Genomic DNA, 60,948 nt, shown 5'->3' with positions numbered 1-60,948 from the left:
CATGAAACACAAATGGATGGCCAGAAAGATCTTGAAGATGATCTGGAACCGACTGAAGATGAAGGTGGTCAATCTTATTCTGATATACATGATTGTGCCATGTCAGAGCTACAATCTTCATTCCAAAAGAGGTTTTCATGGACAGGAAACAAAGATAGGTATGAATGTGTTGCAAAATTTAATTTATCTATTTACATGGTTAGTAGAGATGGCAAATTGGACTAGTAACATGTCAAAATGATTTCAGATCAAAACAGGCAAGTTTGATGTTCAGATCATAATATCAAGCCTAGTTAGGATGCCCCTCCAATAGTTGGGATTTTTTGAATTTTGTAAAGAGCTACTGTATCAGATATGATTGATTACAAAACTCTATGGAGTAAAATAATAATATAGTTTTTTTTCAAATTAAAACTGTTTAGGAGACTGAATGCATCTGCATACATGTTAGAGACTTTTGATAAGTGTAACCCTTTTTATTTTAGCTGTTTTTTAAAATGTTTGATCCATTTGACTTACTACCAACAACAGACAACTCTGTCTGACAGGTTACCAATAACAGACAACTCAAGTTGACCTATTTCGTATGAATAGTTTAAATTTCTCCCTCTACATTCTTGCTTTGTAAGCTGACATATAATCCTTGTTGATTCGAAAGTCAATAAAAAAATTAATGAATGGGGCTAAAAGTTGCAGGTTGGCATTTAGTCCAGGGGATTTTTTTGTTAAATATCATTTTAAACTTTCTTATTCAATCCATTAATAATTCTTTTTTAAGGAAGATGTGGCCATTAGCAGCCATACTTGATAACTGGGTTGATTTGGTTTATGGTTTATATCTAATGTGTCACACAGGTAGAAAAAAGCTTATCAAGAAACTGGCTGAAGGTTGTGCTAAGTGTAACTTTTAATGTGTCAAAGCGTACTTTTATCTAAGTTATTGGACAAAGACTGTTTCATGTCAACACAACTTGATCTGTGTGGTTTTGTCCCGTTACCCAACTTGCCTATCTTGCCACATCTGCATAAAGTATTTAATGAAACAAAGCATAGCTTTCGTTGCATCTGTGCCCGACTGAATGAACATATTGTCCATGAGATGATGTTGATATTAATGATCTCTTTCAGGCTGTTGGTGATTGAGTATGTAAAATACCGAGCTGCTCGCGGTTCGAAGTTTAACCGTACAGATTGGACGTCACTTCAAAATCTACCAGCCCCCCCTGCTACATGCAAAAGAAGAATGTCGACACTGAATAGGAACAAGCAGTTCAGAAAAGCTGTAATGAAATTTTGTAACATGCTTAGTATGAGATATGCAAAGCATCTTGAAACTTCCAAGAATAATTCACTTGGTGATGGTTGCAGAGTGATTATTCAGGATCAAAATGCTCCTCAAGTTGTTAATCATACAAAAGATTTTTGTATGGAAGAGCGATGGGATGATTTTGATGACAAAGATATCAAGATGCTCCTTGACGAAGTTCTCAAATACAAGCAGATTGCTAAATTAGAAGCAACTAAAGGTGCTCGATACATATCCGAGTATCCTCACTCAGATGTTGGTGATGATGGACATGTAAGACTACCCCTTTTCATTGTCCACCTTTGTATAGGACCATAGGTCATTCATATTTTTAGGCTACAAGCTTTATTTTTGCCTATAAAAGACTACTCCCTACGTCATAAAATAATTGTCACCGGACCTTACTATTTAAGTTTGTCTTAAAATAGCTGTCCACCTTTGAAATCGCTGGATATAATTGTTTAAGTATCCCATAATACCCCCAACTGTAATTTACATGACTTAAAGAAGCATTAAAGCAATAGTGAAGGGCAAAACTTTTATTTGAGTAAAAAGTTAATTGTATTAATTAAAAAAAAAGGTAAATGGGTGGGAACCCTCTGGTCCTATGTAATGATTTTGTACCCAGAGTGCACACTGCATAGAACTCATGCCCGGTAAGTCACATCATGACACATGGATCACAAGATATAGTTTCTCCATTTGCCTTTGGCTCTATAATTGTCTTCTTGTCTAGTGGACCATTGTTTTGCAACCCAATGAGTAATATTTTTTCAAGAATTTTATTTTAATGCAAGCAACTTTCAAAAAGTTTTGCTTTAAGGTATTCCCGTTCTAGTTATCCGGTCAAAACACAATATGGTAGCTAATGTATTATTCACTTTGACCAGTACTTTTCCTGATATGGTGTGTGGAACTGGAAACTAATTATCTTATTAGAGTGCCTTAAAATGAGTTTTTTTAAGTACACTACCTTTTCATGGTTGAAAATATAGTGGGTACCTAAATAGATATCTGCCACAAGTACGTTGCCTTTTTATGGGTAATGTCCATAGTTATATGACTGCCGAGTATGAAAGTATGAGTGAAATTGGATGAGCTAATTAGGTCATTTTAGAACCACACCCGTGCGATACACGGTGGTTCTATAGGTAAATTCAGAGCTCTAAATTTTCAAAAACTTCAAAATTTAACGCCAGTACACGCGGCTGAGGGTAATGGTCCCTAGGGACCAACCCCCGGCTTTGGATAGTGGTCAGTGGTGGTGGTGGTGTAAGATAAGGAAATAAATAGTGATATTATGCAAAAATAGACTAAATAGTATCTTTGTAAAATGAGTTTGTATTAGAAAGTGAAAGATTACTATTGATCTTGTAATTTAAAGTTTTTCATTTGCATATATTACATATGTCGACTTTTAATAATATGATTATAGATGTGCAACTTACCTGCTTAATAAAAAATGGAGCATTACATTATGCAATTTACCTGCTTAAAATATCATTTTTGATAGATTATAGATTTATAAATGTTCTGAGTTAATCTGTAATTGGGATTGTATAATTGTGTTTTAGAAAAGGAGATTACTTAGGGTATATAAAAGAAACATTTACGATTGACTCCCTCTAATATAACCTGATATCAACTCTAGTCTAATAGTCCTCTGCTGCTTTTAGGAATTGGATGAGAACAACTTAGGTTCATCAGCTACCCCTATCAATGTAATAAAAAAGGATAGTGGAAGGAGGCAAGCATCTTCTCGAAAAAGGAGGCAAACATCTTCCCGAAGATCAAGACGTCGTCTTCCTAAAAGCTATGTCATGCTTATGAATCAAGTACAAAATTCTGGTATGCAAGCATACAAATCAGTGGCAGTTTCTAATGCAATAGAGCTATTCAAGCTTGTATTTTTAAGCTCTGCAAAAGGTCCAGAGGTCCCAAACATGCTAGTTGAGACATTGCGGCGATACTCGGAGCAAGATCTTTTCTCCGCCTTTAACTATCTCAGAGACAAAAACTTCATGGTAACGAGGCTCTCGTTATTATTATTATTATTATTATTATTATTATTATTATTATTATTATTTAGTGTGAAGTATTTTGTGGTTTTACAATTTCCCCGCAAAACTGTCCCGCAAACTGTAAATTTGGCCAATGATTCTTTCGATGGCACAAGTTTAATTTTTCGTTAAATGTAACGTTTTAGGGTTTGTGCGAGTCATGATTCATGTGCTATGCATGATATTCAAAAGAGGGGTAGGTAATTTTTCGTCTTCTTCATGTTCTCTAGTAATAGCAACAATTTGTTTTCCTTCCAAAACCCAAAATTAGTACGACAAAATCAAATTAAATCCAAAAATCAAAATATAAAACCTGAATAGAAACCACTTTAAGACCAAAAAAAAATAATATCAAATCGTAGTTAATTTTTCTAAATCAAAATGTTGAAGCTCTTAACACAAAACCAAAATCAAAATGCTTCATTTATAGATAACTCTTCATGTTTTTATGCTCATTCTCCACTCCTTTATTCTCTGGCAGATGATGGGTAGTGGCATTGCTCAATTTGTACTTTCCCAGCAGTTCTTGCATAATATTTCATTATCTCCATTTCCTGTTAATACTGGAAAAAAAGCTGCTAAGATGGTGAGGTGGCTTCAAGAGAAAGAAAATGATTTATTAGAAAACGGTGTTGATCTATCTGCAGACCTTCAGTGTGGAGATGTCCTCCAACTGTGTGTGCTGATGTGTTCAGGAGAAATATCGATGTTTCCTTGCCTGCCTGATGAAGGTATTGGAGAAGTTGAGAATTTGAAGAAACGTAAATGTGATGACAATGAAATTTATTTTCGTAAAGAAAAAGGTTTTCCAGGGATAAATTTATCCTTGAGCTCTGATATAATTCCAAGAGTTGATGTGATTGCATTATCTAGAGATGAGAATGCAGTTACTTCTCGTTCGAATTTGGAGTACAGGTCACTGCCTTCTGAACTTATTGAAGGAATCTCAAAGTCAAATGCTGACTCTGAGTTAACATGGAATGCTATGACTTGCTATGCAAGACACCTGGCATCGTCTGCACAAGAATTATCTTCCTTTTCTCCCAATCTTTTTAGAACTGTTCATTCAGCCATCCAAAAAGCTGGTGATCAAGGCTTAAGCATGGAGGAGATTTCTGAGATTATTGGTGTTCATGGTATGCAGCTTTTGACTTAACTATAGAGGTGACATTTTCCCCCCATTTATTTATGAATGAGCCGATTTTCGTTCATGTTTTCATCAAATGGCCAAATCAAGAAAACATAACTACAATGGAACCTGGTTATATTGGTCAAACGGGCTGAAAGTAATCTGGAGTGTATTTTGATGCAACATCCTCTCTTTCTTTTTTTTCCTAATTAGAACGGCAATTCTGATGCAACATCCTCTTAGCTTTATGCAAAAAATTAAATTAATATTGTGTACTTTAGTTTCCGTAATCTTTTTTAATGCACTAATTTGTTGAAAAACAGAAAAAAAGGACGATAAGTGTTTCTGGTCAACCCTACCCGACCTGTCACCCAATCCTTTTTTGCCACTCTACTTCTCTCATATATTCTTATGTAGTCTTGCTTTGTTAAGAGGATAATGTTTCTTTAATATCAAATTTAATATATTGCCACATTGCTTATAGGGGAATCGATGCCAGAACTCCTTGTTGAGGTGCTTGAGGCATTTGGGAGTGCTTTAAAGGTTTGCTTTATAGTTACCTTGGATTGGAAAATTTCTTACTCTATATTATAGGATTTTTTCATTGAGAGCATGCTTGGCAATGTAGTTGGTTACTTTGGTTTGGGGATTTGGAATGAAGGGGGTGGAAAAGTAACATAAAAGTAACATAAACAGCTAATGAATAAATGATTTCGAGAATAATCAACTTTCATACCCTTTATTATTTAGCCACTCAAATCTATTTTGCATAGTTGCATTTCATCTTTTAATTCTGGTACTAGAAGTAAGTAACTGCTTAGTGCCGCCTTCCGCGGGTTTTGAGCCCCAATACCTCGACGGTGTATGGTGGAGGTTAAGATATAGGCAGACCTTACCTCTACCTAAGTAGAGAGGCTGCTTCCAGTTTCTACCTAAATGGTAGAAAAGGCTCTCCAACCTTTGCATGGATAAGGATCGAACCCATGACCTCTGTCTCCAAAGGGCAAGGGTGTTTACTACTGATCCAACCATGCTACTTAATTTTGGTACTGGAATCTGCCCTAAAGGTAAAAACCACTGTTCTCATCCTGCAAGCCAATTCCACCTTCCATCATGCATCATTCCTGCTATTATAGTTGTGTACTCCAATCTAGCTTCATAAATTGCTCTGTTATTGACGATAGAACACAGTGGACCTTTATCACACAGATATTTTCTGACTATTACCCACTTTGCTAAGTACATGCTTTCTTACCAGCTGTCTTGTGCCAAGTGTTTAGACACTCACCCCACAATCCTAGAAGTATTGTGTATTCATGTATTTTAACTGTATGTATTGGTTCTTTAACACAGGTTAATGCTTATGATTCTATCCGCATTGTTGAATCTCTATATCGATCAAAGTATCATTTAGCCTCAGTAGCTACCTACCAACATGGTCTTGATTTCAACACTCTGGAGTCTTGGCAAGAAAATCACAAGGATGGAGGCAAAGATTTTGTGAAACAAACTTGCACAGACTGCATTGAGGGGCATACAACTACTGATGAGGAGCATCACAGACTAACCATCCTAAACCGCCTAGTAGAGGTTCCCCAACCTACGAGTGAAGTTCAAAGAAATGATGAGACTAAAACCTACGAAGAGGAGAATGTAATGCCTCTAAGAACAGACCCCAAGGAAAAAATGTTCGAACTTGATGTTGGCGATTCTCCTTCTTTCAAGCCAATATTGCCATGGGTAAATGGAGATGGTACCATCAATGATATTGTTTACAAGGGACTTGTACACCGTGTTCTTGGTATTGTGATGCAAAATCCTGGGATATTGGAGGTATGCGCAATTGTTTTATCATTTACGCTTTTGCTGGCTGTTACTGATATATAATTGCATGCACTAAACGCTTAAGTGATGATACTAGAAAGTTAAACCTAAATCACCAACTACCTACATATTTTACCCATAATGTCCTTCCATTTAAGGTTACACTCTCATTTAATAAGGGTTGTTTTTAACAAATTCCATAATTCTACTAAAATTTTGGATAGTTTTTTAAACAATGTAATTTGTGTGGTCGTATTTTGAGACCACTAATTATCTGCAGAAGAAAATAAAATAAATTTTCTCAAAAACTGTTTTGGCAGACTGACACAACTTGAACCAATAATTACTCGTTTTGATTCATTACTCAGACCGCTCATTTTCCCACCTCTAATCTATACTATCTTATATCTTATATATCTTATAAAGAATTTTGCCCTTTTTTTAAATCTCAAAACATGATTTGAACTACCTAAATTACTTCTCTTATTTATTCACTAATTTAAGTATCTCTACCTAATATACCTATTATACCCTTAAATCTAAACCATTAATTATTTTCTCTCTCCTCAAATATCAACCACTCATTTTTTCTCTCTCCTCCATAAATAATTTTATTCCTCTAACTCATTTAAAATCGTTTATCTCAAAAACCGTATATCGATAAATTATATAAGTTGTATGGGTGTTCCTAATATTTCATGCTCTTTCATTAGAGATGTCATTTGATATATTTTCGACGAATTTTTAAATCCGAGGCAGAGCCCGTACTGCTAAAACATTTGGTTATCACACTCTATAACTTATCACCTCCTATGACCTAACACTCCATTATCTCACCGCCGCAATGCGCGGGCACTTTCCCTTGTATTATAAAGCAGATCTCTCCTGTTTACATTTTAAGTTTCAACATTTACTTTCCCTGCCCATATTTCAATTCTATATTTACCTAACACTCTTTCTCTCTCCTTAAATCTCAACCAATCATTTGTTTTCTCTCTCCTCCATAAATCATTTATTCCTCCAATTCATTCAAAATCTTTTATCTCAAAAACCGTACATCGATAAATTATAAAAATTATATGGGTGTTCTTAAAATTTCATGCTCTTTCATTAGAGATGTCATTCGATATACTTTCGACGAATTTTTAAATCCGAGGGCGGAGCCCGTACGGCTAAGGCATTTGACTATCACACTCTATGACCTATCACCCCATCATCTCACCACCACAACGCGCGGGTACTTTGCTCTCGTAATTATTAAAGCAATTTCATTACTATTACGTGTTATCCTTTTACATTCCTATCTTCAAGATGTGTTGGTAAATATTGTCAAGTTTCTGTTGTTTAACTTCTACATTTTTTTCTTTTTGCAGGAGCATGTTTTAAGTCAAATGAATGTACTAAATCCTCAGGTAATATTTATTATGCTTAAACAACGAAATGTGTAGCATACTGTAATGCATTTTCAATTACTTAATCCAAAAGATCTCAAATTAACATCAAGTTATATACTTATATATATGGTAGTAAACCAGTAACTTTAGGATTACTGCCGTTCCATATTCAACCAGCTAATAAAAAATTTAAACGATTTTCTATTTCAGAGCTGTAGAAAATTGTTGGAGCTGATGATTCTTGAGAGCCATATCATAGTGAGGAAGATGTATCAGACTATATCCAGTAAGGCCCCAGCAATGTTAAGCCGGCTTCTTGGTTGCAGGTATAAGAAACCGAAACTGGTTTGCAGAGAACATTTATTTGCAAACCCAAGGAGTGTCCACCATCTGTAGAATCTGTTAGTATAGGTGTATATAATTTACGAGTGCTTTTGCTGATTTCGGCCTTTCGGGTACAGTTTCAGAATATCCACCATCTGTAGAATCTTGTAGTTGTGCATAATCTACGATATGACGATTGAACCCACTGATAAGTGTGTTTGGAAAATTTTCAGACATAAATTCAACTTCTATATTGGATATGTTTGGCAAAAATATTTAGTAGCTGGTAACTGTTAGCGGTTAGTTGGAGCTGGAAGATAGTAGGAGTTAGTTGTAACTCGTAGCTGTAGCTAAAAACTTTTTAGATATATTTAAATGTTTGGCAAAGTAGTTGTAACTTTCAATAAAATACACAAAATGACAAAAATAGACATATTAAAAATATATTACTTAATACTAAACATAGTAATATATATAACTAGGTTTCAATAAAATGAAGATGATAGGCTTACCGAGAGTTCAATGCTCTAACATTGTCGGCAGTGAAAGAAAAAAGAATATAGGCAAAGAATGTCGTGGAATTATCATGCATTTTCAAAAAAAGGTTGAACTTGAAGACGATTTTTACTTTGCGATCAACTTGAGTGCGGATGGAACACTAGCAAACGTATTTTGGGCGAACGGAAGATCAAAAGCATCGTATTGCCAATTTGGGGATGTTGTAGTATTTGATGCGACTTACAAGACGAATAGATATAGTCTGCCCTTTGATCCATTTGTTGGAGTGAATCATCATGGCCAATCCATTTTATTCGGAGGCGCATTGGTGGAAGATGAAACCGATGTTGGGTTATATAACTATTATCAAACAAATCACAAAGCACAAAACGGAAGACAAGATCTATGCAGTTTTATTAATTAACCAAAGTATAAAATATGTACCTTATATTGGAGAGATTAAAACAAGAACAAGGTTTAAATTAACCTTTCTACGATTGCACACACAACGTTGGAACGTACGTATGCTAGTACTTGATCACGAACAAACAACCCTTTGTTAATACCCTTTCACACGAACCAAATAAAACCCGAAACCCTTTGTATTGTGAGGATCGGCCGAAGCCAAGAAAGAGGGAGGATGAGAGAATTTTAGGGTTTTAGAAAACCTTAATAATTATGTGTGAAAAACCTTAAGAATTGGTTTGTATTTATAGCCAAACATTAGCTTGAAAAACAACTTTAGGGTTTTCTAAAAACCCTCTAATGCTAGTCGTCCCCCTCTAGGAAGTTTCTAGAAGGTTTCTTAATTTTTCATCCATTCACAATTATCTCCTTCGTTAAGTCCGTCAGTTAAGTACTGTTAACTATTAACATTTAACAGACGACCGTTAGTTTTTCGTGATCAAATTAATTAATAAATTACATTTAATATCTTAATTAATTATAGTTATATTCACGTTGAGGTGTGACCCCGTAGGCTTAAATACTTTTTGGACATACGTTCATTTTACGTGATCATATTCTAACAGCTCCCACTTGAGCTCGTAACGAATGAAGGTAATAACATTGGTTAGCGTCTAGCAACACGCCAATGCTCCCGAAAACATTTAAGTATACTTTTAAACGGTTAAGGCATTTATTATCCCTTTGTTCCGATACCTTTGTTAAATATGAATATGGATCAAGGTCATTTCATAATTTAACGATTATGTTTCTCATTTTATAACTAATTAATGATTACCAAATATAATCGAGAACCATCTGGATTTATTTGGGCACGGCCATGCAAACATCTTTAATTAGTCCTAATGAGGGCGCCAAATGGTATCATGCTTCAATTTTAAATTGAAGGAACAAATCCTGTATTGACTACACGTGTCAGTCATCATACTTCACGACGCTTTCTGAAAATAGCCCTTTATGTACCCCCTTATTCAGGTGAGTTAGAACTACATCTAGTAAGTGCGATTCATACATGCTGACCTACTTGCATCTCAAGTCAAAGGATCAATAAAAGTAACCATTTACGAATTTCACTTAATGACGACGATCCATAAAGTGATAATTCGTTAGTGGGTAGTCCGATATGCATCCGCTATGAATATCATGTGAGTTTGGTGAGAACCATCCATTACATATTCCAAGAATGTAACCAATCACTCACATTTGTCTTAGTTTAATTATATTCCCATATAATTAATCGACAATGGACAATTTAGAATATTTAATAATATATAAAAATATTAAATGAAATATTCAAGGATTAAACACGCAAATATAGGACACAATTTAATATTGAATGAAATCAAACATATCAAGTACTTTATTTCATTATAGAAAACATAAATTGTTTAACATCCCTTATCCAAATACCGAAACAACAGATTTACATGAAATAACTAGCTTTAAGTCCTATGCCCTCGGCATGCCTTTCTAGCTTGGGCCTAGACAAAGCTTTTGTGAAAGGATCAGCTAAGTTAAAATCTGTGTGAACTTTGAGTAATTTGATTTCACCTAGTTCGATCTGCTCACGAACATAGTGATATCGTCTAGCATAATGTCTGACACCTTTCTGAACTCCGGGTTCGTTGGCAATGATTAATGCACCGGTATTATCACAGTACAAATTAGTGGGTAATTCATTTGAGGGGATCACGTTAAGCCCGCTAATGAACTTCCTTATCCAGACTGCTTCCATTGCGGTTTCTGAGGCGGCAATGTACTCAGACTTTGTTGCAGACATGGCAACTGTGGTTTTTAGCTCTTAGCATTCCACCGTGCCTTCATTTAAATAATGAAGACGTATCCCGACTGATATTTTGAATTATATTTATCAGTCTAAAATCCAACATCACAAATTCTATTTCCATTTGAATTTTGATCGGGATTTCAACCACACACCAAGAATAATTCTTTAGTAGCACACTTGTACTTAAGAATATTCTATACAGCAATTCAATGATCCTCTACAGGATTTTGCTGATAGTGGCTAACTCTATTTTGCACGAAAGCAATATCAGGTCTAGTGCATCTTATCGCATACATAATAGATCCTACAGCCGAAGCATAAAGGATTTTTCGCATACGCTCCACCTCATTAGGTGTAGAAGCACCGCTCTTGCTAGATAAGTTAAGTCTTTCTTGCATGGGAACGAAACCACGCTCAGAATTCTCAATGCTTCAAGATCTTATCAATATAAGCACTTTGACTTAAACTAAACAACCGCTTTGATCTATCTTGGTAGATCTTGATTCCAAGAATAAATGTTGCTTCTCCTAAATCTTTCATGGCAAAACACTTTCCAAGATGGGATTTAACATCTTGCAACATTGGAATGTGTTTTCCTATGATTAATATGTCATCGACATATAAGACATGGAAAGTAACATTAACTCCCACTAGCTTTACGATATACACATGGCTCATCGAGATTTTGAACAAAACCAAACTTTTTGATTTCTTCATCAAACCGTTTATTCCAACTTCTTGATGCTTGCTTTAGTCCATAAATGGACCTTTGAAGCTTGCATACTTTGTTGGGATGTTTTGGATCAATAAAACCTTCCGGTTGATCCATATAGACTTCTTCATCCAAGTAACCATTTAAGAAGGCAGTCTTAACATCCATTTGCCATATCTCAAAGTCATAGTACGCTGCTATGGCTAAGAGAATCCTAATAGCTCTAATGTCCGCAACCGGAGAAAAGGTTTCATCAACACCGAAACATTGAGTATAACCTTTCGCTACGAGACGAGCTTTATAGGTGTGTATATTTCCATCCATGTCCGTCTTCTTCTTGAAGATCCACTTACACCCAACAGTTTGAGCATTTTGTGGAAGATCAACCAAGCTCCAAACTTGATTGTCCTTCATGGATTTCATTTCCACCTTCGTAGCTTCAAGCCATTTGTCAGATTCCGGATCTGATAATGCAGCTTTGAAATTCAGAGGCTCATCGAGATCTCCAACAACGTCTTCTTCTACCATCAGATATAGTCTTTCGGTAGGTCGTCTTGTCCTTTCGGACCTACGAAGTGGAATCGCTTCATTGTCATCGACTTGAGGTTCATCACTTTGAACATTTTCCCCCCCAAGTTGATGATTGCTAGTATCTTCAGAAGGTGACACATCTTCCTCTTGAGTCTCATCAAGTTCTACAACCCTCCCACTGTTCTCTTGAACTAATTTCTTTTCAAAGAATTCAGCATATCGAGCAACACGAACAGTGTTTTTGGCGGGATCATAGAAGTCGTAACCCATCGTTTCCTTAGGGTATCCGACAAAGATGCACTTAGTAGTTCTGGGTTCAAGTTTGTCAGGCGTATCGCGCTTCACAAGTGCCTCACATCCCCAGACTCTTAAGTAAGACAAATTAGGGACATCACCATGCCATAATTTGTACGGTGTCTTGTCAACCTTCTTGGTTGGAACCATATTGAGAATGCGTATAGCAGTCACTAGAGCATAATCCCAAAACGAAAATGGGAGAGTTGTACGGGTCATCATTGATCTTACCATGTCTAACAAGGTTCGATTTCTCCTTTCAGACACTCCATTATGTTGAGGAGTATATGGAGGAGTAAGTTGTTGGACAATTCCACATGCTTTATGATAATCCTTAAACTCTTAGCTTAAGTATTCACCACCTCGATCCGAACAAAGAATCTTGATGGTTTTACCGAGTTGATTTTCTACTTCATTTTTAAACTCTTTGAATGTTTCAAAGACTTCATATTTATGTTTAAGCAAGTAAACATAACCATAACGACTGAAATCATTTATGGAATAATGAAGTAGCTAGCATTTTTCCTTGACATATGTCTAAAAGGGCTACATACATCGATATGTATTAGTCCAAGTAGTTCCTTAGCCCTCTCCGGTTTTATGCGGAAAAGGTATTCTTGTCATCTTGCCGAAAACACAAGACATGCATTTGTCAAATGATTCATCATTTAATTGTAAGATCCCTTCCCGTTGAAGTTTTCCAATGCTTTTCTTGCTAACGGTAATTCGAAAGATATGAATTTATCAAACGATTCATCATTTGATTTGTAAGATATCTTCACATTGAAGACTGTTAATGCGTTTCTTGCTAATGATAATGCCAAAGATACACATTTATCAAATGATTCATCATTTGATTTGTAAGATATCTTCACATTGAAGTCTTTAAATGCGTTTCTTGACAAAAATTAAACAAGATGACCATGTCAAAGTTAGAATCCAAGTTAACTCGACTCTTTTGCTATTGAATTATCATTTGAATCTCATCAACACTTATAATTCAGTTAAGAAGATACTTGAAGAACTGGTTAAACCAACTTGCTTCTTCTTCTTGTTCAACTCAGCTAGATACTTAGGACAATTCATTTTCCAGTGTCTCACTATAGCATAGTGATGACAAGCCTGGTCTTTAGCCGTATGCTCCTCTTTCCAAAGGGTCTTTTTTAAGATTTTGAGACTAAACACTTTGTGTTCTCTTACCTAAGTTCTTGCCTTTAGCTTTACGGTTGTTTTGCTTTCTAAACCATTCCCCCCTTGACCATAAGAACTTGGGTTATCTCAGATTTCTTGAAAGGTTTTCTTCATACTCAATCAACTTGATATGAAGTCCAATTATGCAAATCTGCAATTATCTCTTATACCAATAAGAATCGACTGAAGATACGCATAGTTTAATCCTTTCCATTATGCTCAAAGTGACTCTTCATCTTGAGTACATGAGCATTTACCGGTTTCCCATACTCGTGTTCAAGTTATGGAGTGACTCAATTAGCTCAAGTAATTTCATCTACAACTTGTTTTCCGTACATAGACTTGAGTTATTTGATCATATCACACGGATTTTGCAATCCGAATTGCCTTTTGAAGCTTAGGAGACATGCTTCTAGCATCAAAGAAGCAACCTCAATATGTTTATTGTACCAAGTAGTTTATGCTTCCAACTGCAAAGCAGTGGCATTCGCATTAGGAATAGCGGCATCTGAGTTTCAATGACACGGGTTTTCATTTCAACTTTTAGAATAAATCTCTATTGACAACACAGTCATTGAAATTGGTTTTAGAAAGTTTTCTCTTTCTAGCATCGACCTGAAAGCCGATTGGTGTATGTTTTGTGAAGGATTTGTTGCCTTTTACAAAACAGATTCAAGTTCAATTATTGGTAATTTCGATAATAAATCCTTAAGAAAATAATTACCCAATGTTTACAAAATAAACAATTAATTTCATTAAGGCTAGGATCCAATTGACATGCAACCATTCCATCAGTTGATCTGCTAGAAATGATTGCACTCAAAAGGTAAGTGACAAGCAATAATTGCATTACAAGTGCAATTCCTAGAAAGTATGGGACCTACGTAAGACACTCGATTCATCAAGTGATCTTTTGTAGTCATGTTTTGTCCCATCTTTTGCCACGGGTCAAGGTCTCACCGCTTAACTCGCTTTAAGTTGTCCAACTAAGAACGTGCAAAATTGACCACCACTGTATACCAGTGAATGGGTTTCGCCATGCAATCGCCATTTCACCACTGTGTACCAGTGAGTAAAACAACGACCCCATGTGTCCTTAACAAATTGGATGGCAAATGACTTAAGTTTATTGGGTCATTCAATTTGATATGTGATCAAAAAGTTATGTTTCGAAGATTCATGCATATCTTCTAAACATAATATTTAATAAAATCATTTATATAGTCTTAACAACACAAGAGAGCTCGATAGCTTCATTTGAACGCACAAAGAAGCGCAAGGGCAAAGGTTTGCGATGAACGCAATTAAAAACCCGCCCTTTTAGAAGGCTAGCGCACTCCGGCTTATACCTCTCTTAGAGTTTGTTCAAATGGGTGAGCCGGTGTATCTCAAGGTTGTAAGACTCCAATTTTATTAAAAAATCTCTATTTCGATATTGCTTAGTCAAGTTTATATTTTCTCAAAACAATTTTACATCAAAATTTATATCACAATAAATATGTAAAATCATAACTATGACTTATTAAGCATGCAACGAGTTATGGTAGGCCACCTAAATGTCACTATGGTTTATTCATGTCTAAATTGGCTCCCCCTTCAAAGAAGAGGACCACATACATCAAGTCGCCTTGATTGCGTAAGCCTTAAACATATACAAAATAAACAATTAACACATAATCACATAGTTTGCTCACTGGAAATTCCAGTAGCTTCACGACCAGTTTAGACCTGTTTCTGGTCCGATTCAGATTTCGAGCAGAACTATAAAGTTTTAGCCCTATGTGTTGAGCATCTACAGTTCAAAGCACGACCTCTAACTCATTACGGATTAAAAGATATGAATTTTTTAGTAAACTTTCGCAAAATAGAAAATTTACACGAAAAATTCACATTGTCACACAATTAATTATCCAATTATCTAGCATAATTAACCCTAATGATCAAGATTTCATATCAATATATCTAAGTAAGAATCATGAATGATTTGCATGAAAAATTCATGATTTTTACTTCTTTTTAACCATTAAAATTAAAAGTACAACATATAATTACATACAATTTATCACATAAACATGTAATTAATCAAAACTTGGATTAGGAACCCTAAAAAAAAACTTTTTTTTTTATTTTCTGGAATTTCGATCCATATATATATATATATTAAAACTTTTTTCATATTTAAATAATGTAATTAAATTACAAAATCAATTTAACAATATATATATATATATAATCGAAATTTTTTTTACATCAAGAACCCTAACCCCCTTCAAGTTTTGATTTATTGGTAATCAAAAAACATACATAATAGGCTTGTGATACCACTGTTGGATTATATAACTATTATCAAACAAATCACAAAGCACCCAACGGAAGACAAGATCTATGCAGTTTTATTAATTAACCAAAGTATAAAATATGTACCTTATATTGGAGAGATTAAAACAATAACAAGGTTTAAATTAACCTATCTATGATTGCACACACAACGTTGGAACGTACGTATGCTAGTACTTGATCACGAACAAACAACCCTTTGTTAATACCCTTTCACACGAACCAAACAAAACCCGAAACCCTTTGTATTGTGAGGATCGGCCGAAGCCAAGAAAGAGGGAGGAGGAGAGAATTTTAGGGTTTTAAAAAACCTTAATAATTGTGTGTGAAAAACCTTAAGAATTGGTTTGTATTTATAGCCAAACATTAGCTTGAAAAACAACTTTAGGGTTTTCTAAAAACCCTCTAATGCTAGCCGTCCCCCTCTAGGAAGTTTCTAGAAGGTTTCTTAATTTTTCATCCATTCACAATTATCTCCTCCGTTAAGTCCGTCAGTTAAGTACCGTTAACTATTAACATTTAACAGGCGACCGTTAGTTTTTCGTGATCAAATTAATTAATAAATTACATTTAATATATTAATTAATTATAGTTACAATCACGTTGAGATGTGACCCCGTAGGCTTAAATACTTTTCGAACATACGTTCATTTTACGTGATCATATTCTAACAACCAAGTCAACGTTTAATTGGTTATTTGAGCAATTTTTGAAATGTATGCATCAGTCACCACCCGTTTCTATCATTACTGAATCATCATGGCCAATCCATTTTATTCAGAGGCGCATTGGTGGAAGATGAAACCGAGTCAACATTTACTTGGTTATTTGAGCAATTTTTGAAATGTATGCATCAGTCACCACCCGTTTCTATCATTACAGATCAAGATCGGGCTATTGGTAAAGCAATTTCTAAGGTTTTTCCGAATACAAGACATTGATTTTGTGCTTGGCATATTAAAAAACATGTCTTAGAGTATCTTCAACCATTGCGATCTCGATTTGATGATTTTGAAGAAACATATACTCAATGGGTAAAAAGCGAGAACGCCGAAGATTTTGAAAAAAAATGAGAAGAAATCAAAAAGACGTATAGCATAGAAGACGATAGTTGGTTGGGAAAAATGTATGCGTTACGTAACTATTGGATTAAAGCGTATTTAAAAGATACGTTTTTTTTGCTGGAATGACAACAAGTGGTTGAAGTGAAAGCATAAACTCATTTTTTGATGGCTATGTGAACTCTAAAACGATGCTAAATGAATTTGTCATACAACATGACAAGGCGGTTAGTTCATGAAGAGGAGCTGAAGAAGACGAAGATCGCAGAACATCAAATTCAAAGCTAACTCTAGTTCATGGTGATCATCCTATTGAAGCATTTGCAGCCGAATGCTACACCCGTAATATGTATGAAGTATTCAAGAAAGAGTGGAAAGCTAGCTTTGATTGTGGTCATGAGACTTTGAGCAAGGCTTCTGATCTTTTTTAAAAGGTAATAAAGAGGCATGGATATTTGTTGAGTACAAAGTATGCCTAGATTTTTTGGCTAAGTGTTCATGTGGGAAGTTTGAGACATATGGAATGTTGTGCAAACATATTCTCTACATCATGAAGAAGAAATCAATAACAAACATTCCAGACCATTATATATTGCCTAGGTGGACGATGAAAGCAAGAAACAAGGTTAGTGATATTGGAAACAAGTTAGGAGATACCGTTAGAGATACTACTAGTGAAGTTAATTTGTTCACTTTATGGACTCTACCAGCAAAGTTTAATAAGGTACTTCAAAATGGACGAGATTATATCGCTGAAATTCAACAACTTGATAAATTTCTAGATGGAGTTTTGGAATACTAAAATGGAAGAAAAAAACCTAGAGTAGACTTGATTCATGATAATAGTTCTACAATACAAACAGAGACACAAGGGAACATATCACAACAATTTCCGGTTTTAGATCCTAAAGCTCCTGTCAAAACAAAAGGCCGTCCAAAGGTTGCTACAAGAATAAAGTCACCCTTGGAAATTAGCATGGAACCAAAGAAAAGAAAATGTGGTTATTGTGGAGGAAGAGGTTACTATAGTACTGAATGTCAAACAAAAAAGGTTCGGAGTATAATTTACATCTTATGCTTCAATGCATTCTAAAATCCTCATATGCTTCAATGCAAAGTTTTTATTTACATTGGTTTTTATCTTTTGAGATGGATGAGGCACAAAAGTCATAATGCGGATGAGATGAAAACGATTGGCCATGGCATCATTGCACCAATTTTAGAGAAGTTTTTTACTGGTCATAATGATTTAAATCTTAGTAAACCAGTCTTTTGTTTTTTCATTTAGCATCAACTATCATTCATCAATCAAAGCTACTATATATTTGTGAATGTTTGATTTTTAATTCACTTGTGTTTTAATTTTATGAGGATACTGGGTTTATGGATGTTGTAATTTTTATTTACTAAATATTGTTTTGAAATTAAAAAAGATTTAAATTATTAAATTAATTATGGAGGGAAAATAGGAATAAGTGGTGATGGATTAGGATTAGTAAAAAGTCAACACATTTTTTTAGTTGTGGGCAGTAATTTTTGTGATGTTAATGTCGAGAAATCTCTACCTAAACTTGCAGGGAATATATCCCCATATATTTAAGTTTCACGTAATAATATGTTGTGTGCCTTTTAAAAAAAAAAGTGGTATGATATTAGTAATATATATATATATATATATGGTGTAATATATTATATATGTTTTATTTTATACTACGTATCATTGCTAATTAATTATGGAGGTCACTTAAGTAAATATGCATCCTAAAAGTTAGGAGTTTTTCACCATCGCTACATATACAAGTGTTTAGGTTAGGAGCTTTTTCAATAACCTAAAAGCTTGAATCTCTTTTAATCAAACGAAGCTTTTTATTAGGTAAGAGCTTTTGTTTAAAAGCTTGAAGCCTAAAGCTCCAAAAAGCTCTTTGCCAAACAGCTCCTAAAAGCTCTGTACTATATTATAAAGTAAAGGGGATTGCTATATGCAGTCATATAGGCTGTAGATAAAAATTAATATTTCTTTTAAAATTAATCAATAATAAATTAAAGATTCTCTTAATTAATTGTTACTAACTAAATTACTTTCATTCCCTATTTTGACTCCAATATCTTCGTAATATTCAAATCAACCCATTACAAGTTTTTTTTTTTTCATTTTTGTGTATAACCTGTGATACACAATTCATAGTGAACCAACGTAAATGAAACAAAAGTAAATCAAAAGACAGAGTATAAACCAAACTAAAAACCAACGTTTACACGTAAAAAAGACAGAGTATAAACCGTCATACAACGTGTTATTAGAATGTTCGCAAATCAAAAGACGAAATACGATAAAATGTGGTGGTCTAGTACTTCAAACTAAACACCGGGTTTAGTCCAAGATCACGTTCCATTTCTTTCCTCCTCTTTGCTGGCTGATTTGAAGAGGTGTTTTCCCCATCAACAATGTTTTCCTTGTTATGACATGTGGTCCTCGTATGTCCGAGTTCTTTGCATATAGAACATTTGTTACGCGTTTTACTTGCCAATTCTTTTCCACCCTTGATACGCCCCTTCTTTGGACGACCTTTTGTTGCTGATTTTGGAGGACACAAAATGGTGCATCTTTTTTCCGATTCAGTGCCTTGGAAAGTTTTATGAGTGAATGACACATTTGCTGATACAGGTTGCATGACACTGGCACTTTGAAATGAATCTAGACTCTAACGTAAAGGAAAATATACCCGTGGTATCTCAAAACAGTCCTTGTGAAGAAGTGCCTGAAATATATGACGGCAAAGTATTCCCCAAAACTCAAAATTCTTGCAGCTACACAAAGCAATGTGCCCATCCCAAAAAACTTGATAACTTTTATGATTTTCACTTTCAAAGTAACGTATAATAAAATCATTACCTTCGACACGCACAATTAGATATTGGTTTGCTCTTTCAAATTCAGCTTGAAAAATCTTGAAAGCAAATGGGGTAAGAATTCCATAAGCTTGTTCTTCCAAAGGCGATTTTGTCTTCAAAGAAGTTTGTGCAAGTGTACTTGACATTTTATCTTTCACCTCGTTAATTCCAATGTCTTCAATTCCTAAATCAATCTATAAGTAAAAAGTTACAACTAAAGTTATGAAGAAAGAAGAATTTTATATTTATCCAATATTAACACCCTAATTGATAGCATGGTTCCATTGAACAGAAAAGATATCAAGTTTATCAATATTGATTGTCATCCAAGTAGTATAAACTAATGCATACATCCATTGAAGAACATAAAGTTTCGACTTTTATTATATATTTGCAAAGTTAAGAATCTGTGTAGATTATCCAAATTTGACCTCCTATCAACAAGCTGAATCGTTACAAAATGTGAAATTTTATTCAATATCACCAAAACTCATGCAAGATTTTTAAGTATCCTCACGTAAGATACTTGTTGGTGTATGTCACCCTTCATGACGGAACACAACCTTCGTGACAGAGCCGACCCTGCGTGACGAAGGTATCCGCTATAAGCCTTATCTAAATATGGAAAAGATTATCTCAATCTCTTCCTCCTAAATTAAAGAGATTTGCTCTTATCTTGTCCTAAATACCAGATCTGGCATATTATTAAGAATTTTCTCTAAAACCCTAAACTTATTCTCCAAGATTTCTATCCCTATATATATGGATGAACCTAAACCTAAATTCTCATTCTTCTCCTCTCCAGAAAACACACACACATATCTGGACCTCCTCTTCTCTCTATAAGAGATGCTCCAGCAACCTACAATAACATCCTCACATATCATCAACATGCGGCGGGACGATGACTCTCCGTCCCGTAGCCTCCCACAGCCTACAATGATTAAGCAAAAGCATCCTTGGATATCGGATATGATAATATCCTTCCATGAGCATTCTAAACACAATCAACCAGATTCATAATCATTGGCACGATCTCAATTGGCCATATATCAATCATAATTGATTGGCATTCACTCTACCTTCGGGGAATCGCCAATAAACAACCAAAAACACCCATCATCCCCCTTTCTAAACCTAATCTCGATTTGGTGTACAGTCAATACTAAATCAGGGGCAACAAACAATTATAAATGGGCATATGATAGAATTGAAATTAATATTGGGAATATGGAAAATATGATCTAAGGTTATAAGTTGGTACCTGGTTAACAAAATCTCTCAAACTTGTGTGTGAGAAAACAAATCGTTTAATAAAAGAATTCATGCTCTCTGAAGTGCTAGTTGATTTCATTCCACCAAAAAAATAATTTCGAAGGTAAGCAGGTGCCCATGACTTCCTAATTTTGTACAAGCCTTGCACATGATTGTTCTTTTGTAAGTTATACTTTGAAACAATTAATGGCCAATTATGCTCGAACTTCTATTGAAGTCATCTTATAAAGTCTATAGAAATCACCACACCAACTTTGGTACCGAGTGCGAAGAAGAGCTGAAAACCAATAGCTAAACTTTGCAGTGATATACCATATACAAAAGCTATGTTTTGTAGTTGGCATTTCAGTTCCAATTGCTTCAGACATCCATGGATCTTGATCTGTAATGATTGTCTTTGATGGTTTTTTCATGACGGTCACAAAAGTCTCTACATTAATGAAAAAGGTAGATATGAATTTCATAATATATATAAATAATATATTGAATTTCTAGAAAGACATACCTTCATCAACCACGTAAACATTTTTACAGTCTCGTTACGAAGAAGTGCACTTGCAAACAAAACCGTCTTTCCATGATTATTAATGCCAACAAAAAATGCACATGGCATGTCATATGCATTGACCTTATAAGTCGTATCAAGTACAACTACATCACCAAATTTTTGATACCACTCGAAACTTTGAGGATGACACCAAAATATGTTTTCTAGCCTATTATCTTCATCAATAGTATATGCATACTGAAACTTATTATTCTTTTCCTTTGAAGCCTCCATGTAACTAATAAGGTCCATTGCATCATTATGTCCAACTTCTCTCCTCATTTTAGTAAACAAATTACGGACATATTTTTCTTGGAAATAAAGATGGTACACCATGTTTCACCTCTTTTTGCAGTTCCATTACATGTATTATTTGTCAAACATTGAGCCCGACCTTTTTGTATAACAAAATTTACTGTTCATCCTCTAGAGTGATAATGCGGTTACAAGGAAGAAATCTCATTTCATTTTCTGATAGTATTTCATGATTGTGAGCTTTTACGAATGTTGTGACATGCCATTCTTCAGGGAATATATCACAACTCTTTTTCAAAGTAACACACATATGAGCATTACACTCACATTTTTTTGACCCCCTATTTCGTTGATTTTTGGAAGGATCAACTAGTTTGACTCGCTTCTTTCCTTCACGATGACAACAAATATCACGTCTAAGTGTCTTATCGTTTCTTTTTTATCAAATCGATATTTAAGAACAGCAAAACCTTGTTGTTTGGCATAATTGTTGTAGAAAATATATGCCTCCTCAAAAGTACTAAAGGTTTGGCCAATGAAAGGTTCGTTATTCAAAGTTTCATCGATAACATGTAACACCCCGAGCTAGGCTCGAAATATTACCGAAAAGATATAGTGTATGCATGATATTATCGCAGAATAAGTCTAAATGAATAAAAGGGATCCGGTGAATCCAACCTCGTTATAAAGTACAAAACGCACAATTAAACGACGGCTATCGATCCTAAGCATAAAGTTAAGCAATGGGCGAATGAATCCTTGATCCACGAAAGTCCAAGCCTGAGTCCAACATAAGTATCAATCAAACGTCACATCCAAGAAATTCTTGATTACCTGAAAAGTGTACTAAACAAGGTCAACACTAGGTTGGTGAGTTCATAGTAATGGTTCACAAGGAACCATTGACAATAGTCACAATGTAAAATCACAATAAGGATACATGGCATAAAATAGTCACGTGTAAAAGATGAGCACAAGTGGTGAAAATATTCAAGTCACGTATTATATGCATGCATGTGCCATGATAAATGTCATATGTAAGCCAACCATGCCACGTAAAAGGGTTTGCATTTCGTGTAAGATGCATAGATAAGTACACATTGCGTGTAAAGCGCATAAATAGATATACGTTGCGTGTAAAGCGCATAAATAGGTATACGTTGCGTGTAAAGCGCATAAATAGGTATACGTTGCGTGTAGAGCGCATAAATAGGTAAGTATGCTTGCGTGTATCTCCGCACAACTAAGTAAGTATGCTTTCGTGTATCTCCGCACAACTAAATAAGTATGCTTGCGTGTATCTCCGCACAAATAAATAAGTATGCTTGCATGTATCTCCGCACAAAGAAATAAGTATGCTTGCGTGTATCTCCGCACAAATAAATAAGTATGCTTGCGTGTATCTCCGCACAAATAAATAAGTATGCTTGCATGTATGTCTCAATCTCAAGTCCATCAACCATCCAAACCAACCAAACGATATGTACATACACTCGGGAGGATTCTACTTTCAACGGGTTCTTGATGCTTATATATAGGGTCACCCGCAGCCTTCCCACCACATCTCAAATCCTTTAAAGGCATAACTGACTTCCATGTATGTAAGACTGATGTGTAAAATCTAGTCTTAATTTTATAAACAAGAAAATACTAATAGTTAGACTTCTACATTGAGGCAGTGTACCTTATCATGTATAGTAAAGCTATCAGTAAGTCCAGAATTGAACACACGGACTGATTAAAAGCTAGCGAGTTTAATGCAGTTTAAAAATAGTTTTGGATTTTAAGGACTCCCGTCACCTTGGATTTTGAAAAGTTAGTTTAAAATTAAAAAGAGTTAGAAATTCCGTAGAATTTATTGAAAAGAGAATTTGTATATCAAGATTAATTAAAAGATCATCTACTTCGACTCCATGACACTACAAATTCAGGTTGCACTTAAATGAAGAACCAATTCAAATATGTTGATTAATAACCGAGAACTAAACAAAGACTCACCCCATACCCGTCAAGTTCGTTACTTTATTCAACTCCCTTAATTAACTAGTTCCATTACTAAGACCGGTACCCCAAGACGCCTTTCATAACTTTCCTAGTCAACTAATTGTTTTGGTTATTTAGATAACAATTGTGTCTATTGATTGTACCCAACCATTAACCCGTTAACTCTTATTAACTATTAATTACTTTCTACCGTACCCGTCATAGAAACAATCGCTTCTAACCAAGCAATGAAAATAACTTCTACACAACCTAAGTTACCACTAAGATCATGCAAAAACTATCCGCAATCAAGAGTTAAATAACAAAGAATTAATAAGCTAAAATCACGACACAACGTTAAATCAAATCAAATCAACTTGAATTATAAAAATAGTGCAACCATCATTCAATTGTATCACTTCATCTTAGTTGATGATTAAAAATCTAGCTACGCATGACAAAATTGATAAAACTAACCATTATCAAATAAATAAAATCCATAATCAAAATTGTGTAGTAATATAGTCTTGTGATTAAGCAACTAATAAAAAAAAAAAGAGTTAAAAGATCGAACGAGAATATGAACGTTTGGCTGCTGCTTGACTTCGAACTCCTCACAAGGTTGGAATCCCTTTTGTCTATTTTTTTAATTGACTCCCCCTAATTCGTTGCGGCTAAGAAAGCCACCGAAAACTCTCGTATTCCCCAAAACTAGTTAATTGTGATGTCAATATATATATTAATGCATATTTGACTTGATGAATAAGCTATTCTTCCACCGCCTCTTTTGCTCTCTCTCTCGGCTTTCTTTATTTTCGGCCAACATCATGATAAAATTTTAGATGTAATTGTCCATTTGATGTTTGGGCTTCCTAGCCATGATCAATAAAATAAGTGGGCCAAATTTGACTTATGTTCTTTTAAGCCAAATCCAACTCACGATTGGATCATTAGTCTTCTGTCGAATATTCTTCATGTAGCACATATACTAATATTCTGTATATTTTCTGCTTTTGAGCCCCAATCTTTATTTTCTTCATAAAAACTCTTCATTCAACATACTTTCGTCAACTTTCATTTTATAGAGCTATAAAACAATAAAAGCACATTTTAAGTATAAAGTCTATCAAAATAATTATAATTCAAACATAAAAGAAATGATATCGCATAAATTAAATATGTATAAAATATGCGATATCAACGACCATCCTAAATAATCACGATATCACAATCATATGTGTAACCATCGAACAATCAATCAAAGCCATCCATCAATCAGACAATCAATAAATCAAAGAAAAAAAATCAGACAATCAATAAGCCGTCAATCAAATCAACCAAACAATCAAATAAGCACGTATGTGTACACTTTTCAGCCCGAATCTCAATTGAGTAGGAAGCTACGGAACACACCTTGATTTCCAAGCAAAGCGACAAGTTAATATCGTGCTATAAATGTTCAACGATTGCCACGTGTCCACAACCTAACAATGTACATCACAATACAATCAATTTCATCTTTAACAACCCTCAACCAGTTGGTCTAGTAAGTTCAAGTCAAGTCACAAACCCACAAACGCTTCAATGCCTTTCCCGGGTATGAACATAACACTTTACTCGACATTTTTAGAAATGTAGGAAGATTCAGCCTAAAAGGATTTTACCATGAGAAAGTAGATTCTCTCACGATTCCAACGATAGGTCATATGACTCGATTGGACTTACGGATCAAAAGTTATAAGTGTTTGAAAACTGTTAAGGAAGAAACATGTAGGTGTTGCACCGCAACTACATGATTGCGCCGCAATAAAAGGTGCAGAAAATCTAGTTGCGCCGCAACTAGTTATTGCCCCGCAGTGAGCCCAGATCTGCACGAGTTCAGCAAGCGAAAAACGATCCAAATACCCCCAAAACCCCATTTTTGATTTCCAAGATGACTTGTGATGATCCAAAACTCGTTTTTGTGCATTGTTGGACATAAATAAACATAAACAAACATAACCCATATCTTAGTTTCAATTCATAACATCAAATCCTTGCTCAAATCCATTTTGACCCATTTCAAACCCTAATTGAACCCTAATTCATTTTTACCCGAATTTGCTTGAAATCAACTAGAAACAAGTTAATAAACATAAAATGATGACTATGGGTTGAGTTTAACTTACCAAAATCTTCACTAAGTGCTCAAACCCTAATTTGACCCGAAATGGAAGATTTCTTAAGTTTGAAGAACCAAAATTTTGATATGTTGTTTAGAAGGATAAGGATAATTATTCTTGTGAAATTTAGCTTAAAACAACCATTTTTGATGCAAGAATTTAAGGAAAAGGAGATGAGTGTTAATGTGTGTGTTCTTGGGAGGGAGATAGAGAGAAATATAAGAGTCGGTGAATGAATGGATGGGAGGGAGGATTAGGTGTAAGAGTTGGGTCATGGGTCATAATCATGGGTTGACCCATCTACACACCTAGTCCATAAATTTATCGTTAGTTGTCGTGTCACATAATAAGTCGATAATTTGATCCGTTAAGCATCTCACCAGTCATAATGTCCCAAAATGAAAACATTTTCATTAATAATTTAAGTTATTAGTCAAGTTATGCGGAAAGTCAAACGGTCAAAATTGACGGATGTTACATAACATCTTCGTCGTAATCCTCGACCGGAGGATTGATCAAATCAAACATAATTCCTGATTGTGCAACATGGTTACTATTATCAACTCATGAATGATACAGAAGACCAACATAATATCTATTAGTATAATGTATAATAGAATTGATACAAGTAACAAATGATGGCACTAAAACTAGTGTTAGAACAACACAAAGCTAATAATTAAACTGTAGGACATGGCTTTTGCAAAATGGAAGACAAAAATTTTAATAAATAAAACTTAAATGAAAATGATGGTGACGACTTGGCTTTTCCAAAATCTAAATATGAATATATATAAACAAAATGATGTAATGACAAGAACAAAAATATATATAAATACAGATAGATTGAGAATAGATACATACATAGAGAAGACGACGATTGGATATTCGAGATAGAGCCTGCGAAAAATGGTTGTATGTGGAAAAAGTTTTTGCTTTTGATAAAAGTATAAATTAAAAGTAAGAGATTTGATTTTGGAGAAAAAATAGGAAGCAAATATTACGCAGTAATTTAGTTAGTAACAATTAATTAAGAGAATTTTTGACTTATTATTGATTAATTTTAAAAGAAATATTAATTTTTATCTACAGACTATAGGGCTGCATATAGCAATCCCCTAAATTAAAAGGTTATAATTTATTCTGGGGGTTTACAATGGGAAATTTAAGAGGCCTTAATATGACCCGCGTTATAAAATAAGCGGGTTTTATTTGGGGATTTAGAAAAAGCGGGTTATATTTGGGGAGTTTTATTTAGATTTGCAAAGCTCGCCCTAGTATGATTCGGTCTTTAGAAAAACCGGGTTTTATTTGGGGGGTTCTATTTAGATTCTCAAAGCTTGCTTCATTATGATCCGGTCTATAGAAAAAGCGGGTTTTATTTTTGGGGTCTTATTTAGATTTGTGTAGTAGTGGCATATCGAATATCACAACAAGGATTAATTTGACATTTGGAGGTATGTTTATAGTTAAGCATTATGCTGCGTATAATTGGAGGTATGTTTATGACCAAGAAAGCTTTGCAATGGATACAATATAAAAACAAACTAGAAGGCATAATGATGACCCTATTGCAATTCTTTTAGATGGGATATATATACATCTTGAAGTAGAGTCTGTGCAATTGTACATTATTAGATGATGGGTATGTTTGGCACAAAAGCTTGGAGCTGGGGCTGTGGTCAGGGGCTTGGAGCTGGAGCTTAGAAATGAGGCTAGAAGCTGTGCTTCTATTTCAACCCTTCTTCCACCAGCTTTTATTTTAAACACCTTTCAGGGCTTTTAGGAGTTTTTTGGTGCTGGGGCTTTTAATTTAAAGGGATAATGGCACGTGAGTGTAACCAACTATGACCAAAAGGTTATGTAATGTAACCAACTACTCGACTAGCTATGTGGTGTAACCAACTTTGTTCTTTGGGTTATGCAATGTAAGCAACCGGATACAAAACAAGTTGCCGGTTACCACCTTTATTTTTATGGGATAATGGCACCGGAGTGTAACCAACTATGACCAAAAGGTTATGTAATGTAACCAACTACTCGACTAGCTATATAGTGTAACCACCTTTGTTTGTTGGGTTATGTAATGTAAGCAACCGGATGGGAAACAGATTGTCGGTTACCACTTTCATTTTTATAATTTTTTAATTAAAAAAAGGGGTCACATGTCACATATATTAAGAATATATATTTACTAAATATTTATATATAAACAATTATATTTAATGTATATATATATACATATGAACACATAAATAACCATATAATCACGAGTAAGCGCAACGGAAAAAATCGAATCAAATATGCAATCAAATTAATTAACAAAGAATAGAATTGAGTCGTGTACTTTAAGCCTCTAATGTGCCGTCCCCCTACATGGGCTTTAGGTCCAAGTCCATTTTTCGATTTTCACATTTTAATTCTCCTCTTTAATCAATTAAATATAACTACCCTTTAATTATGTTTAATTAATCATTTCGTGATCAAACTAATCAATATATTACTTTAATATATTAATTAATATTACCGAGTTACCGTGTCACTTCGTGTGACCCCGTAGGCTTAAATTATTCCTGGACATGCGATTTATAATAAAATGATCACACTCCAACACAAAGTACACCACATTGATCATGGTGGCGACGGTTTTGATTTTGAAGATTACGGCAACAAGCGACCTCTCTTTTCTACGAATCGACATGGTGAAACCATTTGTCTACGAAGGCGAAGGAGAAATTTATATAGATATAGATATATAGTGATAGATAGAAGAAGATATATTGATTGATGATGATATGGTAAATCGGGTGGGTTAATATATTTGGGTTTAAATTCTCATTGGGTTGTGTTCCATAGTTCGTGTGATAAAATGAAGAAGATAAATGAAGCAAAAGAAATGAATAATTCCATAACTTTATTTTTGTTAGTGGAATTACAAAGTTGGTTACATTACATAGCTAGTTGAGTAGTTGGTTACATTACATAACCTTTTGTTCATAGTTGGTTACACTACATAACCTTTTAGTCATAGTTGGTTACACTCCGGTGTCATTATCCTTAAGTTTATTTTTGGCTTAACCGGATGGAAACTTGAAGTAGCCGGTAGCTTACATAACATAACCCAAAAAACAAAGGTGGTTACACTACATAGCTTGTCGAGTAGTTGGTTACATTACATAACCTTTTGGTCATAGTTGGTTACACTATGGTGTCGTTATCCCTAATTTAAAAGGTATATCCAAAAAGGGTTATGGAGCTTTTTTTAAAAGCTCAGGGCTTTTAAGCCCCTAAAAGCCCTCTACCATATAAAGTTTAGTTGTCTTAGAAATCGTTGAACCAACCAAACCGAACCAGCTTACATGGTTTGGTTTGGTCCAGTTAGACAACACACTTGGTCTAGTTTGGTTTGATACATATTGAAACCGGATATGCCTATCTGGTTTGAGACTTAGTCAAAACTAGACCAAACCGGACCACGAACACTCCTAAATACAACATTTCTTTTGAATTTGAAACATCGTGAATGTGATCATAGTGATATCTTTTTTATTTATATCAAAGTGTCCTCCTAAATTTACACTAACATCGAATCGAAGTACTTCTAAGTTCGTATCTCGTTTGATATTATGAGCATATCTATATCCTATGAAGCACCGAAACTTCCATGATGCCCGCGTTCTCGTTTTGAAATGGCTAGGAAACAGATTCGTCCTCGAAACACGTCTAAAACGTATCCATGGCATTTCTGCATATGTCGAAACGTTTCATGTGAAGTTTCTTTCCGTTTGTGAATTTCCATGAAGTTTTCAAGTCGTTTCATTAACTTTTGAAATTATGGTTTGGGTTTTAATGTGCTTTTTAATTCCAGAAAGAAGACAACTTACTGGAGACTTTGATGGTGATTGGTGAAAAGTCTTGGATGGTTGCCACCGGAGTTGTGAGAAAATTGACGGTGAAAACTTTTAGAGAAGAAGATAGATGTGATATATTATGAATAGAGATAAAACTAAAACAATAGCCGTGTGTAGCTCGGGTTTCACTTGAATATCAAGTATATAACATTTAACATTTTTTTACTTGGCTTTTCTCTTTTTTTGTTAAATCTTTTATTTCTTAGCTTTCTTCAAAGATGGTACCTTTGCATATAGTGTCTTCTTTTTATTGATTTTGATCATAATTTTATTCATCCTAATTTTACCTACTACTTAAATCACAATTTTTATCTTTAAGTTCCGTTTGATACAGATATAATCGTGGCTGCATCTATTGTAGGTGATTTTATGCGGTTTTTATTTTTGAGAGAGGTACACCATTTAAGTTGTTTTAGTTTATCCCTTTAATATACACCTTTAAGTTGTGAGTTGGTTTGTATTTGAACTTATATATCTACGTTTGTTATTATTAGTTAACTAATTCACCACATGTCAATGGTGGGATAAGGCCTAATGACCATAAGGTAATGGGTTCGAAATCCATGTAGGTGTTTTCTCATATTTATTGAATTTCCTCTTGAATTAGTGTATTGGCATTAATTGCCTAGTGGGGATTTGATTAGATGATACTACGATGATACTCCAGTGATCCGTCAAGGATCCAAATTTACCATTAAATGAAAAAAAACCTAATTCACCGCATTAATTGACGAGTTTTTACGGTTTTGGTTAAAACTCAATTTGATCTAATAAAGTAGATTAACCACCAACAATGAATATATATTATACTTTTTGATGAAGCGAATAATATTAGTTAGAAGATGATATAACTAATAAAATAAATTTTTCTTCCATGTAGATTCACAAAATAGGTCGTTATAGTGCTAAAGTAAAGGAACAAGATAGAAGTTTATTTTTTGTAAAAAGTTTATGAACATGAAGTTTTAGAATCATAATTAACCAAGTTTAAATAACATATGTACTATGGGGAGTACATATGTTCGGTAATAGGTAATACTCAGGGGACATTATTATGTATTTATAAAACTCAAAGCCGTAACTTATAATATCCTTTAATAATTTTGTGTATAGATGTACTTAATATTGGATACCTGTACCCATCATCTCCCCTTTAAATAATGTACTTGTGATAGTTTTTTGAAACTAAATAATAAAGAATATACGAATACACTTTGCTATGGTGTAAAGATGTTATTTAGTTTTCAAAAGCTACTCCATAATGAAAATATTTGTACATTGGTAGCTGCCGAGTACTGATTGTGCGTGCGGCATTTGAACAACGATTTTCGGTGTTGGATTTCTTGTTTCTAGCTTATTTCCTGTAGTGTTCCAAGTAAAGAAAAAGGTATAAATGAACCAAATATACACACAACATGGATAGCTTACTTCCTGTAGTGTTCCAAGTAAAGAAATTAAAAAGGTATAGACGAACCAAATACATACAACATGGAGTCACGGACTCGAATAATATAAACACGACAGCCACTTATATGTGTGTATATATATTTGAAGAGAAAAAATGGAGAAGAAAAGCTTGCCTTGTTAAAGCACTCCAATAAGCCTTATATAGGAAAGATACTACTGACTATATAAAAGCATATATGTTGTTTACCGATTCATATGGAACTCCAAAATAACCGGTCAACTTCCCTCCAAACTCGGTCAACTCTATGACCTTTTCCACCACTTACGAGCATGATACCCGCGCGTTGCGGCGGATACCATTGATAGGGCATCCAATGTCGTGATTACCGAAAATGGTATAAATAGGCAATCAATAAAGTACGGCCAAACAATGCGGAAATAAATGTATTTTAACATGTATTTACTATCTGTACAAATAAATGCAGAAGCTTATCAAACCAATGTTGATGCATCAGCAAACTATTAACACTAAAACCACAAAATGATGAGGAATAAATCTGAAAATAGTTTTTGTAATTGAAATCTTGAAGACCTGATGATAGATTTGAATTTGAAAGCATAAGAAATGGAGGTCATTTCAATTTTGAAGAGTGAGCAGGAGGCTGTGTTTACTCCAAGAAATATTTATTAGGAGATGAAAGATATTGGGTAATATTTATTATTAATAGGCAAATATTTATTAGAAGATGGGAGATTCAGATTGTTGGAGAAAGAGATGGAGATTAGAGACAAAGAGAAAGAGTGAAGCAAGGACAAAAAGGTAATATCGCATGTCCCAAATAGTGTAAACTTTCAACAAGGGGTAAGATAATTTTTAATAGGGAGTATAGATTTAACAACCTACATACTAATAAACACGTTCCTTTATCACTTAAACTACCTGTCCGAGTTAAAAGGGGGAATTTATGGGGCTACGATCGAAAGTAAATTTGATACAATGGACTAAAATTTTTAAAATTTCCACTCACTGGTGACAATATATAATAATAATAATAATAATAATAATAATAATAATAATAATAATATAAATATTTTCTAAATGAATGCTAGCTGTCACTTAATCACGTGTATATTATCAACAAATTTGACCGTATCAACCTTTGACAAAAATCTTTTGTAAATTCATTAAATACATATATACCCATACTATCTATATAAACAAACTACATCCTTAAAATTTAACACTTTATCTTTAAAATTTCTAATTTACCCTTTTAATCTATACTACTATCAAATACTTTATTCTTTAAATTCCAAAAATACCCTTAAAAAAAAACTTTACGCGTGTCCCTTCCCTTCTCTGAAGTTGCTCACATAGTATACCAAAAAAACACACATGCGTTACTGAATTTAATAATCAATCAACATAAAAAATGCTTACTCTAAAACAACAAAGACGGTTTGCACTTTCAGTCAGACTAAGAAACATTTGAGTTGAATTATACATTCATGTAATAACACGGTACCACTACTTAACCAACGTTTTTTTTCCTATGCCCCGTCGCATCACGCGGGTACAAGGCTAGTATATATATATATATATATTTTTATATTTTTAATAAGTTTTTTAATATTTATCTTTTCTATTTTGGAATTTCTTTCATATAATTTATTACTTTTTTATTTCCATATCTTTGCTGTTCCCGTATTTTGGATTTTTTTAGTTTTATCGTTTCCCATTCCCTTATCGTTCCCGTTTCTCAGTATCGTACTCGGTTCGGTGCTACATAGTCTATATCTATACCTCCTTATAGAGAGTATAGAGTTAACACTGAGTTCTTGAGTGAATTTTAAGAAAGAAAAGAAAGCAAGTGAAAGTAAAATAATAATAATTGAGTTCTTGAGTTTTTTTATGCAATGGAAAAGATGTGGTGGGGAAAAAATTGGAGGGGTCATGCCAATACAATTTGGTCAGCTTCTCATCCGCCAAAAAATGGCGTGATTGCAAAGGAAACTGGCTGTACATGTTAGTTAATTACTAATGTACCCTTATCTCCCACTATATAATAATGCTAATATTTTCTCTTCTCAAGTTTTCTTTTTCTTTTCTACCTTTGCCGCCAAACATAGAAAACAGGGTCAGCTCCATTTTGCTCACCAAACACATTCATTTAATTTCAGGTAAAAAGCATCTCAATCATCTATGTTTTTTTTTTTTATTTCTCAATGGGATTGTTTTGGGTTTTTTTTTGCACTTTTTAGTTTACTTTATGTCTTTATCTATCAACATGATTATTTGAAAAAAAATTAAGAAAAAAAAATATAGCTATATTAGGAATTTTATTTGTTAATTTATTATGTATGTTTGTATAACTTACTCTTATGTCTTTGTACAAAAATAAAAAGATGCTAGGCGATCAGATCTAGTCTTAAAATATTGACACCAAGCCTATTGAATCCGTCCCATGAAAATGCACTGATGCTAACTGCTAAGTACAATTGGTGCATTACGATTATTGAAAAGTTTATTTGTCAATATTTTTGTTTAAAGGGGTATAATTGCCAAATTATTATTTTTCATTTCTTTTCTGTTCAACTCAAAAACATAAAAATGATATATTTTCATTTCTCTTCCTATCATTACCATAAAACTCAAAAACACAAAATATATATAATATTTTTCATTTCCTTTTCTTTCTTTTATTTTCATTTCATTTCACTTTTTTCCCTTAATTTCCTTTAACACTATATTCTTGAGTTTTTATTAAAAGAAAAGAAAGGGAAAGATTGGATAGGAAAAAAAAGGATAGAAAATCATATAAGAATACGACATTCTTGAGTTTGAAAAGAAAACTAAAAAATAAAAAAGCTAAACAATTTAAAACTGGATGAAACCTACCATGTCCCCCTTACAGCCACCACCTGAAACCCCCTTCCACCACTTGCAACCACCCCTACCACCTGAAACTAAAAGGATTTTCTCTAAATTAAGTTTAGTTTTCAAGTGAATATATATTATTTGGGGCTGGATTAGTGATTGGGTTGTGAATGGCGTAAAAGAAAGAAAGAAAGAAACCCACACAGTTATGTTAAACAGCAACAACACCAATCCAACTGCTACAATCATCAATATTGCATCATCATAATGGGTCTTCTAACGTTGTGTGTAAGCTTTTCCATTTAAATCAGGCAAAAAATATAAAGTTTTTGGCTGAAAAAGCCTTAACTTTCTTTCCATTCATTTTCTTTTCTTTTATGAGAAAAATTCAAAAATGCAAAATAGTAAAATTTCTTATCTTTCTATTTTTTTTCTGGGTCAAGAATGGATTATAAAAATAAACTCGAGAACATAGTTAAAGAATTAAACATCTTTTTCAATATTTGTATATTGTCATTTCTTTAATTTCGTCTCTCCCTCCTCTCTCTAAACACCCAGAGACGAACAAACCAAACCCCATTTCCCTCAAACCCTCTCCAATCACTGCCGCCCTACAATCAACACCAGCCATCGTCGTTTTACATCATCATTTTTCAAGATCAATTTCTGGTAACTATTCAATTACTTTACATCTAATTTAAACTCCCTCTTTTTTAGTATTATTTCTTTTTTCAGATTTGGGGCCTCATCAAGTCGGATGTTTCCGGTGATCGATCTTTTTGGATCTTCTATACGTGAGGTACATAGGTTCATATTGCAACATTCGATCTTTTTGGATCTTTTTATGAACAGCAAGAGAAAAAAGTGGGAAAATATGCATTTGAAAAAAGTAGGTGAATTCGTTATGATTTTGTTTTTTTTTCCCTATGATCTTATATATATATGTCTGCATATATGTGTGTGTGTGTATATATATATATATATCTAGAAACATTTCATGTAATATGTATGGATGCATGTATTTGCATATGCTCTAGATGTTTCAATTGTGCATGTATTCTGTAGTGGGTTAGTATCTTTTTGTAATAAAAGCTTTTGTTTCTTGCTTTCTTTTATGCTTTAACAATGCATGTTAGGGACAACTACATCTTTCTTTTCTATAATATCTATTAAAGCAAGAGCCCTTTTTTTTATAAAGAAAAGATGATTTGAAGTACCAACTATATTGACAATTTACAAAGTGGTACAAGTTTGTTTTCACACAGCATGCTTTAATTTAGTGCTTTTGAACTTAGTTTTGTTTAGGTTGTAAGTAATTATAGGAACAAAATATTAATGTGTTATGATGTGATCATTCAGATTTATAGGCGTTTGTAATTGTTATTGATTAAAGCCTGGTCATGATGGTGCAATGTCTGATTTTGATAGGTAATAGGTTAATAGAATAGAGAGCTTCTAGGACGAGGCAGCAGGGAATTGTGGAATTAGATGTGAGTTATAAAACCAAATATCATTCAAAAAAATATAAACTTTTCAACCAAAAACTTCAAATTATTATAAACATATATAAACAATATCATAATTTTTCTTCCTCCCATTTTATATTTTCACTCTCTTCTTTTATCTTCTTAAACGACTATGGTTACTCAGTTTGGTTGGATCTTGAATGATTTGGTCGAATCTTGACCCATTTGACCATTTTGACCGTCGTTGACAACAACAGTTGACCGTCGTTGACCACCTTTTTCATGGTCGACTTGGGCCTAGGGTTTCAGGCGGTGGAGGTGCGCCTCGCCCGCCTTTTGCTCCTAGGCGCAAGAGGCGCTCGCCTTTGACAACACTGATGTAGGTGAAGGTAATTTCAATAGCTCAACATATTAGTTTTTGAATTCTAGCACACATGGGAAAGTAAAGTGTTTTATATTTGCTATAGATGATTAGCTTTTGAATTTTCCATATAGAGTGGCAAGTCCCGCTGCAACACGCGTGTAGTTAAATTGATACAATATACATATATCTGTTTGTTTTTGTGTATAGAAAATGGTTAGTAATAGTTATATATTGGAAATACAGTGCCTGAGTGTCTGCAACTTATGACCCATCTGAATCGTGGCTGTTTCTTTGAGCTAAATGTCTTTTACACCTTTTTTTTTGTCCGTCTGAATCGTGGCTGTTTCTTCGTGAATCCTTGGTCTCTTTTTGTTTATGTGTGCACTTGCTTGACGTCGGTGCTTTTAAACCATCATTAATTTCTGCTTTAGGAGGTAACGTTTGGATGTGTCTACATATGTTTGTTACGAGTATTTAGTTAATCTTAACATTGAAGCATATTTCAATTTTAAGAGTATAAGTTAATGATGGCTCTATGGTTTAACCAATATGTCAGTTTAGTGATGGCTCTATGGTTTAATTACTAATTCTTAAAGTATGGTGTCTGCTCAATGAAAATGCATGATCACTACAGCATGAGGGGTTTGGTGTCTGTTCAATTCAATAATATTTTTCGACGTCTCATTTGAAAACTTTTGAAGTGGACCATTTTGAGTGTTCACCTTTGGTTTTAGGTGTTTTATAGCTGCCCACATTTGGGTATCAAGTTCGTATTTGCCTTGGCGAATGGGTTTTGATCCGAGGCCTGCACTAACAGTTTGCACCCCTTTATGTCCGTCATGCTAATACGTTATACAAAGAAATAATTAGAGTGAGTTTATTTTCTAATTTGTATCATTGTACCTTTATTGTAAACCGATCTGTGCACTTGCTGATTGCAGCATGTCAAAGTGATCATTTTTAGGTAGATTCTAATTTTGCAAGACAGAAGATGTATAAGACTATTAGAGTTAGGTGACTCAATCTTCCATATTTTAATGCTCTTTTTTAATATTAACAAGTAGAGTCGTTACTTATGAATTGGTCAAGTTTGTAATCTATTAGCCAAGCATTTACAACTTTGTAACCTAACATTCTCACTATAGACAAATGAGCCAATTCCAGTAGCTTTTGTGCCTTTGTGATTAAAATTGCATCTGGAAATTTGTTCTCACCCATTTATTTTTCAAACTTCCAATTGCAGGCTTTTATTTGGGTGAGGGTACGTGTTACTCTATAGGATCAGAAAGAAGATTTTAGTGACCATGGCACTCGAGTGGTTTGTTCTTGAACAACCTATTAATACGATAAACCAATCAAGCCTTGAACCAGGAGTTTAGATTGTGGCCTATATTCAACATAGTTATTAGCCTTAACCCATTGTAAACTGAAATCCCGTCACCATGTGTGGGTTCCTTGCTATACCATATCATATATTTGTAATTAAGTTTTGAATCGTTAGCTTGACAACGTGGCTTGGTGTGAAAAATTGGTTAATGTGTATCTTTGTTTTAGCACCGGCTAAAGAAGCAGGTTCAAGGTATATATTATTTAGAGTTGACACCGGCGCATCGCGCGGGCATATGACTCGTAACCATAGAAGCATGATGTCGTTATTTATAGGAAGCAACTTGTGGACAAGCAGACTCTTAGCCTCATACTGTGGTATGCTATTGGTGGGACTTTATGAATGATTGAAGGAACAAGTTTGTGGTCAAGTCGTCAAGATGTGATGTCGTGGATGTCATCTGTCGTGCTGTTAAGAGAGATACCCAAATTCAATTCATTTTCAATTTTGTATAATCTATCATTCAATATTTAGTGAATACTTATGGATGTTCAAGATACAATTTTTTGGCAATAACATCACGAAGGTCGAGTATGTTAGTATTTTTTGACACTTCGCAAGTGAATATTAATTTAATCATATACTGATCATCCTAGACACTGATCATCCTAGACAGAGCACATGACAAGCCCATACGATATCATTAACTGGTTACTTTGTAATAAGCATTACATCACCTCGCATGTTTTATATTATCAACACCGTTTAGCCGCTGCAACGTGCAGACATCAGAAGTTTATAAGAGCAATTACTTTCATATTCTATTTAAGTCATGGAAAAGGATCTCTGACTTTTGAATAGGTGTAAATTGAATCCCTGATCTTTGTTTCTAGAGACAAGAATTAAAATGTCACCTCATAAAAATTAAAAAATACTTTTATGAACATAAAATATTCTAAAATTAATTTAAGTTCAAACAATGTTGAAACGATAAAGAAATGCTTATAACTTTTGCTTCGATGAAGTTAGAAACTTAGAATCTGAATACTTTTAGTCGTTAATTTTATAATCGACAATCTTTTCTACTATTTATGTTGAAAAAAAATTACACTATGAAATAAAAAAAGGTCAATCATTTTTTTTCAATATAAGTAGTATGTATACTTTTACTTACCTTAGTATTCTATTCGAATTTTTCTTCTTCTTTTGAATTTTCTCATATGTTGAATTACGTTCTTCATTAATTTAGTCATTTGATTTAGTCATAGTTTCTAGCTACTTATTGATTTAGTCATTTGAATTGAAAGGTAAACAATCACAATTAAGCCCTGCTGCTACTAAGCCTTATATTCTTTTTTTTCTTTCATTCACTTTCTAAAGGTCAACCATTTCAATCCGAAATCAATATTAAGTTCTTTGCAATTCGGGACGACAAAAATGTCTTCTTGCCGTCATTTCAAATTTTATGATATTCTTTCAGCAACACAGAACTTTGACGAATCATTAGTAGTCGGGCATGGAGGTTTTGGGAAAGTTTACAAAGGAAACATTATTATGGATGAATCAACTTCTGTTGTTGCAGCCATCAAACGATTAGATACTATCTCAAATCAAGGAGAAGCCGAATTTTGGGCAGAAGTTGAAATACTTTCCAAGTTGCGTCATTGTAATCTTGTGTCTTTGATCGGTTATTGTAATCATGGAAAAGAAAAAATTCTTGTCTATGAATACATGCCCAACGGAACACTAGAAGATCATCTGCATAAACTTGGTACCCCTCTTTCTTGGCTTCAACGACTAAAAATCTGCATAGGTGCCGGTCATGGGCTACATTACCTCCACACTGGTACTGGGATTGAATCAGGCGTCATACATCGAGATGTCAAGAGTTCAAATATTTTGTTACATGAGAGTTGGGCAGCCAAAATTTCTGACTTTGGGTTGTCCAGAGTAGGCCCAACAAATCAGCCAACAACTTACGTCAACACAATTGTTAAAGGCACTTTTGGGTATCTGGATCCTGATTACTATGCAACTGGAAAGCTAACAAGGAAATCCGACGTGTATGCTTTTGGTGTGGTGATGTTGGAATTACTTTGTCGGAAGCGTGCACTTGACAGAAGTCTAGATGAAGAGCAATGGAATTTAGCAAGATGGGTACAAGAATTTATCAAAGAAGGAACTTTAAGTCATATAGTTGATTCTGATATAAGGGGTGAAATATCACCAAAATGTTTAAAGGAGTTTGTTCAAATAGTAGAGAGATGTTTGTATACTGATACTAAGCAACGTTTGACTATGGCTCAGGTTTTGGTCGGTCTTGAGAATATACTAATCTTACAAGAGAAGTACAATAATAATTTATTGCAACCAGGAGGCAGAAAGGCACTTGGTAGAATCTTACAAGACAAATACAATAATTCATTGCAATTCGCAGGCAGAATACCACTTGGTAGAATGTTACAAGAGAAATACAATAATTCATTGCAATTCGCAGGCAGCACACTACTTGGTAGAATGGTTAATATGCTTTCTATCTCTTCCAATGGGGAGCACTCAGGTATTTCAAGCTCCTCACGAATACACATTTTCTCTTGAACTTTTGTGTGTCGATACAATAATTCATTGCAATTCGCAGGCAGCACACTACTTGGTAGAATGGTTAATATGCTTTCTATCTCTTCCAATGGGGAGCACTCAGGTATTTCAAGCTCCTCACGAATACACATTTTCTCTTGAACTTTTGTGTGTCGATAGACTAGCAATATCATTTATAACAAGAAAAGAAATACCATCTCCCAATGTAAAAAAGATTGTCTATGGGCTATCACTTCCAAATCTTATGTCAAATGTGAGAACTGAACTTATCTCTTTGCCACCTTTTCATGTGAAACAGAGGCAGACCCTTATTATAATTCTTGATAATATGAGTAAAATATTTGAACTAATTTCGGCCCATTCTCAAGTCTCAGCTATGTTGATACTCTATAACTTCCTTTTAATACACTCTTTGTATTAATCTTCTTTACCTCAAGGTGGTTCAAAGCTATCAAGTGATAACAATATTAGTGGGGAAAACTACAACAACACATTATTAGAGACAATAATACATCCTGCTGGTTACAGAATCTCAAGTTTACATATATTTCATATTTATGCTTTAGCAAAGTCTACTAATGATTTTTGTCGAGATAAGATCATTGGTGAGGGAGATCGTGGTACAACATACTTAGGTTGGGTTGATAAGGACACATTCACCCCTTCAGAATATGGGGATAGAGTTGCTATTGCTGTGAAAAGGCTCCACAACGTTCAAAAACATGCGGAGTGGGAGGTAAGTATCAACATATTTATAGGCTCCATTACTCTCTAATAAACTTTTTCTACTCCAGAGTTTTTTTTCCTATTAAGCAACATTAGATATTCTGTTTTATGAATATTTTTCTTTGCTGAATTTTACTTGTAAATTTGCGTGTTCAGGAAGAGGTAAGCTTCTTAGGACAGTTGGATCATCCGAATATTGTAACTCTCTTGGGATACTGCAATGATGAATCCAAACAATATCTTGTTTATGAGTACATGTTCAATAGAAGTTTGGATCGCTTCATTTTCACGGGTAAACTATCGTATGTTCTGCAAAAAATTATGGTTTGTTTGATTTTGCTTTCAAAACCTGGATTTATTATAACTAAGAAGCTAAGATGAATAATTTTGCAGATATACCCAATCATATTGCCAAACCACTTTCCTGGAGAACACGACTCAATATAATGATAGGAGTTGCCCGTGGACTGGTGTATTTGCATTCGTTAAACGCCATCCAACGTCATTTAAAGAGCTCTAAGATACTTCTAGATAAAGTACTCTAAAGCTATTTAATGTGGTGATACTTTAGGTTTATTGCCACCTTATATTAATTACTATCAATTTTGCTCCCCTTAATTCAGGACTTCAATGCAAAACTGGTGTGCTCCAGCCTTTACGCAGCTGATTTTCAACCTACATTACCATGGAATGATCATGCACATCGTCTTAGTTATGGTACTGTCCCACCCGATGATTCGCACCAATACAATTCCATTAATAACTCAGTTGGTTATATCGACCCAGCAATTGAGGGGAGAGGTGAGTTACGTAGTGTTAAGTGATTATAAGAAGACCTCTGTTGTATTTAATTTCATGAGTTCTCTAAGGAATAGAGCATGATTCTGAGTATAAAAGTTAATAAGGAATTTATCAAAAAAAAAAAAAAAGAAAAAAAGAAAAAACAATTGTACTATTGTATGATTGTAACCAGGATTGTTCGATGTTACAGGTCCTTTGAGTGTGAAGAGTGACATCTACAGTTTTGGGGTGGTATTGCTGGAAGCTCTATCTGGCCTACGAGTAATTGATGAAAAGCGTCCCACCAAGAAAAAAAATTTAGTTGAATGGGCACGTCCAATTCTTGAAAAGAGAAAAAAGCTAAAGAAAATAATGGATCAACGCCTTGAACAGAATTACCCTATAGAAGGTGCTTTTGATTGTACTTCACTCGCATTGAGATGTCTTGCAAGTTCTTCTAAAGATAGGCCTTCAAGCAAAGAAGTTTTGCAGAGTTTGGAACAAATATTAAGTAATTCAATGACAACTTAAGAGCGAGGATTATTATCCTATTTAATTTGCTATGGGCAATCAATTTGCAATAAGTTGCTTAAATGGTGCTCTTTCTCTCCTGTTCAGAACTTTGGCCGATTACTTTCATGAAAGATTGTACCTTCTTCAACTTCAGGCATCTAGTGGAGATACATTATACATGAAATGCACTATTATCTTTTGTTTTTTGAAATACTTATTGATGAGATGGTAGACTAAGTGGTATGAGGCATTCCATAGGTGAGGGGTCTTTGGCCACATGGCTTCATGTCACCATAGTAGGCATTCTCCAAAACTAGGGGTGTGAGGCATCTTAAGTTAGTGGGGATCTTTTGCCATGTGTCATCATGTAATAATTAAGTAATTATTATTATTATTATTATTATTATTATTATTATTATTATTATTATTATTATTACAATTGCAACTACAACTACGTTATAAACTATAACTACGTTATAAAGTATATATTAATTTTAACTACCTAAAAACTATATATAAACTATAACTACGTTATAAAGTATATATTAATTTTAACTACCTAAAAACTATATATAAACTATAACTACGTTATAAAGTATATATTAATTTAAACTACCTAAAAACTATATATAAAGTATAAAACGTTTTGAGTAAAAGAATTCTACCGGTACAAAAGTGTTCTAGTGTGTCACGTGAGATCCTTTCTGATATGCCAAAGTTCTCGTCAAATGCGTCAACACTAGTGCCATATGCCAATTGACGGAGCGCCGATGTACACTTTAACTTGGTTGAGAAACCAAGCCTCCCCGACCCATCGTATCTTTGTTGGAAAAATGGATACTCGGCTACTAAATCATCACATATTTGGAGAAATAACCACGTACTCATACAATAGCGCCTCCTAAACATTTTTGCATTGTAAATCGGTTCGTCAACAAAATAGTTACGCATGAGTCGAGCTTCGTCTTCTTGACGCCTACGCATAATAGTAACCCGTCTCTTAAACCGCGGTCTTACAACTTCATTGTCATCATCGTCATCCTCATTATCATCATCTCCGCGAACGGCGTCGAACATAGCATTCACGGCCAAGATGGCCGCCTTCGATATGGCCACGTCTAGCTCGGATGAACCACTCGAACTATCAGATGAGCTATCGGTCGAACTCTCGCTTGACGACAACGGATTGTTGAGATCCATGGAAATATAAAGAATAAAGTGTGTTTTTTTTGATGATATATGGCTTATAGTGTAGAAGAAAATGGTGAAAAGGGTGGGTTTATATAGGAGAAAAAGAGGATTAATGGTTTAAATAAAAAAAAAAAAAACAAAATAGCAAAAAGTTAGTCAAAGGAGCCGTTGGTAGCATGGGGAAGAGGAAAGCTCAAAAAACAATTGCAATTTGTAGGCGTTTGTTTTGGTCCGGTTATCCCCTTTTGACTAGTTGGAACACGATCGAGGGGCAATGTGGATGGCGTTTGGACCGCGTTTTGGGTGTGGAACGCGGTGGGGAAAAGCCTCACACCGCATGGTCTTACAACACAATTACTGACTCAATAGAAACTCTAAGACTAAGTGGTATGAGGCATTCCATGGGTGAGGGGTCTTTGGCCACATGGCTCCATGTCACCATAGTAGGCATTCTCCAAAACTAGGGGTGTGAGGCATCTTAAGTTAGTGGGGGTCTTTTGCCATGTGTCATCATGTAATAATTAAGTAATTATTATAATTATAATAATAATAATAATAATAATAATAATAATAATTATTATTATTATTATTATTATTATTATTACAATTACAACTACGTTATAAACTAAGCTTCCCAGACCCATCGTATCTTTGTTGGAAAAATGGATACTCGGCTGCTATAATCATCACATATTTGGAGAAATAACTGCTTACTCATACGATAGCGCCTCCTAAACATTTTTGCATTGTAAATCGGTTCGTCAACATAATAGTTACGCATGAGTCGAGCTTCGTCTTCTTGATGCCTACGCACAATAGTAACCCATCTCTTAAACCGCGGTCTTACAACTTCATCGTCATCATCGTCATCCTCATCATCATCATCGCCGCGAACGGCGTCGAACATAGCATTCACGGCCAAGATGGCCGCCTTCGATATGGTTGCGTCTAGCTCGGATGAACCACTCGAACTATCGGATGAGCTATCGGTCGAACTCTCGCTTGACGACAACGGATTGTTGAGATCCATGGAAATATAAAGAATAAAGTGTGTTTTTTTTTTTATGATATATGGCTTATAGTGTAGAAGAAAATGGTGAAAAGGATGGGTTTATATAGGAAAAATAGAGGATTAATGTTTTAAATAAAAAAAAAAAAAATAGCAAAAAGTTAGTCAAAGGAGCCGTTGGTAGCATGGGGAAGAGGAAAGCTCAAAAAACAATTGCAATTTGTAGGCGTTTGTTTTGGTCCGGTTATCCCCTTTTGACTAGTTGGAACGCGATCGAGGGGCAATGTAGATGGCGTTTGGACCGCATTTTGGGTGTGGAACGCGGTGGGGAAAAGCCTCACACCGCATGGTCTAAATGAGCAATTTTTTTGGAAATACAGATAATGATGTGAAAAATGGGCTGACCAGGCAGATTCGGTCGTTATGAATGGTTTTTTGTATTATAGTAGTTGAAACGGGCCATGTTGTGAATGGTTTGACCAAAAGCATTTAAAATCCACATACTCTCGATCTCTTTTTGAAACTAAAGAAATAATTAGTGTCTCAATTAAGTATGATGACACGAAAAGATACAATTTCAACAAAAATCTTATTCTTTCAATAAAGTTTTATCCATTAAAATTAAAGTTTATAGGCGAAATTGTTCAACTTTAGTAAACATTGGGCCGTTAGACCATGATTTTTTTTCAATATTCAGCTGGTATACGATTACAGATAAACTTTTACAATAACATACTAACATGTATTAATTACCATGTATCGTTGTAATTAAGTTTGTAACAATCCATCGCTGCACCAAAAATTGCCATACAAAATCAAATGCATGTATAAAACTTTTACTCCTTTTTTTCTCATGTCTTTCAAATTGGGGTTTGACTCTAGAAGTGTACCCGAGTTTTTCTTTTGAATCATCTGTAATGACTCATAATGATATCATAATCTAGAATGCGTGCAAGACTTAACTTTTAATGGTGAGATGTTCATTGATATCTAATATCGACCGACTATAAAAAGTATGCTGAAATAATTAGAATTTACTTAATTACCTTTAGTGATTTTAAAAGAAAGATTTAGTTCAAGTTTTATAAATAAAAGATAAAAGTATTGAAAGTATACTTTCTTTTTCATCTTATTCATTTTTTATTTTGTGTAAAATACATTTTTGTCCCAAAATTTGACACGTTTATCACTTTTAGTCACTAAACTTTAAAAATTGCAAATTCTATACTAAACTTGTCAATTATTTTTACTTTTGGTCACCATGTCAACTTCGTTAATTTTTCTCCATTAACTTGCCCCATTCCTTGATATTTTTTTCACATTCCGTCCTTCCCATTATTCCATATTTAAATTAATAATCGGCAAAACTTCAGGGATGAAAAGTATAATTTACCTAAAGTTTTCTATATAAATACTTCATTTGTCGCATTTTAAATGTTATTTTTTTTTAGTAGTTGTTATAAATTATATTAATGAAAAATACATTTAGAAAGTACTTGCGCGTTGCGGCAGTAAGATGGTGGGGATGATAGAGTATAAAGTGTGATATGTCATAGAGTGTGATAGCCAAATGTCTTTGCCGTACGGGCTCCGCCTTTGGATTTAAAAATTCGTCGAAAGTATATCGAATGACATCTCTAATGAAAGAACATGAAACTTTAAGAACAACTACATAATTTTTATAATTTATCGATGTACGGTTTTTGAGATAAATAGTTTTGAATGAGTTAGAGGAATAAAATGATTTATGAAGAAGAGAGAAAAAAAAAAGTGGTTGAGATTTGAGGAGAGAGCGAAAAATGAGTTGTTGAGATTTCTTCTAAGGGTAATATAAATAAGTAACAGGGGTATTTTGGGATTTTTAACTACTTAAAGTTGAAAAAATGGAGGGAGTAAATTATTTATAATGTAGTATAGATTTATATGACACAAGATCATAAGTCGTTGTCGATTATTCAGAGAAAAGAACCTAGAATATGTTACTATGGATAACCATTACAATATACGATTTTTATTATAGTACCATTACAATATCCGATTTTTATTATAGTTTAATAAAATGAATTAAGAAAACTATATAAATTTATATAGGGATCAATCAGTGGATAACCAACATACTTTCCATTTTGTACACGGTTGCCCATTAACTAAAATATTGAGATGTATCATCCACATATTTTACAAAAAAATGAAAAAACATATTACATTTTAAATCAAATTCATATATGCACCACTATCTATAATTTTATTTATATACTTGCTTCTTTCACATGTTTTTATTTATTTATATATCACATATACAATATAAATTAAATGTTAAAAAAACATATAAAATGAGTATAAAATTTATTAATTTAAACCTAATAAACAAGAGAAATCTAGAAGTTCAATTTCATTTAAAAGAAATACAATTACATAATAAAAACTAAAAAATAGAACTACGGTCTACATATATCAATCTGGAAATTCAGATACAAATACATACATAAATTAAAAAAAAAAAAAAAACTTTAGATCGGATAGATCACAACCATTATCCTTTGATTAGATGAAATAAGTTATTGTGAAGGGATAGACTTCGAGTGTCGATTTGTAACACCCCGAGCTAGGCTCGAAATGCCACTGAAAAGATATAGCTTATGCATGGAATTATCGTAGAATAAGTCTAAATGAATAAAAGGGATTCGGTGAATCCAAACATCAAATATAAAGTACAAATGCACAAGAAGGAAGTAACCATCATGCGTTTACAAAAGACTATCAAAAGATGGCTATCGATCCTAAGCATAAAGTAAACAATGGGCAAATGAATCCTTGATCCACGTAAGTCCAAACCCGAGTCCAACATAAAATCAATCAAACTCCACATCCCAGATTTACCTGATTACCTGAAATCTGTACTAAACAAGGTCAACACTAGGTTGGTGAGTTCGTAGTAATGGTTCACATGGAACCATCCAAGTCACAATATATGTAAAGTATAAGCAAGTCATAATTGTACAAAATGTAAGAAAATCATAACTTACGGTAAACCATCGCGTCACACAAGAAGTAAAGAGGGTTAATCATGGCGTAACCTAACCACGTATTAGTACACGTACAAGTTTCTAATCACAATAGATAAAGAAAGCATAACATGTGTGCTCAAACCATAAGACATCAAATAATGTATCATAAGTGTACCCCAACAATAACAAAAACCACCACAACCACAATGTTCTCAAGTATAAAATACTTGGTAGTATGACTTACGAGAGCACGTTCTCAAGTGTGTGACACTTGGTAGTACATCAAACCAACCAATAAGTACATGAATGACCAAATCCATTCACAGGTTCATCGTACCACAATCTAACCAAAACCACGATGCACATACATTTCAAGCGACTTTACATTTAAGGAGCCATAGATGCTTATTTACAGGGTCACCCACAGCCTTCCCACCATATCTACAACTCATTAGATGTATCATCGTCTTCCATGTATGTACTACTATCCTAAACATGTCACGTAATCCAATCCAAACACATAACCCAATAACAATAGGATGAACCGTCAACAAATCAATCAAACAAGTAATCGAGCAATAAGAGAAATCGTAACTCAAGCCGGTCAATTAGTAAGTACAAAAGCATGTTCTCAAGTGCAAGACACTTTGGAGTACGTCAACCAATGCAGAAGTGCAAAAGCATGTTCTCAAGTGTAAAACACTTGGGAGTACATCAAACCAATCATTAAGTACCAAAATAATCAATCTCAATCACAAGCCCACCCATTTCCACTAACACCATGTACATACACTTCGAAGGGTTTTACTTTCATCAAGTTCTAGATGCTTATGTATAGGGTCACCCGCAGCACCACATCTAAAACCCTTTAAAAACATAACCGACTTTCATGTATGTACGACTATCCTAAACAATAACAATATCACAATCATATGCATAAACCATCCTACAATCAATTAAATTCATCCATCGATCAAATAATCAATCAAACAAGCATGTATGTGTACACTTTACAGCCCGAATCTCAAACGAGTAGGGAGCTACGAAACTCACCTTGATCGGCAAAAGAAGTTAAAGTCGGTATAAAAAGGAGTCGCAAGCGTTCAACGTTCACTTTGCATCCTCCACCTATAACTATAATATATACATTTATTAATGTACAAGTTAAAACCCTAATTCGAGTTTTATTGGTGACTCAAGTTATTCAAGGGTTTCTGGAATTCGTATGCACTTAGGAGTGTTCAAGGAATGGTTTAAAAACAAGCTAGTGTTTCCCTGAAATTGTCTTATATACATAACTTGTAATTAGACGTTTATGAAGTCCATGAAATTGTCCCATTTTAAGCTTTATCTTGAACTTCGACTTTGGACGATGATTACAACCTGAATATGGAACTATAGAAGTCGAGTAATAGCTCATATGAAAGATCTTTTCGATCCAAGAAGCTGGAATTCAGTTCCACTATCTGGGACGGTCCCTACCACCATCTTGGACGGTGTCCAGGAAGTACTTTTAGGTGGGAGACAGTAGGTAGACGGCGGATCTCTCTGTTTTACGCTGGCTTGAAAAGGGAAGCGGTGAAACTGCCTTTTCCAAATCGACCACCGTCTGGGACGGCGGTTCTAGGCGTGCGGGACGGTGAAAGATTACAAAATGCAGCAGCAGCAGCCAACATTCCAAAACACAACCCGACATTCATTAATTCATCCTTTAAGTTACAAAAACGAGTTGAGTTGCTTCCAAACTTGTTTTGAGACTTATATGGACTTAAATACTCATGACCCATTCCAAATCAACAACTTAAAACACCAAATTCTTGTTCTAATTTGCTTTGACCCATTTCAAAAACATAACTAACCCTGGAAACCCTAAATCCGACCCATTAAGGTTTTGACCCGTCTTTGCAACCTTGTACCATCATTTTAAACATGATTTAACCTCTTTTAGTAAAAACCCACTTCAAATCTTGTTCATAACATCAGTTTTTGCATTCTGGTTTTTGACTTAATTAGGTCAAATAAAATCCTAGATTGACTTTGACCCGTTTTTGCCCAAAATTCTCAAGGGTTTGGTTTGAAAACATGATTAAGTACATTAAATGAGGAATTTAAGACTAGTTTTAACTGACCAAGATCTCGACCAAGGACCAACTCCGAATTTGAGCTACAAACAATGATTTCTTGCACCTTTGACTTTCAAATTGAGATATGATGAAGGAATGATGAGAATGATGATATTTCTTTCATTGATTTAGTTCAAACAACAATAAATGTTGAGGAGAATTAGAGAGAGGGAGAGATTTGTGTGTGCAAGTCTTGGAGTAAATTAGAGAGAGAAGGAGGGATAGAATGAATGGATGAATGATTGAATGGATAAGGTGAGGATAGGGTTGTATGGCTTGTTGGGTCATGGGTCTTGGTTTGCACCCGTGGGTTGACCCATTTTAATTTACTAGCTTATTTACACGCCGTCTTGCATCGTTTCACATACTAAGTCAAATACTCAACACGCCAAGTATATCACATAGTCATCTAATCTCAAAACGATCTCATTTATATCATTAATTAAGATTGTTAGTCAAATTACACACAAGGTCAAATGGTCAAATGTCACGGTTGTTACACGATTATACACAAGAACCCATAACGACTTAGCTTCCCGATTAGATCCAAGTAAATAATAGATTGTCTTGATGGGCAGATGTGCTACTGTTCCAAATTCCGATCATATCCAATTGGTTAAAAGAAAAATTAATATTGATGATGATAATGATTATGTTGGAGAATAAAAAGAGATCGATTGATAACTGGATCTGCTACTTCTCTTCTTTGTTTTCATGCCTTCTTTCACAAGATCTCATTGTTCTCCTTCTTCTTAGTTTCTTTCCATTCACTAATAGGATATTATTATGTATATTACTATGTCTGTATCTATCTATAAGCTTGATGTTTTGACATTTTATATTTATGAAATTGATCTGATGTACATGTCTATCTATCTTGCTTGATGTTATGCCAATAATTGAGAGGGTTATGTTAGGTGGTATATATTAAAATTTGAATTGATCTGCTTTTAATATAAATAAAGAAATATTGTGTATCTATAGAGAAATAGATTATTAACCCGCATAATATGCAGAGAACACATTAAAAATATATTAAATGTATGATGGATGTGTAAACATATAGTTTAAAATTGATTTTTATTATATAAAACTGTTAAGATATAGTTTACACATTAAAATATATATCAAACATTTTTTTCATATTTGTGCTTATCAATATGTTTAACACTAAAATAGAACAATTATCTATATAATAAAAGGATATATACATATAAAAAATATAGAATTAATGATACATACTTAAATGATATATATATGATCAGCAATGTATCTATAATATAGAAAGAAAATAAAATTATTTATTAAAACATACCTTTAATCCTTCATAACAATGGGTGATTTAATTTGATATTAATTATGATGTTGCTTAATTTTATTTTACCTTTTCTAGTTGATTAAGAGTGAATGCCCCATCTGATGAATAGTGTTAGAATTATGTATGATATATTTGAAATTGAATGATTTGTTGTTGAATCTTTTAAAAAATAATGTTGAACTCATGATTATAATTAGAATAAAAAGATGAAAAATTATTCTTGGTGCTATTATGGATGTAACTTATATATATATTATTATGTTATATTAGTTATTTATATTATCTTTATATAAGAAAGAGAAATTTTAATTCTAAAATAGAAAAGTTTATATCCTTGTATAAAGTTTAATTTTTAATTAGAGTCATTAGATAAAAATGTTATGTCATATACCTTTTTATAAGTTTTTTAAATTTAATTTAATATATATGATTATTAATTATGGAAAATAAACTTCTACATTTAATAATTCTAAAAATTAATTAATTCATAGATATAATTATGAAAAATAATTTCAAAACTTTATATTATAGTTTTTAAAATCATTTTTTGATTTTTTTAATTGTTAATTCAAATTATGCCTTCATATATCTATTTATCACATAACGTTGGTTATGATTATAACTTTTTAAAAGTATTTTGTTTTACATCGTTAATATCTTATAATATTTAAATAAAAGATATTCATGTTACGTATATGGTATCTAAAATAATCAAACATTACTAAACTATAAAAATGACAGCATCACCATTTTCCAACATCATTTATTTATGTTTGTTAAATCAAGAAAATGGTACAAATATTAAACAAAGTAAAAAATACATCTTTTTGTTTCTATTTGATTGGTTCGGTTTTTCATATGAATCCAAAATTGATTCATAACTTTCGGTTTTCAGAAAATCAAAGCAGAAAACCATTTGTTTTCTCGATTTTTGGCTTATTCAGTTCGAATTATTCGATTTTCATTTTTTATTGGGTTTTTCATTCGGTTATTTTCATCGCTATACTTAGTTTTCATATATAAATTTAAATATATTCATAGTTATTATTAGTATTTTGTTTTATGGAAACTCTTAAATGCAAAGAAATTTATTAATTAAAGACAAGTAAATATAACTATAAGTTTTAAAAACTTATTATCCCTTAAATCTTTCATCATCCTCATAATTATACATCAAACTTGAAGATCGTATGTTTGTTACATATGAAGATTAGATATGTGGTGAATTGATCACTAAAATCTTTCTTTCTCTCTCTCTCTCTTTTTTAATTTACACCATGCCAATTATTTTTCAATATAGACTTAAACTCATTTAGCTATATGTAAGCAAATATAACATTATTGTTTTCGACACCTTTTATTTAAAATATGTCAGTATACGATATCATGAAACACAAGTATTTTATTAGTTATATATTTCAACTAGTGTTCAGGTCCGGGTAGTCTCAAAATACATTAATCAAAGTTAAAAAATTAGAATTTAAATATATTAAATAGATATACCGAAATCAACTTGGAAATTTTGCTAGCTGAATAGTCACTTCATCGGTCAAAATAATACTCCTAAACATTTCCGCCTATTCGCCATTGACCGAGGCATGTCTGATAGCGCCCTGCAAACAACAAAAAAACATAACGTGGATAAAAAAGGGAACCCAACCAAGGACATTCAAACGTCGATCAAATGATTTTATCGGCTAATGCAAGAAAGATAGGGAAACATATTATTGATAAAAAAAATGAGTCGAGCCAAAAAACCTTGCAAAGCCATCTCCTGTTGCGTTAAGTCCTAAACATAACGTGGATCAAAGGGTTTTATCTAAATGTATTATTTAAAATTGATATAATGCTTTTCATAAGATCCGAAGTTTATATGTCATACACAAACTAAATGATGAATTGTTCCACTATGCTAAATAATCATACTAAAACATTCAACACTATCTCAATATGTAGCATTTTCCCCTGATAAAATAACAGCGTTACACCATTAATGAGTTAGTTTTAAAACAGATTCAAAATAATTATAGTCGATATATTAAAATAATCATAATCTTACTCATAGCAAAATTTGATATTTTATTTAAAAGCTTATAGAAAGATATAATCATAAATCTTAAGTATACACCATTAATGAGCTACTTTCAAAAGGATATCAAAATAATCAAAGTCAATATATTAAAGTAATCAGAAACCTACTCATAGCAAATTTAGACCTTATATCTAAAAGGTTATAGAAAGATACAATCGTAAATCCTAAGAGTTAATATATGTTACAAATACAAAATTTAATATATAATATTTAGATTAGTTAAGTCATATATCACAACTTAATCAACACGAAAAGTAAAGAAGGAACATATGAAAATTAATTCCATATAAATATTGATTCTAGTTTACCCCTTTTTTTTCAACTTTAGTTAAATAAAAAATTTACAGTTTCTTATATTTTAAAAGTGTAAACTATATAATTTGAAAAATACATACCAATTCATCAACAAAGATCATCTCGAATGTTTTGATTTTCTTCAAGTTGTTTCACTCCGAAACAGCCCATACATGCACAACACGGAGTCGTGAATGATGGTTGACATGTGTTGGCTTAAGATCTTCAAGATGAACTAATGTGGTCATATTTTTTGTTGTCGAAGAAAAACCATAATGAACCTATAATGGACAACAAACTAGATTTAAAGAAATAATAATAATGATTAATTATGTAAAAAGTATATAAAAAGAAAAACCATTTTGTAATTGATCGTAACTTTTTTTCTTGTCGTACGTGGGTTATATTATAGATTACAATAAAACCGAAAAGTGTAATTTAATTATTTTTAAATTGGTTGAAATTGTAAATTGGTAATGGAAAACCAAAAGATGTAAATTAATTACTTTTAAGTGTAAATTGGTGATGGAAACCAAAAAGTAAAATTAATTATTTTAAAATTGGGTTAAAGTATAAATTAGTGATAAAAAATCAAAAAGTGTGAGTTAATTATTTTTAAATTGGGTTAAAAGTGTAACTTGGTGATGAAAAACCAAAAAGTGTAATTTAATTGTTTTTGATTGGGGTTAAAGTGTAAATTAGTTATGCAAAACCAAAAAGTGTAAATTAATTTAGATTAATATATTAAAAAATTAGAGCATTAATAAGGATGAAGGATTATGCTAAAGAAAAGGATTAAGGGTGCCAAGTGTACCCCCAACCCCTTCTTTTAGTTATATTAAAGAAGATTTGTGTATTACATAGGATATTAATCTAATAGTATATAATATATAATCAAGTTATGATTGAAAGGGAAGGAAAATCATACTATTATACTATTATAATGCTATAATTATGTTAATCATTAAAATCTTTTTCATATATAAAGTACAAGTCCCTTCCTAAAAGGTAGCTTAAAATAATCGTATTTGGCATAGCTTTAACTCTTTCATACAAATCAACTTTGAATTGTAACCTTAATACATTTCATGCAATCCAATCTTTCCACACACACATACTTTCTTTCTCGGCATTTACACATACTTACACACACACGACCTCCACTAACACACACTAAAACACATAGTTAAGCTCATTTAGATACTTTACATTTGCTATCAGAGTCAATCTGAACGATCCAGAATCAAAATTGAAGCTGAATTTGTTCTTAATTTTGATCTTTTTGAGCTCATACATATATCCATTTGCCGAGATAAATGTGCAATTGATTATAGCATAATTTTGTGTGTTTTTCTTCAAAGTTTGTTCACCGATCGTCTAGGATTTTGATGATAATCATTTTAGTATTAAAATTAGAATTCAATTCCATCAGAAAGTTCGATTTGATCTAAGCTCGGCAAAAGCATAGATCAGTGGGTTTGAATTCTGGTTGATTTTAGAGTTTAAGTTGTTTGAGGAGTTGTTCGCACTTATTTTCTGAACAATTTGTTACAAATTTGGAGTTTTAATTCTCAGAATTGAAGAAGAAAATGGAAATTTTCAGTGTGCTCGGCATTTAAAGGGTTGCTGGACGAAGAAGACGATTGCAAATCGACTATTTTGTCGTTTTGTGATCTCTAGTACTTGCAGAGGTTGTTGATTTTGATTTGGTCTGTTTGCAGAGCTCCTTGCTCGGCAAGCCTAAGCATACAGAAGATAAAACAAAGAGTGGAGAAATTGTTTTATTTGCAGAGTTATTAACTCGGCAAATAATTGAGTTTATACCTTTTTTGATTTCTTGGTTAAGTGTTGGAATAACTTGTTCAGTTTGCAGAGATATCATCTCGGCAAACACGTGAAGTTGAATACTTTGGTTAAGTATTGGTGATCTGTGTTAGCGATTGTACTAGTTGCCGAAGTATAACCTTGATACTCAGTTAAAATTGACATTGATCAAAATAATTAGTTTATATACCGAGATATTTGCTCAGCATTCTTCACAAATCAACTTGTGACAAGAACATCTTGTTCTATTTGCCGAAGTCTGAGCTCGGCATTCTTCACAAATCCAGTTTCAAAATCTTCAATTTTTTTTTAAATTTCTCAAATTTTTACTATGGCTGCAAGAGAGGCTTTGGCTCTAGGTTCAGATGGAAGACCTCCTGTGTTATTCAGAGGATCTTACACTCTATGGAAGAAAAGATTTCTGAATTGGAATGATCGACAAAAGAATGCAAAGAACATCAGAAAGTCTTTGAAAGATGGTCCTGAAATTCCCGAAAACCATGTGAACAATGAACCTCTTCCAGAAGAAAGCTGGAATGCTGAGCAGAAAAATCATGTTGAAGCTGATCAAATGTCCATTGCTTATCTCTATCAAGCACTTCCAGATGATATATATTGCAATGTGGACTCATATGAAACTGGAAAGGATATTTGGGAGGCAGATGAAAAACAAATGGAAGGTTCTGATGTTTCTAATACCATAAGGTTGTCAACTGTTTTGAACATGTATGAAACATTTAAACAGCAAAAAGGAGAACCTCTCAATGATGTCTACATCAGATTTTGCAATATTATCAATGAACTGAGGAAAAATGATGTCAAAAGGACAAACATGGAGTTAAACATCAAGTTCATCAAAAATCTTGAAGAAGAGTGGCAAGTGTATGGGACTCAGCTGAATCAACAAGCAGTCTTTAGAAACTTGACTATTCACACTTTGTTTGAAAAACTAACACTGAGCACTGATCTAGTTCTAAAGACTCAAAAGATGAAAGAAGAAACTGTTCATTCTGATCCACTGGCTCTTGTTGTTGAAAAGAAATCTTCAAGAGGTTCAAGGAAAAGCAGAAAAGAACTTGAAACTGATTCGGACGTGAGTGATGTAAGTGATCCTGAACTAGATGAAAAGGATCTTGAAATGTATAAAGAGTTAGCTTATTTCACAAAAGCTTTCAAGCAGAAATTCTTCAAAAAGAAACCTACCAACAATCAGCTTCGGTCTTCCTCAGTTTCATCATATGCCAAGAATTCAAGTGTTCCTAAGTTTAAGACCTACAAGGAACCAGTTGGAGAAAAGAAGTTTGACAATGAGAAAAAATTTGAAAGGAAAGTCATGGAGAAGAATAATGGGGAGAGAAAATGCTATAATTGTGGAATTCCTGGTCATATTGCCACAGAGTGTACCAAACCTCGTAAGAAGAATTCAGAGTACTACAAGTACAAGCTCATGTTGGCAAAGCAAGAAGAAAGTGGTATTGCCCTTCTAGCTGAAGATGACAAAATGGCTTCATCTCACTGATGATGAGACTGATGAACTGGCAGCAGATGTGTGCTTCATGACAAAGATCAAGAAGTGAAAGGAGCTAGATGATGAAACTACAGATTCTACTGAAGAAGATGATGAGGTAATAACAATTCCCAAGAAACTTTTAGGTTTTTACATGGATAAAAGTGAAGCAGCAGTCACTTTTACTCTAAATTTCAAGCTTCATCTTGAGAAACAAGAACTTGAAACCAAAGTTCTTGAATTAAACAAGATCATGAAAAGGTTGGAAGTCGAGAAGACAAATGAGATGCTTCGGGCAAATGCTTTGGTTGAGGACATAGAGTCATTAAATGTCAAATTGAACGAGTCTACCCCTAGGTTGAAAAAAATGGAAGATCAAATTTCTAACCTAAAATATGATTGTTGTATAAAAGATTCTCTTTATCAACAACTTGAAAAGACAAATGAGGAGCTCAAAACTGAAATAGATTTTTATCAAGAAAAGTTGTACAAGATAAATCGAACTTATCAACAAATCTATTTGAATAGGCCAAGAAATTCAAAAACTCAATTCAACTCAGGGTTAGGATATGTCAATCTAGAACATTTGCTCAAAGCACAAGAAGAGGTTCCGTCAATGTATAAAGAATCTCAAATGAAAAGTGGGATGACTGATCAATTTGTGAGACCAAGTCATGGTGATGTTGAGGAAGATGATTTTCTAAAGAAGGGTGTAAATGTTGTAACAACCGTCTTAGAAACGTAGTAAATAAAACCCACAAATTTCATCAAAGTTCTAGACGTGCTTTAGACTTAAGATCTTGAATTATAAGACGAGTTTATGATTTATTATGACAAAATACTAGATTTCGAGTCGTAAACGATCCTATTTAAGGAAGTTCTAGTCCAAAAATGTTCACAAATAGTCCCTACATTTATTAGGTTCATTTAATATTGGAAACCTATAAATAGAAGATCTTAGAGAGAGAAACTCATTCTTCCATCTTCTTCATCTCACCTCTCTCTCTCTAAAACACACACTTGCAACCACCATTTTCACACACAAAATCCATCTCATAGATTTTGGATTGTGAAACCAAAATTATTTGTACTTTTAGCTTCCTTGTGATAATCAAAACATATTTCTAGCACCAAATTTCAGGTAACAACAACAAATTTTGAGTTTTTGATCAAAATAAAAGTGTACTTTTTCAAGTTTATGTTCTTGATGATTTGGTCCAATTTTGATATGAAAAACGTGTTAATAATTAATGGGTTTGAGTCTAAATGTGTTTAGTAACCTTTTTGTGAACAAATTTGGGTCATAACATGCTTTAATCTACAAAACCCATTTTTGAAAATGGGGGAAAACTTGTTCATAATGTGCCATGTCTTATTTGTGTTATAGATGGTCTTGAAAACGTTAAAAGTGTTAATGGTTAGTGTTATTATGAATATATGTACTAGTTTGATGTTATAACAAGTCCCGAAATTGATCTGGATCTTCGTGTATTGATTAAGTGTTGTTTTCAGCCGTCCTGGAGACTAAGACGATCTCCTAGGACGATCCCCTAAGACGATCTCCTAGGACGATCTTATTAAGATCGTCTTGGCAGCCTTCTCAATTCTGGTTTCGTGTTCGTTTGTTCTTGTGTGATGTTGTGGTGTGTTGGTACGTTTAATGGGTAACCGATCCTTTGGATTGGTTTAGCTCAAACACTTGATCATGAAACAATCTTGTGTCTTGTTTGTGTCTTAGAATGGGACGATCTTGTGTTCATAGCAATTAAAACGATCTTGAAGCAAGTAACTTAAAACGATCTTAAACCATGATAAGTGAAACGATCTTAAGCTAGCAACTTAAAACGATCTTGAGGGGAAGATAGAACGATCTTGGGCAGACCCCTAGGACGATCCTGAGCAGACAACTAGAACGATCTTGAGGCTTGACATCTAAGACGATCTTGACTTGAGAACAAAGACGATCTTGCATCAAACCCTAGATAAACTTATTCCAAGACTCCTTTACAGATTATACTTAAACCTAAAAACAACCTAATCGTATATCTAACCACCCAAAATCATTAGTTAAATGATTAATCACATACAAGATTATGATCTAACATATTGGAGCTAGTTCCTAAAACGACCTAGAACGACGAATAGTGTAAACCCCAATTGAATATACGAGAACATGTTCCATATTGATCATCAAAGTACGAGTCCTATGAATAATTGAATTGCGATCCTAAAGACTAAAGTTCGTTACTAAAGGCACATACAACTCATTATTACGATAAGTACTTATGTGTGAGTTCAAAGACGTTCATTTCGAGTCTAGTAAAACACTTTTGAGTCAAAACGTTCAAAGATCATGAAGGGACCAAATCATCAGTTCATCAAAGACAACCAAGTGAATAATTAATCACAAGAACTAACACATGTATTCATCTATGCTCAATAACTTGTGATTAGGTTGCCGTCAAGACATACTTGGATTCGAATAGATATATCTTACCTATATCTGTGCTCATACTCTGTGCTTGAAGAACTACGTTTGTAGCAGATCACTATGAGTCTTCGTAGCCCCCTTTTTCCATTCTTATATTTTGGGGTGAAAAGAATACTATCCATGCTTTTATATATGCCGTAACTGCTTTTACTACTCCATAGCTATTCGACTACTTGTTACATATTAGCCGGTCCTGTTGAGGATTGTGTGTGCTCGATTGATACTATTAGCCGGTCCTGTAGAGGATTGTGTGTGCTCGATTGATACTATTAGCCGGTCCTGTAGAGGATTGTGTGTGCTCGATTGATACTATTAGCCGGTCCTGTAGAGGATTGTGTGTGTTCGATTGATACTATTAGCCGGTCCTGTTGAGGATTATGTGTGCTCGCTTACTTATGTGCAAGTTGATCTTTAGCTATTACATACTACTTTACACTTGAATTCTATTGACGGCATAAAACGCTTTTATACGACTTGTTTATATACTCAAACCTACAAACTCACCAACCTTTGTGTTGACACGTTTAAGTATTCCTTTCAGGTATTCAAGCTAATCGTGGCTAGGTTTGGTAGCATGGGACTTTTAGCAGACTTCAGGATTTAGGGTTGGAGTTTGCATGCTTTTACTTATGCTTGGTGGCAATATGCCTAATCGTTTCCCCTGCGTGGGAACTTATCGTACTTTTGATTGCATGTTTGGTTGGAATATATGTGTGGTGACCTATCTTGCTATTTGAACTATGTAATAGACTATTTATGCTTAATTTATGCACTCGTTTAGTATTCCTATGTAACATCCATGTGCGCGTGTGCTATATCTTGCATCCTGAGTTTTCCACCGCTGTCGGGGTGCTACAGATTGGTATCAGAGCCGTAGTTATAGTGAACTAGGTGGTTTTGCCTAGACTATAACTTAGGAACCGCACGTAGCATGCATGATAGGATTTATGTGTGCATTCAATCTCTATGAACCTTACCTATATCTGCGATATTCATGCTATTGTACTCATTCATGCGCAGACCTTAGAACCATGCTACCTTGCCACGTGTACTCATGTTATGGGTATTCGAACTATGAGATGGGATTGAATTTAAATAATGATAATAAGTTAGCGAAATGACGTGTTGTTAGCAAGGAAGTATGGCGATATATCATCACAGAAAAGCCTGATCAACTTTTCGCGTGTGTATATTTTCTAAGGACTTGATAGCAACATGGATCGTGCCTAAGATGGTTGGAGTGTGGTAGCAATCCTGGGATGCTCAATGGGTGTTGGTCGGGTGGAGGGTTAGCCACTGGTACACCCTGTATACATACCTTTGCCAATACCTGGAGAGCATAACAGTACCGTGAACTGACCTTGCATTAGATGTACTAGAGGTGTGGAGGGTTAGCCGCTGGTACACCCTGTATACATACACCGCTAGTGCAACGGATGTAGGTGTTAGATCTGGACCGCACTTTGGCTGTCAAAAGTTAATCGGATTAAAAAGATAAATTTAAGTTGAAATGGTTATATTATTCATCTTGCGAACTATCCTTCATGAATGGAATATTCTATTGTGACGTTACTCTGTACTGCATGATTGATATTGATGATAATGCTTACCTTCAAATATAATGCTAAATTTCTTGAATTACATGCGATATTGAAAGTATAAATGTATAGGATTCTAGAAAAACTAACACGAGTGTGTTAAGAGTGCATAATTGACGTCACGAATGACTATTCCTTCATTCTAACGCCGAACCCGTCTTTTCCTAATATAGGAAAATGGTATGCACAAGAGCAAACCCGAATGTCGAAGTTCAAGATAATGGTGTTGGTCGTGGTAACCCTGGAGGTGGTCGTGGCAATCCAAGAGGTGGTCGGGGAGGTCAGCAAGGAAGAGACCGTGGTAGAGGTCGTGGTGGCCGTGGTGGTGGCATGGGTTATGTTGAGAACCCTGATTTGGCCACTATCATTGCTGAACAGTTGGCGGCTTCAATGCCTACTATCATCGAACAAGTGACTGCTGCAATGGGTGCTGTTCCGATTCAGAACCGAAGAGCCCCTGAAGTTGAAGCTGAACCTGTAAGAGTTGCACCACAACA

General features: G+C 33.8%; 2 protein-coding genes and 2 long non-coding RNA genes across 4 annotated transcripts; 3 read left to right on the top strand and 1 right to left on the bottom strand.

Annotated features, from left to right (window-relative positions):
• The first annotated feature begins 1,161 nt into the window (after nucleotides 1-1,161).
• On the top strand, nucleotides 1,162-8,225 carry LOC122601168. The gene is made up of 7 exons (XM_043773935.1): nucleotides 1,162-1,579; nucleotides 2,983-3,330; nucleotides 3,848-4,514; nucleotides 4,980-5,038; nucleotides 5,849-6,328; nucleotides 7,693-7,731; nucleotides 7,924-8,225. The coding sequence occupies exons 1-7, from the start codon at nucleotides 1,244-1,246 to the stop codon at nucleotides 8,107-8,109; spliced, it is 2,115 nt and encodes a 704-aa protein (XP_043629870.1). The 5' UTR covers nucleotides 1,162-1,243; the 3' UTR covers nucleotides 8,110-8,225.
• A 26,473-nt stretch (nucleotides 8,226-34,698) lies between these two features.
• On the top strand, nucleotides 34,699-37,991 carry LOC122599206. Its single transcript, XR_006323884.1, has 3 exons — nucleotides 34,699-34,891; nucleotides 34,958-35,111; nucleotides 37,296-37,991. It is a non-coding gene; the product is annotated as an uncharacterized LOC122599206 (long non-coding RNA).
• Nucleotides 37,992-38,772: 781 nt separating this feature from the next.
• On the top strand, nucleotides 38,773-42,402 carry LOC122599205 (leucine-rich repeat receptor-like serine/threonine-protein kinase BAM3). The gene is made up of 6 exons (XM_043771670.1): nucleotides 38,773-39,939; nucleotides 40,415-40,713; nucleotides 40,860-40,995; nucleotides 41,097-41,239; nucleotides 41,327-41,504; nucleotides 41,695-42,402. The coding sequence occupies exons 1-6, from the start codon at nucleotides 38,817-38,819 to the stop codon at nucleotides 42,012-42,014; spliced, it is 2,199 nt and encodes a 732-aa protein (XP_043627605.1). The 5' UTR covers nucleotides 38,773-38,816; the 3' UTR covers nucleotides 42,015-42,402.
• Nucleotides 42,403-46,836: 4,434 nt separating this feature from the next.
• On the bottom strand, nucleotides 46,837-49,541 carry LOC122602066. The gene is made up of 2 exons (XR_006324151.1): nucleotides 49,334-49,541; nucleotides 46,837-48,338 (listed from the first exon to the last, which is right to left on the bottom strand). It is a non-coding gene; the product is annotated as an uncharacterized LOC122602066 (long non-coding RNA).
• Between the last annotated feature and the right edge of the window lie 11,407 nt (nucleotides 49,542-60,948).

This window comes from Erigeron canadensis, chromosome 5 (assembly GCF_010389155.1).
Source record: "Erigeron canadensis isolate Cc75 chromosome 5, C_canadensis_v1, whole genome shotgun sequence".
Lineage (NCBI taxonomy): Eukaryota > Viridiplantae > Streptophyta > Magnoliopsida > Asterales > Asteraceae > Erigeron > Erigeron canadensis.
The sequence above is the reverse complement of the archived record's forward strand: the minus strand, read 5'-3'. Positions and strand labels throughout refer to the sequence as shown.

Coding starts and splice junctions, on each gene's coding strand:
- LOC122601168 (XM_043773935.1), top strand. CDS start 1,244: ATGTCGACACTGAATAGGAACAAGCAGTTCAGAAAAGCTGTAATGAAA. Junction 4,515..4,979: donor TGTTCATGGTATGCAGCTTT/TGACTTAACTAT, acceptor CATTGCTTATAG/GGGAATCGATGCCAGAACTC. Junction 7,732..7,923: donor TGAATGTACTAAATCCTCAG/GTAATATTTATT, acceptor TTTCTATTTCAG/AGCTGTAGAAAATTGTTGGA.
- LOC122599205 (XM_043771670.1), top strand. CDS start 38,817: ATGTCTTCTTGCCGTCATTTCAAATTTTATGATATTCTTTCAGCAACA. Junction 39,940..40,414: donor TTCCAATGGGGAGCACTCAG/GTATTTCAAGCT, acceptor CTTTACCTCAAG/GTGGTTCAAAGCTATCAAGT. Junction 40,714..40,859: donor AAAAACATGCGGAGTGGGAG/GTAAGTATCAAC, acceptor TTGCGTGTTCAG/GAAGAGGTAAGCTTCTTAGG.